At 35.1% G+C, this 72,089-nt stretch overlaps 1 long non-coding RNA gene across 4 annotated transcripts; it reads left to right on the plus strand.

Moving 5' to 3' along the window:
- Positions 1–3,043: 3,043 nt before the first annotated feature.
- On the plus strand, positions 3,044–55,783 carry LOC129051627 (uncharacterized). Of its 4 annotated transcripts, XR_008516013.2 has the most exons (6): positions 3,044–3,306; positions 6,950–7,057; positions 39,161–39,258; positions 39,452–39,575; positions 51,689–51,814; positions 55,140–55,783. It is a non-coding gene; the product is annotated as an uncharacterized LOC129051627 (long non-coding RNA). The 4 variants fall into 4 exon arrangements; XR_008516015.2 differs by lacking the exon at positions 39,452–39,575; XR_008516016.2 differs by lacking the exons at positions 39,452–39,575; positions 51,689–51,814; positions 55,140–55,783 and adding an exon at positions 39,576–40,852.
- Positions 55,784–72,089: the final 16,306 nt, after the last annotated feature.

A 72,089-nucleotide genomic window follows, 5' to 3' on the forward strand; every position in this document is an offset into this window, starting at 1 on the left:
ATGTTACCTTATGTGGTAAATATGTTACCTTATGTGGCTAAAGGGATTTTTGCCTTTAGCAAAATATTTACCACATATTATGTGGTAATATGTTACCTTATGTGGTAAATATGTTACCTTATGTGGCTAAAGGGATTTTTGCAGATAGTATCTAATAAGTATTTTGAGATGTAGAGAATATCCTTGATTATTTTGATGACCCAATGTAATCACAAACATCCTTATAAAGAAAGAAAGGAAGTTCAAAGTCAGAGACAAGGATTAGAAGATACTACACAGCTGGCTGTGAATATGGAGGTTGTGGCCACGAAAAAAGGAATTGTAGGGGGCATCTGGGAGGTCAGAAAGAAAGAAAAAACTATTCCCCTAGAGCCTGGAGAAGAAACAGAGCCTTCCAGAAATTTCAGTTTTAGGATTTCTGACTTCCAAAGCTATAAGATGAAAATCTTGTTTTAATTGACTACATTTTTGGCAATTTGTTAGAGCAGCAATATAAATGTAATATAGCAGTTAAAATAAAAATGTTTAAAGATTGGGCTTTTTCCATTTTTAAGATATAATGGAAGAAATAAAATTACTTATATGGAAAACTGAAAGCAAAACAAAACAAAAATATTAATCCAATTTCCTTATTTATAAATTATGAGGATTGGAATATTTATCTCTACCAACTATAACATTTTATTATTCTAATGTTTGCCTCTTATTTGATAATCCAAAGAAGGGTGACTATTCTGTCTTTTCTCATTTTTCTACAGCTTTCCAAATTTGCCATGTAATTATAAGAACTGTATTGTAATATTTTAATTTTAGTTATTCTTACGTATCATCTTCTCATTAAATTTAGGCTTTCAGTAAATATTTCCGAAACAAATCCAAGTGTTACAGTTCACCAGCAAATGAAAGTCATATTCTCAAAACCAAACCCATCTTCTGCTTAACTCATTTGTTTCATCTGGCGTCCTTAATTTCTTACTGTAACTTTCAGTCTCCTAATTTTAAGAAATTATTTATTGCCAAGCATCTATTTCCTACAAATTATTTTTTCAAGTCAAGTAGTAAAAGACTATATTTAATTAGAATTGCCATGTACTTATACTTTATAACCAGCAGTAAATTAAACTGCCTAAGTGAATCAAAGGGAAAATCCTGATAGAGAAAGAAAGGTTAGCTCTTCAAGCCCAAGTTTCACAATAAGCTACCAAAAATAATATTATTTAAACACATCAGTTGTTTTAATCATTATAACTTTTATCATAAAATAATTGTCCACAAAATATTTGGTGTAGATGGAGAATTTTTAGGCAGAAAAGTTATCTGTTAATAGAATTAAATTTTTAACAGAAAGAAAATAAATTATCTGTTCTTAATAAAAATGTTCATTATCAACATAGAATAATTTTTAAATTATTTTCATAGGAAAAAAAACCTGCATATTGAATATAGGATGACAAATAATAATTAGTTTGTTTATCTGATGTACAGTAAAGCCTCTAAAAGTAAGTAATCTTATGGCCTTTCAAGCTCTTAAACTCTTAAAATGGTCTCTTCTTGCTTATTCTATTTCATCTAGTGTCTCCAAGATTTTTGATTACAGATTTTTTTTCAAAGCATACTCATTGACATCATTCAAGAAACAATGTTCTTCAGACTGAAAACTTGGGAATAGGTAGATAACTCTGTGTTTTTCTATAATTACATGTTTAACTTTGTTACACAGATATACACATGTACATGCTATACCCCCAGTCACTGCAAGGAAAAATGCCTAAATTTTACTTCTTAATCCACAGCACCTAATATTGAGCTTAGTGTCCACTCAAAACCTCACTGAATGAATTACAGCTGGGATTTATATTCAGGAGATCTGGGGTTTCATTTAAGTGTATATCAATTTTTTGGGAATTCACTGATTTCTACATAATCCCACTGTATAATGAAATGCAAGAAATCTAAAAGATGGATGAGACTTTGGTAAGTATTTCTTATAACACCTCCTTAGCAGGTGTATCACCCGATGCCCTGAGATGAAGTGGATTATCTTCATGTCCCAAGGAGAACATGGAGGGAAAAGCTGAAAAGGAACTGTATTATGAAACTACGTTTCATAAACTTGGTGATACTACATTCTACAATATAGGATATAACTACTGCTGATTAACCTGGAAAATGTTCATTTACTTTCCAGAACCAGAAAGTAAATCAAAAATTATAAATAGAGAACAAAATAATAAGTAATTAATCAAGATCTAGATTTTGCTATATTTACACATTGAGGTAATATCAAAAAAATTAGATTTCACAAACTTTTAATATATTATTTGTAGTATTATAGAGTTAAATATTGCCACTTGGCTTTGCTCATTAATATTTGTTTTATTTTGCTCACAAGCCACTAAATAAAAGAAATATAAACTAAAAAAAAAGACCACAATGATTGTTAAACAAGTAGTAAAATTTTACCCTTATTTTATAAGAAAGAATAATATGCAATTTTTATTTACTTTCAGATTACTGAAATTTATGAGGCTGATAAGAATATTTATTTAAAACATCTTCTCTCTACTTTTTCCTAGGAGACATAATGCATTATGAGTAAGATTAACTAGATGAAAGAGACAGAATCAAATAAATATAGAATGCAACAATGCTAAACTCGTTTTACTTTGATGAGACACATTGTGAACACACTACTTGAAAGTAGAAAATTGACATTAATCTACAGATACACAACGTTACTCAGGAAAACCTAGTTGTAGGAATTCATATTAAATATGACTAATTCAAATTGAGTATGCACATAGCCATGATACAGCGATTACACTCTGGCATAAATATACGAAAGAAAACTCTCACTGGTCCATAAGTGACATGAATACAAATATTTATGCAGTATTACGGTGTACCCTTAAACAACACGGGTTTGCACTGTGCGAGTCCACTTATGCATGAATTTTTTTCAATAAAAGTTGCACCGAGTGTCCCTGCCTCTCTTGCCTCCCCTTCCACCTCTTTCAAATATTCTGCGCGTGCCAGCCCTGAGACAGCAAGACCAACCACTCCTCTTCCTCCTCCTTCTCAACCTACTCAACGTGAAGATGATGAGAATGATGACCTTCATGAGATCCGCTTCCACTTAATGAATAGTCAATGCATTTTATCTTCCTTATGATTTTTTTAAATAACATTTCTTTTTCCTCTAGCTTACGTTATTGTAAGAATATAGTATAACACATAGACATACAAAGGATGTTTCATCAACTGTTCGTTATCAGTAAGGCTTCTCGTCAACAGTACGCTTAGTAGGTAAGTTTTCGGGGAGTCAAAAATAATATGGAAATTTTTGACTGCCTAGAGATTAGCACCCCTTTCCCCTTCATTGTTTAAGGGTCAACTGTATTTTGTTTTGTTTTGTTTTTAGAGACAGAGTCTGGCTGTGTCGCCCAGGCTGGAGTGCAGTGGCGCGATCTCAGCTCACTGCAAGCTCCGCCTCCCGGGTTCACGCCATTCTCCTGCCTCAGCCTCCCGAGTAGCTGGGACTACAGGCGCTGCCACCACGCCCGTATTTGTATTTTTAGTAGAGATGGGGTTTCACCATGTTAGCCAGGATGGCCTCCATCTCCTCACCTCATGATCTGCCCGCCTCGGCCTCCCAAAATGCTGGGATTACAGGCGTGAGCCACCGTGCCCGGCCAGTTCAACTGTATTTTTCATGGTGCTTAGTTGGAGGCTAGCTATTCATCTGGAAGAGTATATAACTTATATATGACATATTGCTTAGTGAGAAACAAAAATGTATTGAATATACACATGGCAACACGGCTGGAGTTGATATAGTTCGGTGTTAGTGAAAAAGAAACAGAATCCTTGTGTGTATGCATATCTATGATCTGATCTTTAAAAATAAATTTAGAAATTATATGATTCTATAAATACTAGCACATATATGATTCACTGAAATTAAAGATGCAACACTTCTATAAAAATGCATAAAAACGAAAGATACATATTAAACAAATATATTGTTAATTATATATGCGTGAATAAGTTATTAAATAAAAAGAGAAAGCAATGTTTCAGGGTTGATATAATGTGACAGAAATGTAGGAATGTGATTATTTCCACCACCTCCTACAGTTTTTTATAAAAAATAATTTTCATGTATAAGGAAGGTGGTGTTGATTTATTTATTAAATTTATGTTTATTAAGCTTGCAATGTGTGCTGTGTCTCATTCTACATGCTGGAAATACAACAGCAAATCACAGACAAAAATACCTTTATTGATAGAATATTAGTTACTGAGAACTTAATAAAACTACTAAATACTAATTTATAAATACTTGAAATTTATATTGTATTTTTAAATATTGCTGAACCATTCAAATGGAAAATTTCAGTCTCTTGTTTATAAAATTATTTTTAACGATCAGATCACAGTCATCATGAAAGTAAAGATTTGGCCAACAGAGAATATTAGGGTAGACCTAGAATATGAGCCTTTGGAGACAGGCATTTAATAAATATTTTTTGAGTGATTGATAATTTTACCACTCAACTTTTAACTATAAATGCATAAATAATACATCATTAAAAAGGCCAAATGGGTAAAACTATGATAAACTCTGGAGATTTCAATTTACTAAATGGAATTGTTAAAGCTCAAAGAGGAAAATTTAATTTTAATTGCAGAATGTAGGAATTTAGCTTCATTTTAAAAATCAGTCCAAGTTACTCAAAAGCTAACATCAATTCAAAGAAGACTATTTCACACTGAGAGTCTTGAGCTACTGAGTTGCAAATTCATAAGGAAGACAGTGACCATTTGTAATAGTAAAAGCAATTACGACGTAAAATTAGGTATATCACGAATACTTTTTGATTTCTACTTACATTTTTGTTCTTCAGAAAGTTTACAGTAAATAAATATTTTAATAGATTATTTATAATAACATAAATAATATGAAAAAGATAAAATCCAGAAGTAGCTTTCTGCATTGCTATAACGATTTGCTGAGCTCAGAGTTATATATTGACTCAATAATTATAAGGTTAATGTTTGTCATTTCAATACATCTTAAAATTGACAAAATCGTTGATCAATTCAATCACAATTCAAAAGGAACAAGTTTCAATATCCTGTAAGGCTGCATTTCAACAAATCTCTTTAGGCACACTACAGTTTAAGTAAACCAAATGATGACCTAAGGCACAATTGATTAAAGATTATATAAGGAAAATGTTATTTTCTAAAAACTGCATTTTTCATTGTGATTTTTGTTTATGTGAATGGTGCAATTGTGTGTGTGTTTTAGTTATGAATTCAGTACTATGCTTTATTTTATTAATTTGCATTCCATCTTGCAAACAGATACTAACACAAGGCCTTGGGTATAGGTAGCTATTTGGAAGATAATACAAGAGGCCAGAATACAAAGGCGGGAACAGTGCCAGTAAAGCAGATAAAGCCGATAAAGTACTCATCACTGAGTTAGCCAGCAGTGTGGTTATGTCAAGTATTAAGCTAATCTCTCTCAAATCCAAGTCCACTGTTGCATACTATAGTGGGACTCCACTATAATAGTGGACTTGGATAATAATGCCCCTTCAGTAGTCTTATTGGCAGAGGCTAACAAGAAGCAAGCTGACAAAAAAAAAAGTGCATACTATAGTGGGACTCCACTATAATAGTGGACAAATCCACATTTATGTTTTGTCAGCTTGCTTCCTGTTAGCCTCTGCCAATAAGACTACTGAAGGGGCATTATAAGGCTGGATGGGGAAGATGGCACAAGAAGCTGTAGTTATACCCTGGAAGCCGTTTCAGTCTGTAACATCTGGTATCTGTAGTTATTCTATGACTTGTAGAACTAGCCTAACTAAACACCCTTCAGACACCGGTACCACCAGAATGTGTTTCCCTAGGATAAGGGGAATACTTTCTATTCAGCAGGTACAGTTAGCTTGATTTCACGATGCTCTTCAAAATTTCAAGACAATCAAAGATCCTGTGGACAATTCTGTCACGAGGAGCAGGAAAGTTACAAATACCCTTGCTGTACTTCCCACAGAAAGGCAAATGATTATTCTATTTTCTGAAGGGATTTGAAAGAATACATTTGCCAACATCAACTTGCATGTCCAGTGCCAGAAGCTGTGCTCATCTCAGTAGGGAAGACGTCTCCAGCACCATGATTGCAATTAGAGCAACCACTTGGTTAAGATTACAGCAGTTCATGGATTTATGCCAAAATCCATTTGGTAGTTGCAGGGGTCACACGAGTGGTATAAAAGGAACAATCTATCTTTGAGAGTGTCACTATCTGCAACTCCACTCGGAATGAGGAATTGCTCTGATTTACCATCATGCCTAGGGTTGAGAGGGCAGTTTCTGGGACATCCAACTGGCCTGTTCTATGATGACAGCTCCTTCTCTACATGAAAAGAAATTAACTTAACAGCCCTGCCAGCTGCTAAGTATACTTATCCCAATTATGCACTTGAGCGCCAGAGCAATCATGAGTGTATCGCTGTGAGTCAGGCTCCAGCCAGGACTCCACTCACACATGGGGTCCCTAAGCCTCCACTCCAGCTGGATGGCCATGCTGGCATTTGGGGCCCCTTCTGTCTGTATCAGCTGCCCTCAAAAAAGCCTGGCCTTCCTTTTTCTCCATGTGTACAGCCAAGCTGACAAATAGGCACACATAAATTTAGGTCACATTTCGAGGAGTATCTATCGCTCATATTTAAAATGGTATTTCAGTTTCCTTTTTCAAAAGGAACCACCAAACCACAATCAGTGATCCACGGATCTAACATCTGAGATAGTCTAGAAACTAGGCAGGGAATCACAATTTTGACATAACTCTTCTACGTAGCAGTAGTTAATTTGTTCTACTTGTACAAGGTAAGGAGCATCCCATTCAGCTGCTCATCCATGTCACCTCTAGGAATACCAAGTTCCATTAGAGATCACCGTGGACCCCTGCAGGCCACACTCATTGCCACTCCAACCTTGTTGACAATGTCAGTAATTATGAACACCATGCCTCTGACAGGTAAGTGCCACCACTTGGACTCTGCTCATTTAGCATTCTTTCATTTTCACCAACCTTAGCAAGCCCAGTTCTATATCAGAATCTGCTACAGTGAAACCCTGGCCTATAGGGGACAACCATCACTGGGCTTCTCAAAGATTCTGGTGCCCCTTGTCAGTACCCTACCTTGCAATTCCCATTTTGTAACATTAGAACCTGTTTAATATGTCTTTTCCAGATTCTTAAATTTCAAGCCACAGGAGAGAGCCTCTGTCGCAATAAATTATTTTCTATTTAGCCTTGTAATGCACTCAGCCCCAACTCTTCCCAGTGGCCTCATCTAATAACTTCAACTTCCACTGTAAGCTGAGTAACCCCATTATGTATGGGGAAAATCCTGAAAATCTATCAGTAAATAGTTATTTTATTTTGTATCAATGTTTATATTTCTTGGATGCAGCTATCCATAAACCTTACTCTAGTTATTGGTCTGAAATAATCATGACAGCCAGGCAAGAATCATGAGGAAAACAAGTGTTATCTTGCAAGGAATGCATCTTAGTCTCCAAGAAATGAGACACCCTTTTGGCCCTAGCAGTGCAGAAGGATTTACTTTGGCTTTCTCAGGATTTTAAAGAGCATCTCTGGATTCAAATTTTATCAGATTCATTTCCCAATCCTTTTCCATCTTGATACTGAGGTTTCTTCTCATCTCATATCAGGGCTCTAATTTTTGTGCAGAAGACTTTTGGAGACTGTGCATTTATTCACCCTTGAGGTTCTTCTATCCCTATATTTAAATCCTAGGCTCAGTCTTCATCACTGTTTACTCTCTATCTGCAAGAGTTGAAGGTCTCTATAAATCACTTACATGGAGATCTTGTGGTTTTCACAGTGTCCACAGAGTTGATAGTTATTGGCTTTAACCTGACATTATTGCTTTTCAAGGCTTCTAGGGCCATTGATAAAGAACCCAGCTTCACAATGTTAATAACTACTATGACCTCCATGGCATTCAAGTGCTAGCACTACCACATAAGCCACAGCTTCCTCTTCTACCTATATCTACTCCTGATTCAGCATAGGGAAAAGTCATCACATTTGTGTTGCTAGAGCACGCCAGAGTTTACACCAGCTTTGGTACCACAAGTCAATTGTCTTTTTTTGTCTGGCAGGTTCTGAGTCATCTAGGTCCAGAATCTCACCCAATAAATGGCTTTCTTGGGCCACTTCCATTATAACAATCATATATTTGATTCAACCAGAAACAGAGTGTAAAACAAGGATTTAGTGTCAAGTCTAATATTTGGGAGGTAATTTCAGGAACTGGAGGAGACCATGGGGCAAGTGAAACAGGGAAGGAGGAAAAGATGCTAAAGCATGTTACTGATTTGCCACCACTGCGGGCGAATGGCACCCATTCCTGTGAGGGATCCTCTAAGTATTAATACAAGAGGCATCTTAACACTTTTACTCAGAAAGAGTAGTGATAAGTTTATCCATTAATACCCATTCTATTTAACTGATCATTGCCTCTGGGGGTCTTAATTTTCCCAGGTTTTCAGGCTGCTTCCTTGTGCTGACCAAAATACTTTCTTTGACTTCAGGCAAAAGAAAAAAAAAGGAGCAGAACTGGCATCAGACACTGCTACTGTGGCACTGAGATCCAATGAGCAGAGGGAGATATGAAATTTGGCGCTAAACTAGTAGATTATAAAAATAACAGCTGAGCAAGATGATATATAAATGAAGAGCTTAGAAAGACAATAAAATTCATGTAAAAATATATTGCATGATGAAAACAATATTTTAATTATATAGACAAAATATATAACTTTCACAAGATAATTCTATAATTAGAAAATCATATATTTGTGACTTGATATTTAACTCTCTCACCACTTTGGAGAAAAGTAGTAAAAGTCACGGCAGTGGTTGTGATATATTAATGATATATGAATTTATTTGATTGTATAGTTTTACGTCACAACTTTGTCCTATACTTGAGTATAACAGTCACTGTCATTTTCACTTATCTCTAAAATAGAAACACTTTAGAACATACACAAACTCAATAACATTATTAACATTATAATAAAATAATTCTAAGATATTATTTTTCCTGAACATTACTATATATAAAATTGATTGAAAGCAGTTTTTTACAATGCTAAGTATTTTTAATGAGGCATGACATTCCTGAACAAAATATTGGTGCCTAATTTGTTTTTTACAAATAAAACAGGTAAAATTATATCTAACTATTTTAAAGTAATGAACCTACAAGTTACAATATAAATGAGAGGAAGGATAAATAGGAAAATCATCAAGAGAAAGATTAGGAAATGTGCCCAAGGTTAAGAGCCTTGGAAGTAGTTCTAATATTTGAAACCATTTCTGACTCTCGAGAAAATTGACTTGTATGCCTGTGAAAGAAAAATACAATCAGAAAGAGCACAGCGGGAAACAGATAAATCTTTTAGAAAAAAAAGCACATAGTCAATATTTAGTAAGACTTTATCTGAAGTCCGCAAGAGGAAAGAATGTGGGGATTGAGGATTAAGAAATATTCATAGAGCAAAAACACCAAGGAAAATAATATTGACAGACCACTATTGATGTATTTCAAATCCTAGTAAAAGAGAAAGAAAAAAGAAGGGGTCAAAATGTAACAATAGGATAAAACAGGACTGTTATATAGACTGTATTATGCCACATATTATAAGGTAAAACCAGTATAGGCTTGTAATAATAGAAAATATATATATATATATATGTTTACACACACACGCACACACACACACACACACACATATATGGAATTTGTATTTTACCTATGACTGAACAAAGCCACAAATAGATAAAATGCAGTTGCTATGAGTTTCAGCCTAAATAATGTATTTACTCAGTGACAAATTATAAGAAGGTTTAACTTATCAAAATATAGATCAAGAACTAACATAATAAACAGAGGCAGAACCTATGCACTAAGAAGTCTTCAGAAAAGAGCTGAGTGAAGAAAGAGATTGTTTAGGAGAAAAAGTTCCAATATTGTTAAAATAACAATTCTTCTTTAATCCAAATTCAATGTACTTCCAATATAATTTTATTTAAATTTGAAAGAATGTCCTAAAGTTTCCCTCCTAAAAAATATTAGGATAGATACAAAATATTTTCAAAACAATTGAGTAATAAGACTTGCTCCACCATAAAAATAATGAATTACAAAATTAACTACTATGCAAGTAGTTTAGTGAGGAGCTTTGACATAAATTCCAGTTTTTTATAAAATTATGTCACATAATGAACACAGATTTTGCGATTAGACAAAATATATTCTATTCAGAATATGATGCTGAGACACTTATATTTTTGTTACAAAAAAGTATGTACTTGTTTTGGTTGTGATTTTGGGGAAATGCTCATTTCTGGCCCAGAGTCTATAAACAAATATTTTTCCTTTGCTTACCAGATTATTTAATAAATTTATTGAAGTCTGTAAAGTTCTGTTATCAGTAAGGTGATGTAACTTTACTAAAGTAAAACAGTTTGGCTTTTTTTTTGAAATGTCAAGTTGAATTTAAGAATGTAATTCATTTTCATGACATAAATTTAAATAATTATCTGCTACTAGTTTCTTCAACTACCAGCTTATAACTGTCTGAATGCTGTTGATATTTTGATATTTGTATTCAGCCCAAGTTTTAAAAATAGTCTAGCTTTGTTACTTGGGCACACTATGATATATCCTATGTAGTGTAAAATTTGTAACATTTAGTTTCCACTGGGTTAGGACACACTTGGACAGAAGTAAAAAGAGTTCACTCTTAGTTCTGCACATGAAAGCAATAGATTAGACTTTAAAGAGGCTAAAATATCTGGTATACTACTTTAGACTCTGTGTGGTTGACCTACAATAAGCTACAAAGTAACCAAAAGTCTATGGAGAATTTGATAGCAACTCAGAGATGTAAACAGCTTAAAAATTGTCAATAACATACATAAAGCAAGAAAAACCCAGATAAAATAAAAATCAGTGACTTTTCTTGGATTCACCAGAGAACTAAGTTTGCAGGGAAAACCACCACTGGGGATCTAGAAAGACAATTTCAGAAAGATAGACTGAAGATATTCTTAACTAGAGCAGAAGCCAATGAATCTATAAATTAATTGGTAATAACATTAAATAGTAATTTTGGCAAATTGCTGAAGGCTGAGTATAAACTAGTAGGAGAGTAAAGACGCAGACTCTGTGAATAGAGAAGTTAGGGAAGTCCAAATTCAAGGGAGAACACCAAACACAAGAAGACTAAAGAAATTTGGTCTGGCATCTAGAACTACAAAAATCATGAAACAAAACACAACTCCTAGCCAGATTAAAGTAAATCCTCACATTAGAGGCCTATTTACTCAGAATATTACCCAATATGACATATACAGAACAAGACAACCAAACATACAAGGCACACCACATGCAACAAAAAGCAATCTAGAGAGACAAAGCAAGTATCAAAACCAGACGGTGATATGACACAGACATTGGGATTATCAGTGAATTTAAAGTAATTACAAATAATATGTTAAAGTTGTTAATGGAAAAAAAAATGGATAAGCCATAAGAACAAATGGGTGAGGTAAGCAAGGAAAGAGAAACTCTAAAAACAAATCAAAAGGAAATGCTAAATTAAATATAACAGTATAGATGAACAGAACAGCACTGCCAATCAACTTAATCTAATGACCATTTGTAGGCTAGTACATTCAATATCAGCAACATGTAGATTCTGCTCAAACTTGTATAAAACAATCATCAGGATAGATCCCATTATCAGCATAAAACATATCTTAACAAATATAAAATAACAAAAATTATTAAAAGTAAGTTTTCAGAAAACAATGGAAATGAAATGGAAATTAAAAACAAAAATACAGCTAGATAATACCAAAATACTTGAAAATGAACGACATACTTCTAAATAACACATGGATCAAAGATGTCTCATTTTTTAAATGATGAAATAAATGAAAATAAAAACATAAAAATAAAAATGGTGGGATCCAGTGAAAGGGGTACAGGAAAATTTATAGAATTAAATGTATAGAATACAAACAAAGAATAGCTAAAATCAATAATCTAAACTTCAATCTTATGAAGAAAAGTACTTGACTATCCTCCACAAAATAGAGATGACACAAATTACCAGAATCAGAAATGAAAGACGACCATTGTCTTAGTGCATTTTCATACTGCTGTGAAGAAATCCCTGAGACCAGGTAATTTATAAAGAAGAAGAGGTTTAATGGACTCATGGTTCCACACGGCTGGGGAAGTCTCACAATCATGGCAGAAATGGAAGGAGGAACAAAGGCAAGTCTTACAGGGTGGCAGGCAAGAGAGTGTGTGCAGGGGAACTGCCCTTTATAAAAACCATCAGATCTCGTGAGACTTATTCACTATCACAAGAACAGCATGGGAAAAACCCACCCTCATGATTCAATTACTTCCCACTGTGTCACTCCCATGACCTGTGGGATAATGGGAGCTACAATTCAAGTTGAGATTTGGGTGGGGACACAGCCAAACCATATCAATAATCTCTACTGATCTCAAGGACATTAAAAGGACAACAAGAAAATACTACTAACAACACATGTCAATAATTTAAATAATTTGGATGAAATAGATTACTTTCTTGAAAGGAAAATGTGAAACTACCAAAACTCACACAAGAGAAATAGATAACTTGAGTAATTATACATTTGTATATAAAATAAATTGAAATAATATTGCCTTTCCAAAAAAAGTATTACCAAATCCAGATTATTTTACTTTTAAATTATTCGAAATAGTTCAACAAGAAATTGTTCCAAGTATTAAACTCTACCTGTAAACAGATGCAGAAGAAACATTTTCTAACTAAATTTTTTAGTGTAGAGTTACCCTACAATCAAAACCAAATACATGCAATAAAAGAAAACTACAGACTAATACCTCTCATAAACATAAGTGCAAAAGTCCTTACAAAACATTTATAAAAGTGAATCCAACAACGTATAAAAACATCATGCACCACAAACAAGTGAAATTTATATTCCAGGTATGCAAGGATAGTCCCACATTTGAAAAATTAATCAACGTAATCAGTTATATCAACAGACTAAAAAAGGAAAATAAGATGATCATATTAATTAGTACAGTAAAAGAATAAAACAATCCAAAACTAATTAATGATAAAAACTCCCAACAACTTGAAATAGAAGGAAACATTTTCAATTTGCAAACAAATAAGCAAAACAAAATTAGGGAAACACCATTTATAAAATAATAAAAAACAAACTAAACAACTACAACTCACATTATACTTACTGTTGAGAAATTGGAGAGTTTTTCACTAAAATTGAGTGTTAGGCAAGAAAGAAATAATACTACCTTTGTTTACAGATGACATGCTGGTCCACGTAGAAAATCCCAAATAGATGACAAAAACTCCTGGGAAAAAAAATAAACAGGTATATGAAGGTTGCAAAATACAAGGTTAATATACAACAGTCAATTGTTGATGTGAAGTCTATTATCCCACCCAGGAATCTAAGCTACACCTAAGACTTGCTGGAGAGAAAACGTATGTGATATAGAATTTATAGGTTAACTTGAAAATCCTCTGTGCCTTCTTTCTTATTGCTCTTACCTTGAATTTTCCAAGAAGAAAAGGCCTCCCATAATACATTTTAAACAAGCTATCAAAAAAATAGCATGAGACTATGACTCTGAGAATGCAAAAAAGGGAAGATATTTCACTCTTCCTAAATAAAAGAGAAGACAAATCTTTATAACAGGACAACCAGTATCCATGTTTCAATGGAAATAACTTGTTACTGTAAATCTATGACATAGCCCTTGTTATCTGCAAAACAACTACCATTTTCAGGTCAATAAATGTATATAGTTTGAATTGTAGAAAAAATAAAGAAATTAACAAATTATGTATTTAAGTACCATTGCAATGACAAAAAATAAAATACATAGAGATAAACCTAACAAAATATGTGAAATATTTGCAAGCTGAATACTAGTAAACATTGATAAGAGAAATAACAGTTTATAAATAAATATCCATAGACTGGAAAACACATTACCGTTAAGGTGTTGATTCTACCCAAAGTGATCTACAGATTCAATGTATTTCCAAAGCCCCCACAGGTTTTCTTTGTAGAAGTTGACTTTCTGATGTCAAAATTATAAAGAACAGTAAATAAATATAAAGACTAAAACAAGCTTGGAACACAAGATTAAAACTGCAGAACTTAAACTGCCTCCTGATGTGAAGATTTTTATAAAGCTATGCTAACTAAGACAGCATGGTGGTGCCAAAAGGACGGGCAGGTTGACCGATTTAAGAGAAGAGAGAGTCCAGAAATAAACTTACACATGTAAAGTTAATTTATTTTGACAAAGATGCCAAGACAATTCAATGGATAAAGTCTAGAATAATAATTAAATGGTGCTGGAATAATTGAAAATTCACATGTAAAAAATAAAACAAATTATATTCACACCATAAACAGAAAACTTCAATGGATTATAGATCTAAATGCAAAACCTGATAACTATAAATCTTTTAGGAAAACATGTTTTACCCTTAATGTAGACAGAGATTAAAACTACTTTTTTTGTTGCTCAAAATGTTAAACAAAATAAAAAGACTAAAGTACCTCAAGAAAATATTTGCAAATCACATATGTGATAAAGTTAGCCTGCAGTATAGAAAGTACCCTCATAACTCAATAATAAGGAAACAGAAAATACAGTTTAAAATGGGCAAAAGATTTCAACAAACATTTCACCAAAGAAGAAATACAGATAGTAACTAACAACATTGTCATTAAGCAAATGAAACTTAAATGGCAAGACACCACTACAAACCTAAAAGAAGGATTAAAATGTAAAGAAATTAAAAGAAAACAAGACAAAACACCAGAAAACTGACAATGTTGAGTGCTTTTGAAGATATAGACAAACAGGAACTCTCCTGCCTTGTTGGTTGAAATGCAAAATGTACAGCCTTTTTGGAAAATAACCTGGCAGTTAAAAGTTAATCCTACACTTAATATACAACCAAATAATCCCACTTGTAAGTATTTACCCAAGTGGAATGATAACCCACATTCATACAAAAACTGAACATGAATGTTTACAGACACTTTATTCTTAATCACCAAATATCAAAAATAATAAACGTCCTTCAGCTTGGGAATTAATAAACAAATTGGTACCTTCTCCAGTGGAATACCACTCAACGGTAAAAAGAAACAGACCACAGAGATACACAAAATGTTGATGAACCTCAGGTGTATTCTAAAAAGCCAGACACAAAAGCAAAACCATCAGAAGAAATGTCAGATAAGCAATTACCAGTGACTGAGATTGGGATGGCAGTTTAGTCTTGAAAAGGGGCATGAGGGAACTCTTCAGCGGGAGGGGAGGATAAAATATTATCTATGTTAATTATGGTGGTTATATGACTGTACTTATTGCTCAAAATTCGTAGAATCATACACTGAAAAAAGATAAATTTTACTGTATATACATTTGATCTCAGCCATACTGACGTTTAAAAGGCTCACTGACTAGTTTAAAGTGTGCATGAAGGGGTCCTCTTTGTTAGAACTGAAGCATCTAAGCACAGTCACCTTCGACAATGTTACTGCATTTGCTGCTCTCCTTGGCAGAAATGTATTCTCTATTCATCAGGTGACATCAACTCAGCTTTGCTTGGCAAACTACTGTAGACATTTGAGATGCTGCCTGTTCCCCTGTGTCCCATTCACTACAATATTTAATTTCTGCTTGGGGCAGGAGTATGGCATTGAATGTTATCTTCATATCCAAATGGAACGCAAGCCTTTATTTTCAGTAATAGGAAATGAGCATGTGATAGTTAATTTTAAGTGTCAACTTGACTGGATTAAGAAATACCTAGAGAACAGGTAAAGCTTTTTTGGAAGTGTGTTTGTGAGAGTGTTTCCTGAGGACACTGATGTGTGAGTCTGAGTGGACTAAGTACAGAAAGTTCACCCACAATGTGAGTGCTCACCATCCAATAGGCTGGAGTCTCTGATAAAACACAGAATAGTGCAAAGGTGAATTGGTCTCCCTCTTGGAGCTAAGATACACTCTTCTTCTCCTGCCCTTGGAGATCAGAACTCTACAGTCTCTGACCTTTGGACTCCAGGACTTTCACCAGCACCCTCAACATTCCCACTGGGTTCTCAGGACTTTATAGTTGTACTGAGCCATGCCACTGGCATCCTAGGGTCTCCAGCTTGCAGATAGCCTGCCATGGGACTTAATCTTTGTAATAAGGTGAGTCAATTCTGCCAATAAACCTCCTTTCATCTCTATCTATCTATCTATCTATCTATCATCTATCTATCTATCGAATCTATCTACCTACCTACCGTATTAGTTCTGTCTCTCTGGAGAAACCTAATACAGACTGAAACTTTCAAAAAAGTGTTTAGTTTGCATTTCAGGTAAGGTCTCAACAGTCCAAGAATCAGTTTGTTAGGGTGGGCTAAAAGTAATTAGGGCTTTCCTAGCACATGGAGATGCTCCTCAGGCTCCCTGCTGACTCTGGAGTGGGAAAATTTCCCCATTGATGTGGAAGGCCCTACTTCCTTCAATCCTAACTTTAGAAAGAGAAACTTTCTCCTTGTGTCATATGTGTTGACAGCTTGAAAAAACATACACCAGTACATTAAAAATGTATTCAAGGGATAGTATTTTATGTTATTTTATTTTAGCTTATTTGTATTTTCTGTTTTCCCCTATAGTGAACATATATTGCATTTGTAATAACAACAAAAATGAAACAGAGAAAGAATAATTTAGGATAGATATTGTCCAAGTTTTTATGATGATCTAAACACATAATGCTCTGTTTTGTTCTTTACTGGTAATGTTTAAAATTGATATGAAGCAACTAAATGTAGATTCAAATAATTAAATGAAATAATATTTAGTGTGTAAATAGGTTTATATTTTAATTATCAGAAGCTATTCCCCCACTCAAACTAGCAGAATGAAAAATAATGCAGATGCTTTTGCTGTGTACCAATACATTATTTTTGTTTTAAAGCTATAATTACATCAACTCATACAAAGAAAACACCAACGAAAGCTCAATCAGTACTGACACAACATACTAAAAGCCACATAGTGACTTGGCTGCCTTTTACTAAACTCCAAAGCATTGTTTGAACCCCAGCAGAACATTCACTGTTAGTGTTCTTAAGTGTTTTTCTCTTAATAACTGAGAAGTTGTGTTCTGCCATAAGTCCACTTCATTAGTATTGGAACATTTTCATTGGTTTCTAAACACTGATTAGAAAATACAGTGCCTACTTGTGCGACATCATTAGCCTTAACAAATTATAAAGACTGCTTGAAATCCTGAAATCTACTGAAACCTTTAGGAAGAGTGTGTGAAGGGAAGCCTTAAACCACCATAAACACGCATGTTGTGTTTGTTAATACTTCCCCAATAGGAACAAAGAAGTGCAAAGTTAATGCCAGTCTTTAGGCTCCTGTTTGAGCCTAGAAAGGGATGAGTAACTATAACAACAACAACAATTAGTCTTTATTAATGCTACTATTATTGATTCTTAACTTGCCGGTTAAAGAGCCATGAATATCCCAGTACTATTTTTTACCAAATTATGAGCAGCTTATGATAACAAGGGACAAGACACCACTTCCACCCACCAATGGGCCACTCTGGATAGAAAAGGAAGGCTGCTTGTATGGTTTTACTTTCTTTTTCTTTTCTTTCATTCTTTTTTTTTTTTTTTTTTTTTGAGATGGAGTTTCACTCTTGTCGCCCAGGCTGGAGTGCAATGGCACAATCTCAGCTCATTGCAAACTCTACCTCCCACGTTCAAGCGATTCCCCTGCCTCAGCCTCTCGAGTAGCTGGGATTACAGGCATGCGCCACCACACCCGGCTAATTTTTTGTATTTTTAGTAGAGACGGGGCTTCTCCATGTTGATGAGGCTGGTCTCAAACTCCCTACCTCAGGTGATCCGCCCACCTCGGTCTCCCAAAGTGCTGGGATTACAGGCGTGAGCCACCGCGCCCAGCTGCCTATGGCTTTATTTTCTAAAAAAAAGTGATTTCATTTCTGTCATCTATGACTCGTATCATCTCTACTAAATAACTATTCTTATAACCACTTCATATCAAAGGCATTCATTCACTCATGTAAGCATTTCAAGGGCAGGAATTATTGTCTATTTGTTGCTCTGTTTTATCTTGAAACTCTAGAGCTGTATATGGAACATAGTTGGCACTCAATAAATGTTGAGTGAGGGAACTTGCATGCCAAGAATCTATGTAATTTACCCAAGATCTCACAGTTATTAACTCATGTGGCAAGAGGCCAAACCAGTTATTTTTAAATTTAAATTTTGAGTCCTTCCTATTATAAAATAAAGCATTACATTCATAAAGAGAATAATTCATAAGGAGACTAATTATATACCCCTGGATTTGAGAAGAATACCATTTCCAAAATCAGAAAAAAAAAAACAAACTGTTTAAAAATATATGGGCTTACATGACAACATTCATTCACAGGACACTATAAACAATGTTAAAATTTATATGGATTGAAAACTATTATTTATTACATAAAAGATGAGCAAAAGGCTCATCGCTGTGATTTGTACAAACCTTAGGTAGAAGAAAATAATAATGTAAACAATTTGATTAAAAAATTAATAGAAGATGCAAATAGGAATCCACCAAAAAGTAAATTGCCATAACCTATAAACATATGAAATAATTATTCATGTTATAAATTGTGTTTTAAAAGAAAATTTAAGCCACACTGAAATATCAATTTTATGTTCAAGATGAGCATAGTAACAACCACGAATAAACAAATAATGGAATCTACTGTTAAAGATGATTTACATACAAAATTGAGAGTAAATGAATTGCTTATATAATCTGGAATTATCTATTATCATTTTAAAAATTATAAATTACATTTGCCTCTGTCTTCCATTATTGGTTTTCTATTGTGTAGAAAAAAATATTAAAGTATATTAATTTAAGAACATGAAGACTAAGATAGAATTTCTATCATTTTAAAATTACGACGTTTAAACTGCTATTACATAAAACTGTTGATAGAGGGTTTCACATTAAAAGTTTTAAATTATTAAAATAATATAAGTGTTCAAACTGTAGTGTACTTAAATTTTTACTTCTATGACATTGGAGAAATTAAGGAGCAATATCAAGTACTTAACTTTAGTTACTCCAATTGGTGAAGGGACATGTTAAGTAAGTGAGATGAACGTTTTCGAAGATGGCCGAATAGGAACAGCTCCGGTCTACAGCTCCCAGCGCGAGCGACGCAGAAGACGGGTGATTTCTGCATTTCCATCTGAGGTACCGTGTTCATCTCACTAGGGAGTGCCAGACAGTGAGCGCAGGTCAGTGGGTGAGTGCACCGTGCGCCAGCCGAAGCAGGGGCGAGGCATTGCCTCACTCGGGAAGCGCAAGGGGTCAGGGAGTTCCCTTTCCAGGGGTGACAGACGGCACCTGGAAAATCGGGCCACTCCCACCCGAATACTGTGCTTTTCCGACGGGCTTAGGAACCGGTGCCCCAGGAGAGTATAGCCCGCACCTGGCTCAGAGGGTCCTACGCCCACGGAGTCTCCCTGATTGCTAGCACAGCAGTCTGAGATCAAACAGCAAGTCGGCAGCGAGGCTGGGGGAGGGGCGCCCGCCATTGCCCAGGCTCGCTTAGGTAAACAAAGCAGCCTGGAAGCTTGAACTGGGTGGAGCCCACCACAGCTCAAGGAGGCCTGCCTGCCTCTGTAGGCTCCACCTCTGGGGGCAGGGCACAGACACACAAAAAGACAGCAGTAACCTCTGCAGACTTAAATGTCCCTGTCTGACAGCTCTGAGGAGAGCAGTGGTTCTCCCAGCATGCAGCTGGAGATCTGAGAACGGGCTGACTGCCTCCTCAAGTGGGTCCCTGACCCCTGACCCCCAAGCAGCCTAACTGGGAGGCACCCCCCAGCAGGGGCAGACTGACACCTCACACGGCCGGCCAGGTACTCCAACAGACCTGCAGCTGAGGGTCCTGTCTGTTAGAAGGAAAACTAACAGAAAGGACATCCACACCAAAAACCCATCTGTACATCACCATCATCAAAGACCAAAAAGTAGATAAAACCACAAAGATGGGGAAAAAGCAGAGCAGAAAAACTGGAAACTCTAAAAACCAGAGTACCTCTCCTCCTCCAAAGGAACGCAGTTCCTCACCAGCAACGGAACACAGCTGGACGGAGAATGACTTTGACGAGCTGAGAGAAGAAGGCTTCAGACGATCAAATTACTCCGAGCTACGGGAGGATATTCAAACCAAAGGCAAAGAAGTTGAAAACTTTGAAAAAAATTTAGAGAATGTATAACTAGAATAACCAATACAGAGAAGTGCTTAAAGGAGCTGATGGAGCTGAAAACCAAGGCTCGAGAACTACGTGAAGAATGCAGAAGCCTCAGGAGCCGATGTGATCAAATGGAAGAAAGGGTATCAGCCCTGGAAGATGAAATGAATGAAATGAAGCGAGAAGGGAAGTTTAGAGAAAAAAGAATAAAAAGAAATGAGCAAAGCCTCCAAGAAATGTGGGACTATGTGAAAAGACCAAATCTACGTCTGATTGGTGTACCTCAAAGTGACGGGGAGAATGGAAAAAAGTTGGAAAACACTCTGCAGGATATTATCCAGGAGAACTTCCCCAATCTAGCAAGGCAGGCCAACATTCAGATTCAGGAAATACAGAGAACGCAACAAAGATACTCCTCGAGAAGAGCAACTCCAAGACACATAATTGGCAGATTCACCAAAGTTGAAATGAAGGAAAAAATGTTAAGGGCAGCCAGAGAGAAAGGTCGGGTTATCATCAAAGGGAAGCCCATCAGACTAACAGCGGATCTCTCGGCAGAAACCCTACAAGCCAGAAGAGAGTGGGGGCCAATATTCAACATTCTTAAAGAAAAGAATTTTCAACCCAGAATTTCATGTCCAGCCAAACTAAGCTTCATAAGTGAAGGAGAAATAAAATACTTTACAGACAAGCAAATGCTGAGAGATTTTGTCACCACCAGGCCTGCCCTAAAAGAGCTCCTCAAGGAAGTGCTAAACATGGAAAGGCACAACCGGTACCAGCCACTGCAAAATCATGCCAAAATGTAAAGACCATCGAGACTAGGAAGAGACTGCATCAACTAACCAGCAAAATAACCAGCTAACATCATAATGACAGGATCACATTCACACATAACAATATTAACTTTAAATGTAAATGGTCTAAATGCTCCAATTAAAAGACACAGACTGGCAAATTGGATAAAGACTCAAGACCCATCAGTGTGCTGTATTCAGGAAACCCATCTCACGTGCAGAGACACACATAGGCTCAAAATAAAAGGATGGAGGAAGATCTACCAAGCAAATGGAAAACAAAAAAAGGCAGGGGTTGCAATCCTAGTCTCTGATAAAACAGACTTTAAACCAACAAAGATCAAAAGAGACAAAGAAGGCCATTACATAATGGTAAAGGGATTAATTCAACAAGAAGAGCTAAGTATCCTAAATATATATGCACCCAATACAGGAGCACCCAGATTCATAAAGCAAGTCCTGAGTGACCTACAAAGAGACTTAGACTACCACACATTAATAATGGGAGACTTAACACCCCACTGTCAACATTACACAGATCAACGAGACAGAAAGTCAACAAGGATACCCAGGAATTGAACTCAGCTCTGCACCAAGTGGACCTAATAGACATCTACAGAACTCTCCACCCCAAATCAACAGAATATACATTTTTTTCAGCACCACACCACACCTATTCCAAAATTGACCACATACTTGGAAGTAAAGCTCTCCTCAATAAATGTAAAAGAACAGAAATTATAACAAACTATCTCTCAGATCACAGTGCAATCAAGCTAGAACTCAGGATTAAGAATCTCACTCAAAACCACTCAACTACATGGAAACTGAACAACCTGCTCCTGAATGACTACTGGGTACATCACGAAATGAAGGCAGAAATAAAGATGTTCTTTGAAACCAACGAGAACCAAGACACAACATACCAGAATCTCTGGGATGCATTCAAAGCAGTGTGTAGAGGGAAATTTATAGCACTAAATGCCCATAAGAGAAAGCAGGAAAGATCCAAAATTGACACCCTAACATCACAATTAAAAGAACTAGAAAAGCAAGAGCAAACACATTCAAAAGCTAGCAGAAGGCAAGAAATAACTAAAATCAGAGCAGAACTGAAGGAAATAGAGACACAAAAAACCCTTCAAAAAATTAATGAATCCAGGAGCTGGTTTTTTGAAAGGATCAACAAAATTGATAGACCGCTAGCAAGATTAATAAAGAAAAAAAGAGAGAAGAATCAAATAGATGCAATAAAAAATGATAAAGGGGATGTCACCACCGATCCCACAGAAATACAAACTACCATCAGAGAATATTACAAACACCTCTACGCAAATAAACTAGAAAATCTAGAAGAAATGGATAAATTCCTCAACACATACACCCTCCCAAGACTAAACTAGGAAGAAGTTGAATCTCTGAATAGACCAATAACAGGAGCTGAAATTGTGGCAATAATCAATAGCTTACCAATCAAAAAAAGTCCAGGACCAGATGGGTTCACAGCTGAATTCTACCAGAGGTACAAGGAAGAGCTGGTACCATTCCTTCTGAAACTATTCCAATCAATAGAAAAAGAGGGAATCCTCCCTAACTCATTTTATGAGGCCAGCATCATCCTGATACCAAAGCCTGGCAGAGACACAACAAAAAAAGAGAATTTTAGACCAATATCTTTGATGAACATTGATGCAAAAATCCTCAATAAAATACTGGCAAACAGAATCCAGCAGCACATCAAAAAGCTTATCCACCATGATCAAGTGGGCTTCATCCCTGGGATGCAAGGCTGGTTCAACATATGCAAATCAATAAATGTAATCCAGCATATAAACAGAACCAAAGACAAAAACCACATGATTATCTCAATAGATGCAGAAAAGGCCTTTGACAAAATTCAACAACGCTTCATGCTAAAAACTCTCAATAAATTAGGTATTGATGGGACATAGCTCAAAATAATAAGAGCTATCTATGACAAACCCACAGCCAATATCATATTGAATGGGCAAAAACTGGAAGCATTCCCTTTGACAACTGGCACAAGACAGGGATGCCCTCTCTCACCACTTCTATTCAACATAGTGTTGGAAGTTCTGGCCAGGGCAATTAGGCAGGAGAAGGAAATCAAGGGTATTCAATTAGGAAAAGAGGAAGTCAAATTGTCCCTGTTTGCAGATGACATGATTGTATATCTACAAAACCCCATTGTCTCAGCCCAAAATCTCCTTAAGCTGATAAGCAACTTCAGCAAAGTCTCAGGATACAAAATCAATGTACAAAAATCACAAGCATTATTATACATCAATAACAGACAAACAGAGAGCCAAATCATGAGTGAACTCCCATTCACAATTGCTTCAAAGAGAATAAAATACCTAGGAATCCAGCTTACAAGGGATGTGAAGGACCTCTTCAAGGAGAACTACAAACCACTGCTCAAGGAAATAAAAGAGGATACAAACAAATGGAAGAACATTCCATGCTCATGGGTAGGAAGAATCAATATTGTGAAAATGGCCATCCTTCCCAAGGTAATTTATAGATTCAATGCCATCCCCATCAAGCTACCAATGACTTTCTTCACAGAATTGGAAAAAACTACTTTAAAGTTCATATGGAACCACAAAAGAGCCCGCATCGCCAAGTCAATCCTAAGCCAAAAGAACAAAGCTGGAGGCATCACACTACCTGACTTCAAACTATACTACAAGGCTACAGTAACCAAAACAGCATGGTACTGGTACCAAAACAGAGATATAGATCAATGGAACAGAACAGAGCCGTCAGAAATAATGCCACATATCTACAACTATCTGATCTTTGACAAACCTGAGAAAAACAAGAAATGGGGAAAGGATTCCCTATTTAATAAATGGTGCTGGGAAAACTGGCTAGCCATATGTAGAAAGCTGAAACTGGATCCCTTCCTTACACCTTATACAAAAATCAATTCAAGATGGATTAAAGACTTAAATGTTAGACCTAAAACCATAAAAACCCTAGAAGAAAACCTAGGCAATACCATTCAGGACATAGGCATGGGCAGGGACTTCATGTCTAAAACACCAAAAGCAATGGCAACAAAAGCCAAAATTGGCAAATGGGATCTAATTAAACTAAAGAGCTTCTGCACAGCAAAGGAAACTACCATCAGAGTGAACAGGCAACCTACAAAATGGGAGAAAATTTTCACAACCTACTCATCTGACAAAGGGCTAATATCCAGAATCTACAATGAACTCCAATAAATTTACAAGAAAAAAACAAACAACCCCATCAAAAAGTGGGCAAAGGACATGAACAGACACTTCTCAAAAGAAGACATTTATGCAGCCAAAAAACACATGAAAAAATGCTCACCATCACTGGCCATCAGAGAAATGCAAATCAAAACCACAATGAGATACCATCTCACACCAGTTAGAATGGCAATCATTAAAAAGTCAGGAAACAACAGGTGCTGGAGAGGATGTGGAGAAATAGGAACACTTTTACACTGTTGGTGGGACTGTAAACTAGTTCAACCCTTGTGGAAGTCAGTGTGGCAATTCCTCAGGGATCTAGAACTAGAAATTCCATTTGACCCAGCCATCCCATTACTGGGTATATACCCAAAGGACTATAAATCATGCTGCTATAAAGACACATGCACACGTATGTTTATTGCGGCATTATTCACAATAGCAAAGACTTGGAACCAACCCAAATGTCCAACAATGATAGACTAGATTAAGAAAATGTGGCATATATACACCATGTTATACTATGCAGCCATAAAAAATGATGAGTTCATGTCCTTTGTAGGGACATGGATGAAATTGGAAATCATCATTCTCAGTAAACTATCGCAAGAACAAAAAACCAAACACCGCATATTCTCACTCATAGGTGAGAATTGAACAATGAGAACACATGGACACAGGAAGGGGAACATCACACTTTGGGGACTGTTGTGGGGGGGGGAGGGGGGAGGGGTAGCATTGGGAGATATACCTAATGCTAGATGATGAGTTAGTGGGTGTAGCGCACCAGCATAGCACATGTATACATATGTAACTTACCTGCACATTGCGCACATGTACCATAAAACCTAAAGTATAATAATAATAATAATAATAAATAAAAAATAAAAAAAGAACGTTTTCATATATGCTTTGATGGTTTTGATAAGTATATTTAATACACATAATTTAAATTGGCTATCCTTTTATTTCCTCCTATTAGCCAGACATTTCATGTGCTCTGTTTATTCTTTTAACTTTATTCAATCGAGAATTATTAGCCAAGTATTTCAGAGTAAAAATTTTAATTACATTATCTTAAAGATGTTAAACAATGTTTTTCAAGACCACAAAAAAAGAAAGCGTATATAATCACATCCAGTTCTATCTCCTCCAAAGTTAACTTTAACAACTATAGCCTATTGTGGTATTAAAATGTACTAGCAATCAGTTCTGAGTAATGTGCCTAGCTGTGGATAAGAGTTTCCAGTTCTGGTTAAAGAATTCAGGTTTCAATTAAGGTGGAGTAAACACCCTCCACTCAATCCTTTCCACTGATTACAAACTAAAAACCCTGGAGAGAGTGCATAAGGCAACTCTCCGAATTCATTGCAAGGTAAATAATAGCTGGTAGATTGGACAGGCAAATCAAAATTCAAATATGACAGGTAGGCCTCTTTTTTCTTTTGTTCTTTCTTTTTTTTTTTTTTCCTTCTCATGTCTTCCAAGTTAGACTCAGCATAACCCAAATCTGGAAATGTGCATCAGGCAAGTGCAGAAAAAGATGCAAGATAAACTCTCTCTGGACAGATATCTGAGCAGGGGCCCCTGTGCAAAACAGAGAGATTAAAAACCCCGGTGTTTGTTCTGATTTTCTTCTTTTTGTCCTACCCCAACGCAAGCCCCAGTCTTGATGCTCCACTTCTGTGATGGTAGCCGGGCACTGCAACAGTGACTTTGAAGGCACCTGAAACTGAGAGAAAATGAATCCTCCCTGACCAGAGAAACTGGGGAAGCGGACCCCTTGATCTGAAGCGTGTAGGAAGAATCCCTGGTTCTTATTCCCCTCTCCTTTCTCCCACTATTTCGCCCCAAATGCAGGTAAAGTAACCAGATGTTGAAAAGGATGCAGGTTGGCAAAATCTTGGCTTTCTAGCTGTAGAATTAAGGAAAAAGATTGGGGAAAGCCTTGGGAGATGGAAAGTCTGAGGCGAATCATGAATAGGAGGGAGCTCTCGAAAGTGATTCCATAAAGTTGTTTATGAAGTGCCCAGCACCCTCAAGGTATAATGCATGAAAATATCCCCAAATAGCATACCACCAACTTTGAGAACTGAACTGTGATGTAGACCACCATGCAGGTCTCAGACTGGACCCAAGCAGGTGCTAACACTGGCCAAATCAGAGGAGCTCAGAAAAGCTTTGAAAACTTCATCTATAGAATATTAAATGTAAAGTGAAAAACAAAAACAAAAACAAAACAAAACAGAAAAACCTTAGACCAAGATGATTCACTGATGAATTCTACCTAGCAGTAGAAGAAAAAATAATATTCATGACATTCATGACATTGTCCAGAAAATATAAAAGCAAGATTTCTTCCCAATTTATTTTATAAGACCAGGGTTACTCTTATCATAAAACAAGACAAAGGCAATCCAAGGGCTGGGGCACTATTGACTAATAACTTCCATGAACAAAGATGAAACAAATCCTTTAAAAATATTGTTAATTTTAATCTAGCAATACATAAAAATAATACATCATGAATGCAAGGGTGGTTCAATATTTTAAAAATATTATCAATGTAGCTCACCATTTAAATCTTTTAACAACTAAGAAAAAATATACACACATTAACATGTGGATAAAATTGTTCAACAAAATTCACATGCATGATGATAAAAAAAACCTAGAAAAGAAAGACCCATTCTTGACTTATAAAAGAAGATTTACGAAAAAAATCACAGCTAATATCACACTTAATGATAATATTTTTTTTCTTTTTTTTTTATTATACTTTAAGTTCTGGGGTAAGTGTCCAGAATGTGCAGTTTTGTTACATAGGTATACACGTGCCATGGTGGTTTGCTGGACCCGTCAACCCATCATCTACATTGGGTATTTCTCCCTAGCCACCCACCCCCAACAGGCCCCAGTGTGTGATGTTCCCCTCCCTGTGTCCATGTGTTCTTATTGTTCAACTCTCATTTATGAGTGAGAACATGCAATGTTTGGCTGTCTATTCTTGTAATAGTTTGCTGAAAATGATGGTTTCCAGCTTCATCCATGTCCCTGGAAAGGACATGAGCTCATCTTTTTTTTGGCTGCATAGTATTCCACAGTGTATATGTGCCACATTTTCTTTATCCAGTCTATCATTGGTGGACATTTGGGTTGGGTCCAAGTCTTTGCTTTTGTGAATAGTGCCACAATAAACATACGTGTGCATGTGCCTTTATAGTAGAATGATTTATAATCCTTTGGGTATATACCCAGTAATGGGATGGCTGGGTCAAATGGTATTTCTAGTTCTAGATCCTTGAGGAATGACCAGTGATGATGAGCATTTTTTCATATGTCTGTTAGCTGCATAAATGTCTTCTTTTGAGAACTGTCTGTTCATGTCCTTTGCCCACTTTTTGATGGGGTTGTTGTTTTCCTATAAATTTGTGTAAGTGCTTTGAAGATTCTGGATATTAGCCCGTTGTCAGATGGGTAGATTGCAAAAATGTTCTCCCATTCTGTAGGTTGCCTGTTCACTCTGATTATAGTTTCTTTTTTGATTTTTTTTTTTTTTTTGGACTCTCGCTCTGTCGCCCAGGCTGGAGTGCAATGGTGCCATCTCGGCTAACTGCAAGCTCCGCCTCCTGGGTTCACGCCATTCTCCTGCCTCAGCCTCCTGAGTAGCTGGGACTACAGGCACCCACCACCACGACCGGCTAATTTTTTGTGTTTTTTTTAATTATACTTTAAGTTCTAGGGTACATTTGCACAACATGCAGGTTTGTTACATATGTATACATGTGCCATGTTGGTGTGCTGCACCCATTAACTCATCATTTATATTAGGTATATCTCATAATGCTATCCCTCCCCACTCCCCCCACCACATGACAGGCCCTTGTGTGTGATGTTCCCCTTCCTTTGTCCAAGTGTTCTCATTGTTCAATTCCCACCTATTAGCGAGAACACGCAGTGTTTGGTTTTCTGTCCTTGTGATAGTTTGCTCAGAATGATGGTTTCCAGCTTCATCCATGTCCCTACAAAGGACATGAACTCATCCTTTTTTAGGGCTGCATAGTATTCCATGGTGTATATGTGCCACATTTTCTTAATCCAGTCTATCATTGATGGACATTTGGGTTGGTTCCAAGTCTTTGCTATTGTGAATAGTGCCACAATGAACATACGTGTGCATGTGTCTTTATAGCAGCATGATTTATAATCCCTTGGGTATATACCCAGTAATGGGATGGCTGGGTCGAATGGTATTTCTAGTTCTAGATCCTTGAGGAATTGCCACACTGTCTTCCACAATGGTTGAACTAGTTTACAATCCCACCAACAGTGTAAAAGTGTTCCTATTTCTCCACATCCTCTCTAGCACCTGTCGTTTCCTGACTTTTTAATGATCGCCATTCTAACTGGTGTGAGATGGTATCTCCTCCTGGTTTTGATTTGCACTTCTCTGATGGACAGTGATGATGAACATTTTTTCATGTGTCTATTGGCTGCAAAAGTGTCTTCTTTTGAGAAGTGTCTGTTCATATCCTTCGCCCACTTTGTGATGGGGTTGTTGGTTTTTTTCTTGTAAATTTGTTTGAGTTCTTTGTAGATTCTGGATATTAGCCCTTTGTCAGATGAGTAGATTGCAAAAATTTTCTCCCATTCTGTAGGTTGTCTGTTCACTCTGATGGTAGTTTCTTTTGCTGTGCAAAAGCTCTTTAGTTTAATTAGACCCCATTTGTCAATTTTGGCTTTTGTTGCCATTGCTTTTGGTGTTTTAGACATGAAGTCCCTGCCCATGCCTATGTCCTGAATGGTATTGCCTAGGTTTTCTTCTAGGGTTTTTATGGTTTTAGGACTAACATTTAAGTCTTTAATCTGAAATTATTCCAATCAATAGAAAAAGAGGGAATCCTCTCTAACTCATTTTATGAGGCCAGCATCATCCTGATACCAAAGCCTGGCAGAGGCACAACAAAAAAAGAGAATTTTAGACCAATATCCTTGATGAACATTGATGCAAAAATCCTCAGTAAAATACTGGCAAACAGAATCCAGCAGCACATCAAAAAGCTTATCCACCATGACCAAGTGGGCTTCATCCCTGGGATGCAAGGCTGGTTCAACATATGCAAATCAATAAATGTAATCCAGCATATAAACAGAACCAAAGACAAAAACCACATGATTATCTCAATAGATGCAGAAAAGGCCTTCAACAAAATTCAACAGTCCTTCATACTAAAAACTCTTAATAAATTAGGTATTGATGGGACGTATCCCAAAATAATAAGAGCTATTTATGACAAACCCACAGCCAATGTCATACTGAATGGGCAAAAACTGGAAGCATTCCCTTTGAAAACTGACACAAGACAGGGATGCCCTCTCTCACTACTCCTATTCAACATAGTGTTGGAAGTTCTGGCCAGGGCAATCAGGCAGAAGAAAGAAATAAATGGTATTCAATTAGGAAAAGAGGAAGTCAAATTGTCCCTGTCTGCAGATGACATGATTGTATATTTAGAAAACCCCATCGTCTCAGCTCCAAATCTCCTTAAGCTGATAAGCAACTTCATCAAGGTCTCAGGATACAAAATCAATGTGCAAAAATCACAAGCATTCTTATACACCTATAACAGACAAATAGAGAGCCAAATCATGAGTGAACTCCCATTCACAATTGCTTCAAAGAGAATAAAATACCTAGGAATCCAACTTACAAGGGATGTGAAGGACCTCTTCAAGGAGAACTACAAACCACTGCTCAATGAAATAAAAGAAGACGCAAACAAATGGAAGAACATTCCATGCTCATGGATAGGAAGAATCAATATCATGAAAATGGCCATACTGCCCAAGGTAATTTATAGATTCAATGCCATCCCCATCAAGCTACCAATGACTTTCTTCACAGAATTGGAAAAAACTACTGTAAAGTTCATATGGAACCAAAAAAGGGCCCACATTGCCAAGACAATCCTAAGCCAAAAGAACAAAGCTGGAGGCATCATGCTACCTGACTTCAAACCATACTACAAGGCTATAGTAACCAAAACAGCATGGTACTGTTACCAAAACAGAGATACAGATGAATGGAACAGTATAGTTTCTTTTGCTGTGCCAAAGCTCTTTAGTTTAATTAGATCCCATTTGTCAACTGTGGCTTTTGTTGCCACTGCTTGTGGTATTTTAGATATGAAGTCTTTGCCCATGCCTATGTCCTGAATGGTATTGCCCAGGTTTTCTTCCAGGATTGTTATGGTCCTAGGTCTTACGTTTAAGTCTTTGATCCATCTTGAGTTGATTTTTGTATAAGGTGTAAGGAAGGAGTTCTTTCAGTTTTCTGCATATGGCTAGCCAGTTTTACTAACACCATTTATTAAATAGGGAATCGTTTCCCCCTTGCTTGTTTGTGTCAGGTTTCTCAAAGATCTAATGGTTGTAGACGTCTGTTGTTATTTCTGAGCCCTCTGTTCTGTTCCATTGGTCTATATATCTGTTTTGGTACCAGTACCATGCTGTTCTGATGTTTTTCCCTTAAAAGCAGAAATAATGCAAGAATACCTTCTGTCAACACCACTATTCAATACTGTACTGAGAGTCTTAGCAACTGGAACAAGACAAGTAAGTGAGTTTATAAAAATTATATACACCAAAAAGAAAAAATAAAATTGTCTTTATATGCAGGTGACAAAATTGTCTCTGTAGAAAATCCCCAAGAATTTACAAAATTACTTTTGAAACTGGTAAGTGAATTTAGCAATGTCCCAGACACAAAGTTCACATAAAAAAGTCAATAGCATTCCTGTATGCCAGTATTAAAAATATATAATCTGACATTTAAAAATAATGTTATTTATATACCCCCAAAATTAAATACTTACGTGTAAATTTAACAGAATATTGTATATATTATGTATGTATGTATATGTAGAAACTATATATATATGCAGGTTCTATATATGTAGAATATATGTAGAACCTATATATGCAGAAAATTATAAAACAATGATGAAAAAATCAAAGAAGATCTAAATGAGTGAAGAGATTTGCTGACAGTGTTCATGGATTAGATGAATAAATATCGTTTTTTTTTTATTTTGAGAGAAATGCTCTTGCTCTGTCACTCAGACAGGAGGGCAGTGGTGGGATCAAGGCTCACTGCAACCTCAACCTCCCAGGCTCAAGTGATCCTCTCACCTCAGCCTCCCAGGTAGCTGTGACTACAGGTGCAAGTCACCAGGCCTGGCTAATTTTTTTTTTTTTTTTTTTTTTTTGGTAGAGACAGGGTCTCACCATGTTGCTCAGGCTGGTCTTGAACTCTTGGGCTCAAGTGATCCTCCTGCCTCAGCCTCCAAAATTGCTAGGACTAAATATCGTTAAAATGTCAATTCTCCCAAAGTTGATCTATATACTCAACATAATCTCAATCAAAATAACAACAAGCTATTCCAAGATACTAACAACTTGATTTTTTTTTTTTTTTTTTTGAGACAGAGTCTTGCTCTGTTGCCCAAGCTGGAGTGCAGTGGCTCAGTCTTGGCTCACTGCAAGCTCCGCCTCCCAGGTTCACGTCATTCTCCTGCCTCAGCCTCCTGAGTAGCTGGGACTACAGGTGCCCACCACCACGCCCGGCTAATTTTTTTTTTTTGTATTTTTAGTAGAGACAGGGTTTCACTGTGTTAGCCAGGATGGTCTCGATCTCCTGACCTCGTGATCCACTCACCTCAGCCTCCCAAAGTGCTGGGATTACAGGCGTGAGCCTAACAACTTGATTTTTTAATTTATGTGGAGAGACCAAAATATTTGAACAGCCAAAACAATTTTTTAATTGATACATAATTACTGTATATATTTATAGGGTGCATGTGTTAATCAGAGCACTCATATTAGCTAATTTCAGCTTTTACTATAAAGTTACAGTAATCATAACATCATAGTATTGATGAAGGAATAGATACATAGATCAATGAAGATCAATGTAAATGAATAGAACATCCAAAAATGGATCCACCTAAACATGGCCAATTGACATTTTAAAAATGTGTAAAGAAGACTCAATGGCCTAAAATATTTCTTTTTTCACTAAATAGTGCTGGAAATAATGGACATCAGATGAAAAACAATGAACCTGGAGCTATTTTTCACACCTTATACACAAAGTTAACTCAAGTAGGTAATAGACTTGAATACAAAATGTAAAACTATAAAATACAAAAATAAACAGGAGATGATCTTCACAATGTTGCCTTAGGAAAATAATTCTTCAATATGTCATAAACACGGTCTATAAAATAAATAAATCTATAACTTTCACTTAGGCACATTTAAAAAGTTTGCGTTGTGTCAGACATTGTGATATAATAAAAAGTCAAGCTATACTTGGAATAAAATATGTGCAAATCATAGAGATTTTAATGAACTTGTGTCATATATATATGTTTTTTTTTTTCTAGTCATAAAAATGGGAGAATACATGACAATCTAAAAAAGAACTGGGGAAGGTTTTCTTTTAAGACATTTCACAGTCCCACCAACAGTGTAAAAGTGTTCCTATTTCTCAACATCCTCTCCAGCACCTGTTGTTTCCTGATATTTTAATGATTGCCATTCTAACTGGTGTGAGATGGTATCTCATTGTAGTTTAGATTTGCATTTCTCTGATGGCCAGTGATGATGAGCATTTTTTCTAATTCAACCATTGTGGAAGATGGTGTGGCAATTCCTCAAGGATCTAAAACTAGAAATACCATTTGACCCAGCCATCCCATTACTGGGTATATACCCAAAGGATTATAAATCATGCTGCTATAAAGACACATGCACATGTATGTTTATTGCGGCACTATTCACAATAGCAAAGACTTGGAACCAACCCAAATGTCCATCAATGATAGACTGGATTAAGAAAATGTGGCACATATACACCATGGAATACTATGCAGCCCTAAAAAAGGATGAGTTCATGTCCTTTGTAGGGACATGGATGAAGCTGGAAACCATCATTCTGAGCAAACTATCACAAGCACAGAAAACCAAACACCGCATGTTCTCACTCATAGGTGGGAATTGAACAATGAGAACACTTGGACACAGGGTGAAGAACATCACACACAGGGGCCTGTCGTGGGGTGGGAGGAGTGGAGAGGGATAGCATTAGGAGAAATACCTAATGTAAATGAGGAGTTAATGGGTGCACCACATCAACATGACACATGTATACATATTTAACAAGCCTGCACGTTGTGCGCATGTACCCTAGAACAAAGTATAATAATTAAAAAAAAAAAAAAAAGCACAGGGCTAATTAAAATTCTCAGTTGATCCTTAGGTCTCATGTGTTTAAGCTTATTCTCCATCCAAATCTTTTGCAGAGATACAAAAATAAAACAAAAGGGATTGACTTATATATCACCATGACCTTTCTGTCTACACACTGATGAAGATAATGAGCAGTGAAACAGAAAGCGTAGGCAGAAGAAGGGAAAAGAAGGGCTCAAGATGATCTGCTAGCATGTTAGGCTTAGCATAATCATAAAATTGACTGCATTTGAATAATCTCTTTCCAAATTAAATGAGGATTAAGTGTCCAAATTTTATTTTGGAAAAAACTAAACACCCACGTCAAGCCCCAAAATATGCAATACTTACCCTTCCAAAACTGCCTGATTGTCTTACGCTAAATTATTCCATTGGCAATGAAGTTTTCATTGCCTTTGGACAAGAAGGCAGAGAAGATTATAGAACGTGGTCTGGTACTTTCATACAATGCAGCTATGACTTTGCCTCTTGAGTACACGGTAGGAAAGAGTGCTGCAACACTGTTTTATCTAAACTGGCTTATACTCAGATGACACCAAGCCATACAAAAAGGAAAAGAAACGTACTAGAAATGTATGGGAAATGTACTAGACATTCCCCATCAAAAGTAAATGTAAAATCTGGGTTTGTTGTAAATCAGAGTCAGGGATTCTGAATTAAAGGGAAGGATGGAAAATAAAGAAAAAAACAACAACACATTTCACAAAACCAAGATAAATGAATGGCAAATCAGCACATGAAAAGAGGCTAAATGTAATTTGTCATTAAGGAAATAATACTAAAATTAAATGTCATGAGACATCTATTGGAAGGTTTAAAATATTTTGAAAATACACGTACTGGCAGTGTGCTTAGTTCTGCCTTTCATTAGGAATGCATTTTTAGTTATGGTAAAAGTTACTGGTCAAGAAACATTTGGGAAAGTGATTCACCATCAACTATTGAAATTATCACACTTTCCTCACTGCACTGCAATGTCAACTTTGGCATAAATAATCTAATGGAATATATGTGCTTCTGGACTCTTACTGTGTATTCATCTCTTAGTCTGTTTTCCTGCCAAATCTGCCCAATAAATATTAATATTGATAGAGTCCAAGAGCATAGTATAAATGTTTCCATTTTATTCTAGCAAATTGCCATGGCTACTCTTGGGCATAAGTTTTTCCTTACTTATTTAGAATTTTTTTTTAACTGTGATCTTATCTCCCAAAGAACTCCTAGGATTTTGACTGAGATTGTTTGGACTTATAGATTAACTTGGGGGATAATCTATTATAACTAATATATAGCTATTAGTTATATCTTTAAAATATTTAGTCTGTCAACCTTTGAATATAATTTCCTTCCATTAAGTTAGGTCTCCTTTAATATCTTTCACAAATGTCATGTGATTTTTTAACATAGAGGTTTCGTACATCTTTTGTTAAATTCATGCCCAAGCCTTTGATATTAATGAATTCTATTTGTGAGATATTGTTTTATTAATCTGTTTCCCATTAGCATATAGAAATACGCTTAAATTTTGTATATTGACCTTGTCCTTAGAAAAATGGCTGAATTTATTATTTCTAAAATTTGTCCATAGACACTTTTGAGTTTTCTACATAGGCAATGATGACATCCATAAGTAATGAAAATTTTTATTCTCTTCCAGTTGTTATTATCCCTTCATTTTTTTCCATGCCTTGTACTGGCCAGAATCTCTGGTCTAATGATAAATGGAAACGATAAAGTAAGAACCCTTCATTCTATAACTATTTAATGAAATAAATTCACTTTTAAGTATCCATTAAGTGGAGTCAGAATTTCTCAAAAGAAGGGGAAAAGCTAAAAAGTGATGTAATTTAAGTTTCACTCAAAGTTTATTTCTTTTAGCCTATTACGTTATTTACTTACCTAGGGTATAATAATGCATGCATATTATAATAATTATAGCTAATGTAAAACTGAGTTTATTATGAAAATATTAGATAAATATGCATCACTTTTAAGACAGAACATTAATTTAAAGAAATAAAATATATTTATTCCTTCTCAAGTTGACTATGCTCAATTTATTGTTTTTAGCAGCTGCATTCTAGCTATTAGCAAGCACAATTGAGTTTAGTGACCGCGCAAATCCAGAATGTCATTTACATGCAATAGAAGTGATATATTCTGAAACATAAATCCCAGAGTGTGCAGAAATGAAAAAGAAAGCTTGATGAATAATTCCATTCTATTTAAGTAAGAATGATTCAACATCTACAAACAAACAAACAAAAAATCAATCTGTCTCCAAATTATGTCACTTGTGAGGAATAAACCAATTCTCAAAGCAAAATATAGAGAAGAAAAATTGCATTGTTTAGAGAGCATATCAGCTACTTTGAATTCCAGAGAATTAAAACAAAGACCATGCACTGACATGCAGCTCTCACGTAATTTCAAATCATAGTTTATCTCTACATAGTCAAACTTAGAAATGTCCCCGTCCCCACAGCTGATAACTGACTTCATCTTTATAAGCACTGTATGTATGCAGTTTATATACTGTGTATATAAACACAGATACAAAATATCTGCACTTATTTGTATATATCATTTATTTTGGAGACCACAAATAAGTGATAGACATTTTGTGGATATATACACTGGGCATATATCCACAAACAATTTTGTAAGTCATACTATAAAGGCCTCAGAATGCCAGTATGCAGGTATTTTCCTAATGTATTCTACAATTATTAAATTTTAATTTGATGAAGAGTTATATACAAGAGAAAGAATAGAATTGTGACATGGAAATCAGTTCCTCGCAAAAATTGAATCTGGTCACTGGTGTTAAATTTTGAAGTATGATCTAAAGATTAAACTCAAAAAATATTGTAACATTTGTTATCTTAATATTTAATAGATTCCTTTTTCCCTACTATATTTGGTTTCTACTACTGCCGTAACAACCTAAGATTATGTGGCTTAAACAGCCCAAATAGTCAGAAACACTATTCGGGTCTCACCAGGTTATTATAATCAAGGTGTTGCCATGGCTTCATTCTCTTTCAAAAAAAATTAATTTTTGTGGATACATAGTAGGTGTATATATTTATGGGGTACATGAGATGTTTTGAAACAGGCATGCATTGTAAAATAATCACATCATGGAAAATGGGGTATCCACTCCCTCAAGCATTTATCCTTTGTTTTACGAACAATCCCATTACACTCTTTTAGTTATTTTAAAATGTACAACTAAATTAGTATTGACTGCAGTTACCCAGTTGTGCTATCAAATAGTAGGTCTTATTCATTCCTTTTGTTTTTTATACCCATTCATTATCCCTACTGCCTCACGTCCCACCACTACCCTTCCCAGCCTCTGGTAACCATCATTCTGCTCTCTACGTCCATGAGTTCAATTTTTTAGATCCCACAAATAAGATCCCACAATTAGAAACTGGATGGAGAAAACATAATAAAACGATAATTCAATTGTGTTTGAGAAAGAGAATCCCATGAGAAAAGGCCCATCCAAAAGAGTTAGCATTGTGTGCATATGCAGACATAATTGTGATTTTTAAACCTGGTAAGTAGCCAGATGGCCGTTCAATCAGCTGTCAGTTGTGTGAGCATCTCAAAATCAAGATGGTTTAAACAACAATCATTTATTTAATTCATATTTCTGTGGGTTGGAAATTTGGGCTGAGCATTGATAGATGGTTTTTCTGATCTGCACTAGGTTTGGGTGACCTTGGCTGGGCTTACACATGTGTCAAGGTCAACCTCCTGTCATCTGGACTGGTTGGCTTAGGGTGGTCTCTTTAGGACAGTTTGCCTCTCTTCTGTATTATGCCTCATCTTCCAGCTGGAGAGGTTGGGGCTTGTTAAGCAGTGGCTCAGAAGGTCCCTAAGGAGCAGCAGAGTATTCAAGGCCTCCTGAAGCCAAGGCATGAAACTGGCATGAGGTCACTTTCTGATGCGTTCTATTGCTCAAAGCAAGTCACAAGGCCCATCCAGAGGCAAGGAGTAAGAAAACGGCTTCTGTTTACTGTAACAAGCCATGGGTATGAGGAAGGAAATAACCGCCACCATCTTTATGACCTATGGCTGGATTCAAAATTGGAGGAAAAAAAAAAAAAAACAGAAAAAACAGAAATAAGATGTTAATTATCAAGCCCTCATAGGCTCTGATATTAATGTTTCTTGGTTAGAACTTTTCTGGTTTTAATTAAGAACTTTGTATTGACTGGTGTAGGTCAAAATAATAATTTATTTAAATAGTATCTCACAGTTTCTGAGGACAAAATGTAACTGCTTTTATTCTGGTTCTTTTGTGGATTTTCACAGCATAAATATGGCTGTTTAAGTGTGTATTCTGTTTTGTAATCTTTAGTGCATTTTCATGGATATAACCAGCTGGTTGGTAGTATAATTTTTAAAATACATATTCCCTATCATTGACTTAATAGATTTTAGGACTCAATCTAATATAACCACCATAATTGTTTAAAGAAAATATTGTTAAAAAGAGTAGCCAGCTCTTTTCATGACGACTTTACTTATTAGTTTTTATTTTATCTCTACTGATTCCTGGAACAAAAATTCAATTAAATTTTTAAAGTTGTGAATGTTGTAATTCCTCAGTGCTTATGTGCATATGAACATCTTTCTGCTCCTTTTAACTTGGATAATATTTTGGATAGGTAGAAAATGTTAAACGTATTCATGTGTCTTTAAAACTGGAAAATTATTTTTTACTATCTTCTGGCATCTAGTGTTATGAGAAGTGAGGCCCATCTCACTTTTCTCCACAGCTTCAAAGATTAAATGTATTCTGTCTAGATGTGTGAGATAGTCTTTTATTTTTAGAAGGTTTTTTTTAATATTAGGAACTCACCTTTTATTAGAAGAATGAAAAATACAGCTCTGTGTTCATAATTTCAGATTACTTTTTCTCTATACACAGTAGCCATTCTTAGTTCATGATAAATTTTCATTGTGTTCTCCCCTATAGAAATAGTGGTTATACACAATCTTTGCCTAACCCAGATTTAATTTCTATATCACTTTATTTTTATTCTATTGCACACTTGTATTTATTCATTTTTTATGCATTTTTCTATTAACGGACCCATTTTTTTCCAAAAATCATTGATTCTACAAATCACCTCTCATAAAGTATTTTACATTTATAAAATTATTTTACCCTTTTCCTGGTCTCTTTAATGCTGTTTTAGATTATATATATATAGATAGATAGATAGATAGATATAGTGTTTTTTTGTTTTTTTTTTTTGAGACTGAGTTTCGCTCTTGTGGCCCAGGCTGGAGTGCAATGGCATGATCTCGGCTCACGGCAACCTCTGCCTCCTGAGTTCAAATGATTCTCTTGCCTCAGCCACCGAGGTAGCTGGGATTACAGGTATGTGCCACCACACCTGGCTAATTTTGTATTTTTAGTAGAGGCGGGGTTTCTCCATGTTGGTTAGGCTGGTCTCGAACTCCCGATCTTAGGTGATCCACCCGCCTAGGCCTCCCAAAGTGTTGGGATTACAGGAGTTTTTTAAAACTTCCTAGTCTGACTCATCTTCTTGTTCTCTATTTTCTACTTCCAGAATTTGACTTATCAAAAAAAAAAACTTAAGCAGTGTTAACATATACTTTTCCTATACCCATTCAAGAAACAAGAGTCCAGGAAAATAGTTCTAAAGATTCTTAAAACTCCTCATCCATTAACAGGTAAAGAACTTTTGTCTTTCAAACTCACCTGAGAAGATTAAACTGAGGAAATAGGAAACAAAATCCAAAATACAAGAGGATGATGCTAAGTTCTTGCTGTGCAAAGCCGACAAAGTAATATACTACAGGGGTGGAGACAGAAGAAACCAAATAAAATATATTTACAAACTACAGAAAACCCTGTCCTGTTTTCATGCATCATCCTAGATGAGGGATGGCCAGAGGATTCCTCTAGTGCAGGGCTGCTCAGAATGTGGTCCACACACAAGCAGCAGCAACATTATCTGGACATTGGTAGGAATTCTTGAGTCCTGCCACATCTTATTGAATTTGAATCTTTGAGACTGGAGCCAAATCTCTGTGCATTCACAAGCCCTCAGGTGGTTAGTTTGAATGCTAACGTTGGAGAAGTAGTATTAGAGAATGTACATTGCACACCATTGAATTAAGATTAGTGCATTCACAGAAAAGATGTATATGGAACTCCAGTGAAATAGTTGCATTAAGTGGGAGGACCACCAGTAGGGTTGCTTAAGTCCCCAGGGCTCATCTTGTATAGACATATATGGTACAGTTGTCAAACAATAGCATGCTGATGCTAAAGGAGTAACTATGAAGGTGACAATCACTGTAGACCAAGTATTAAATCCATGCAATGGTTTCCTGGCTTGAGAATTCGATTTTTGAATCTGTCCACATTGGGGCTAGGTTGAACTGAACCTCAAGAAAAACTGACGCCACATGTATTTCTATGTAGATATGCAACTATAAATGATTGGAGGCCAAGAAAAAATTCTAATTTAAGAAAAAAAGTTTAAATGTATTATTTATTACAACAAATGCTTTTATGTAAAACCATACAACTACATAAAAATCATTTTCATGTTGCATGTTTTCTGTTGAATATGTTCCTGTTTGTTAAAGCAGTGTTACCAGTCTCACTATAAACTCAAGATTATGTGGCTTATCTTTTGATGATTATATTTTTATAGGTGAACATCCTTTAGTGGTACTTTTCAGATTTGATCAGGGCTCCATTTAGAATGGCCTGCCTGTGTGAAGTTGTGGTGGGAATGGGCAGGAGGAGAAAGGGTTGGTTTTAAACCAAGCTGCAAGTGTAGCCGGCTGCTCTCTAGGTCTCCTTAACTGCAGGCATGTTTCTTACAAATATCCTGGGAGCATTTCATTAGGGCTACCTATATATCAATTCCTTTAGGCCTGCTGTCTAACAATAACCTAAACCAATATACTTTTATAACTTTAATATCTCTAGACAGTTCATTCACACATCACTCTTTGAAAAGAGTCTGTCCTATTCTAAGCAATAGCTGTGTAATCCAAATATGTAGTCTAGTGGTTTTCAAACCTTATTTCTTCTCTCTCCAGGGTTTGGTTAAAGTGCCTCTGGGATGCTATTAGATAAAAGAAAGAAAACTAATGTTAGTTGTGGTCTCTTCCCTTAATTAAATTGTTATATTTCTGGTTCCATCTGTTATGTAAAATTACATTTTTCAAATATTCTGTTTATTAAATCTTCTGTGAATATTTAATAAGGTTCTGTTTATTAAACAATGGAAGTTTGAATAATACTCATATAAGCCAGGGAAATATGTCAGCATGTGATATAATGTTCCTGGCAAACTTCAATAAAACACTTAACATTTGCTAGGGGTTCTCTGGAGGTAGCATATTAACCAAACTTATTCCAGCAAAGGTTAATTTAAGTAACCTCAGCAGAGTGCTCTGGGACAGTTAGAGACCAGTGATGACTGTGTAATCTCCCCCTTTAGGAAAAAGCTTAGACTTTCATCAGTAACATAAAAAATAGGTCATAAAAAGACTAGAAGCCTGGTAGGAATGAAGAATCATCCTTATTTTTAACATATCATTTCTTATTTTCTGTATTTTTCAAAGCATTTTCTCTGAGACACTAAAAAAATACTAGTTTATTTTCTCTTTTTGCACAAATTTCACTGATAGATATATTTACATATATTTTATATATTAACTTTTGGAAATATATATACTGGAGATAGTAATTGCAATTTTAAATTCAATTGACCATCTTTTGAAATATACTTGTCTCAACTTCTATTGCTGATTTAATTTCTTTTTTCAACGTAGAGTGTCTACATTTTTAATCTATAAAGTGATTAGAGCAGAACAATTCTTCTTCATTAAATAATAATAGTAAAATGCGCTCTATAGGTAAAAACTAAAGCCACAAAGAAAGTCACCTATTAAGTTGGCAACCACATGCTGGTAGTTAGAAAGAAATACTAGTTTCAAGACTTCACAACAGTTTAAGATAAATATTTTGTTCTCATGTTTATGATTCTATTTGTTGTCAAATGTGTGCTAATATCTAGGAATACTATGCTGTCATAGATTAATGTTTAGCTATTTCACAGAAATCGAAGTCCATCTCCAAGAGTTTTAGATTGCCAAGGATTGTTCTGTGCCTGATTAGTATTTTAAAAGACACAGTCACATGTGATAGCATGTGAGTGTTCTGTTTCGTGTGATACATATAGTCCTGATGAAAGTGCTATTAAAGATCACATCATATGGATTATTAAAAGCAATGATAGTGTGATGACTGCAGCAGTTGCTTAGACCTGGCAATATGAGTGGGAGAAAGCTCTTTCTCTAGGTAACTTATTGCTCTCATTCAAACATAGCTGCAGGCTCTTACACTTTGAATCACCTCATAATACATTTTAAACATAATGAGGAATAACAGAAAAGGGAGTTATTGAACTTATAATAATCAAGTCAGAAATGTCTCAAGTAGACTCATTTTAAATTACTTTAAGGAATGTGAGACTATGAGCTTCCTTAACAATATAAAATTTCCTAATCAATGAGTCACTGCTTGAATACAGTAGCTATGTTGCCACATAATCAGATAAGAATGCGTATAAAAATGTTCAGGGTGTGTGATGTACCAGGCATGTTGCATATATATGAAAAATGAGAAGTATAAAGTATATAATACATATTTATATGGAAACAAATCCTCTGCCTTCGAGGTATTCTTAAATATCCATATCTTGTAGTTATAATGTATCTCTTGAAAATCTAAAATTTTATTTTCCTTCAAATTATCCAGACATTTAATCTTCTTTAAATATAAATGTAAGTTAAGAAATTATTCTACAATGTGTAAGTGTGAACAACTACTGATAAGTCAAACACATTATTTTCATTGTGAACAGTTTCTCTAAATGGTCCCTACCTTCTTGCTCCTATTGAAACTCGAATCTCCCCTGAGGATGCTGATTATCCAACAGGCTTCTCAGGGATGCCTGTGCTTTCCTCCCCCACTCCTCATACGCCTAGGCTTGAAAGTGACGGATGTGACTTCTTTGTTCTACATTGCTTTTCCTAGAGCCTTCCCTCTCCGCCTTCAGCTTGGACTTTCATATAATGAGTCAATCTTTTCTTGTTTCCAGTAGCACTGACCGTGGTTTGCTCCTCCTTATTTCTTGAAATCTTATGTCTGTGCTCACTCTATGTCTCTCCAACACAACTTTTAAATCCTTCATTATTTCACTGTACACCTGTGTGGCCTTTCCAAATCCTGGAATCTATGTTATTTGGCACCTTCAAACTCACCTGAGAAGATTAAACTGAGGAAATAGGAAACAGTCCTCCTTAACTGTCACTTTGATGCCTGTATCTTATACCTCATCACCATTAATGTCAAAACAACTACAGTCCCAGCCACCAAAATCTTTCCCAAATAGTCCTATCGCATAAAAATCGAAAAACTGAAGATCTCACAAGCTCTTACACTCAAATTGATACACTTATATTTGACATTTTTCTATTACTTATGGAAATAGTACTAGGAAAAATGTATAAGTGTACCAAAATTACACTCAATATTGATACACTTATATTTGACATTTTTCCTATTACTCTGAATAAATCGTGAGTAAATCTAGTGAAAATCAACCTCCTATTCATATATTCTGTTTCTGTCTCACATAGTCCAGGATAATTCTTAGCAATTATCTTTTCTCTCTCCTTCATCTGTAATATATCTTTCCCTTACATCAACAAACACCTTGTCAGGCCTCCCTAAATAATAATAAAAATAATAACCATAACCTCAATCTCCACTTCTTTTTCCAACAACCATCATATTGCTGTTTCCCTTTACAGAAGAACATCGCAAAATTGTTTTTGTCCTCTGTTTCCAAATTATCTCTTGTGTCTCCCCTAAGGTCACCAGTGTCTTCCATATGTTCAAAACCTGTAGTCAGCCCTCAGTCCTTATTTGCTTAACCTTTCAGCAGCGCTTGATGCCGTTGATCAAATTTTCATTTTTAATATTTTTAGTCTTGATATCCAACTGGTCATATTTTCTGGGAACTCTGTATTATTTTCTTCTTCTAGTTATTGTACACAAATGACTTCTAAGTTATTATTTTGGTCCTGCACTTCTCTGGATTCCCCAGACTATAATATCAGATTTCTACTTTACATTTCTATTTTAAGGCCAAATAGGCATCTCAAACCTAACCTGGGCCATCTCTTTGAGAACCTTCAATATTAGTGTCTTCTATGTGATGCCACTGGCATTCTGGAAGCAACATGAACAGAATGGTGAGTGAGCATCTCAGGGCTAAGGATTATGGTCCTTAATCTCACCATTTCAGCTGGGTACTCACGCCAGCTGGGTACTCACGCCAGCTGAAATGATGGCTAGAATCTCTCAGTTCAGAGATGCTTTCTACCAGTTCTCTCTCTAAACTTTAGAACAAGGGCAGAGGGCAATCCCCAGAAGTTGGTAAAAGGCTGGAGATGTGGAGCTCTAACTCTGCCAAATGATGTGCCCCTGTTCCTCCTTATTCAAGTCATGCCTCTTTACCTTCATTTTACAGAGGTGATAGTTGCCACCAGTTCCTGTGACTTTTGAGTTTTCTGCCATTTAAATATATTTGGTCCTAGTTTCCAAACTTTTTCACTATATGGAAAAGTCATTAATGTCAAAATAACTACAAAGCCAACTAAACTAAAAAGTCATTTAGTATTAAGCCAAGTAAATGACCAGTTATTCATCTTCTACCCTATTTCCAGAACTCTGCTGCTGTTGATTTCTTTCTTTCTTCCCTTAATAATATCTTTTCTTAATAATATCCTTTCTTAAAATGGAAACAATGAAAACAAAAATAACTTTTACTAGGGTTCCTGGAAAGAAACAAAAATCAAATTGATTAATATGTATTCATTCCACCATCTTAATCCAAAATTGGAATGATCAGTTTTACATTTAGAAAGCTACTAAAAATGATACAACCACTTTAAGACCAAAAAAAAAAAAAAAAAAAAAAAACTTCCTACTACAATGTATTTGCTGCAGTTCTCATATTAATTATTTCTTAAAACCATGTAATTAAACATTAATTACTGGAGTTGGAAGAAATAATCTCACGTCACACATAACTTTAAGTGAAGACAGATTGTATATCCTAAAAGTCAGAGGGAATTATTAGGCAAATTGGACACTTACTGCTTTTCATATAGAAAGAACTGGATAAATATCATCTTGCTAAATTAACTAAAGAATAAAGGAAAAACGTTATTTTGTTGATGACTTTTTATTATTCATGACTTGAATTGGTATGCATAAGAGCATATTAATTGTGTAAAACAAGGTTTTCATAAATTTTTTCTAATATTCACAATTTTGCAAAGTTGGTAACAATTAATCACCTTTTACATAGGAGCAAACCAAAGTTCCTAGAATTCAAATATCTTGCCTAATTTAGTTAAATGGAAACGTTGGAATTCAGACCCACACTTGTCTAACATCAGGACCTATTCATGCCGCTGAGTTCTCTTTTGGCTTGAAAACATTATGATGTAGAATATATTCTTAGTTAACTTAGGACATGGGTATCTATCAAATGAGCCATTCCATAGCACCATTATCAAACCTTTTCCAAATGAACTGATAGGCTGATCTAATTTATTTTATGATGAAATATTCCCCTTTGTACAATGCAGTTAAGATATTTACATCTAAAATACTTGCATACTTAGTATCAAAATAAATTTCAACCTGTCAAGACATGTAATTCATACTTATTATGTATCCAGCACATACTAACCAACATTACATTTATTTTGTTAAATTCAAGGATATAGTACTGACCAAAGCAGTCTTCATTCATAACTAGAAAGATGAGATGATAAACAAGTAGTTAAAAAGCATCAGAATGCAAGTGTTGTGAAGGAGATAATATGGTGTGCTACATACACACACACACACACACACACGGAGGGTATATATACATATTTGTGGAGCGTAAGCAGGAGAATTCACTTTTACTAGAGGTTAGATGCTTCCCTGAGAAAGTTAGCATAGGCTGAGTCCTGAAGAAAACAGTCCAATAGATAAGGAAATAGTAAAGTGTGAGGAAGAAGGAAGAGCATATGTAGAGAGCATAATGACAGAGAAAACACGAGGAAATGAACTGGGAACCAAGGAAGGAATTTTTTAAAAATGTGTAAAAATGTCCCTATTCCTCTGTTATTCCTTTGTTCCCTGCACAGAGGGGTAGAGGGGATGCAGTTTTTTCGTTAGTTTAGTTTAGTTTTTTTTCTTTTTTTTTAAACTGACTCCTGTGATTGGTTTCATCACGATAAGATTTTCATTGATTCCAGCCCTCTGTATGTGGAAGAAAATAGTCTGACTTCCCAAATCACTACCATAATTAACCGTTCTGCTAAAATCTGCTACAATCTTTTTCCACCCAGCGTTTTTTAACTAAGATGATGAAGTTATAATCGATGTATATACTCTCTATTTAAGGCATAAAAATGTCTCCCCTGGCTCTCTAAATACCAGCAGAGTATTCATACTAAGAGTTAAAAGTCAAAATTATTTTGTAAGAAAGGACTTCCAATAACAGGTTACAACCCCTAAATCCAGAGAAAAACATTTAGCATCTTAGTAGCACAAAGGTATATGAGTCCAACAATTTGGGGATGTTGGAGATTTGAATTTTATTATGAAAACGTGGTATGGGTCAATTAAATCTTGAATACAATTCTTCAATATGTTGAAACAAATTTTCACATAACAAATATAAAACATATAATTATACTCTGTCAGTGACATCTTAACAAACTAAAGATTAGTATGCTATTAAAGTATATTTGGGTTTTCAAAATAAATGCAATTCACTTGACTTTTATGGTCCATGTAGGGCTAGGAAGAATTCAAATGCCACCCCCATGGTTCTCAAACTATGGTCCCATGATTATTAGCATCAGCATCATCTGGCAACCTGTTAGCAGTGCAAATCTCATATATCCTAAACTCTAGGGTCAGACACTCCATAATCTGTGTACTAACCATCCTTTTGGCAACTAAGAATACAAATATTTCTTGCATAAGCAAGTTTCTAAGTAGCAATTCTGAATCAGCAAGTATATCTTATTAGTAGTCATTTGCTAATGAACTTATATTCCATTTATAACTCATCTGCCTAAACTGGGATTGTTTTCTTATGAGAGAAGTAAAGAATGGTATGCTTTCCAAATTAGGTCAACATAATGTTTTCCATTGGTATTAAATTTAAAATAATATGCATTTAATGAAAAATAATGGAAACTATGTTATGATAAAATTTGGATAATTTAAATAATGTTAAGAATCAAGTATATTTTAATATTACAGATTGTAGCTCAAAGAGGGTCAAAGTTATTTAGATTATAATGGGGCAAATAAAAATAGCCTAATTTTGAAAAACAGTTCTGTGATCCATTGAGGACTTTATCAGTTGATGGCAACGGGTCTTTATTAAATAGAATTTCTTTCCAAAATCTATATTTTAATTTGATCAATTCAGATAGATCCTAAGCATGTTTCATATACATAATCCTAACTTGGTAAACTTTGGCCCATATACAGAATGAAAAGAGAAGACCAAAAGGAAATATTTTTGTGAGGCAAGATAAAGGATGGAGTGGAAACACAATGCTTTTTTTTAAGTGAAAGTTTGACAAAATTTATGATAAGATCAGGGGAAAAAAATGAAGGAATAATCGATCATCTGAAAATGAAGAAAAGCGGTGGTTAAATCATTGCTTCAGACAGTTGTCTGAGCTATCCCTTAGAAACTGTGGCTCTGGAAGAGCTCCTCTGATGATTAACTTGCAGAGCAGAAAATGAGGTGAGAGGGAATGTGAAGGAAATCATCAGTTTGGCTGGACTGAGGAAAAGCGAAGACAGTTGAACGGACCAATTTATATGTATGAGATCCTTTTAATCTGGGCTTTCTTAACTCTGATTGCACCTATATTTAGTAGACATGTCAGAGAATAAGCATCTTCTTATGCTAAGAAGTCATTTTTACTTCTTTAAGGTGATTATACTCCAGTTCAGCTATAGATAAATTGCATTACACTCAGTTGATGACCTCAAGAATTGGATGACATCCAAAAGTGAAAAAACTTTACATAGTGTAAATTATATGTAACTGGTCATCCTAAATTGCTTACTCTGCTTTTAGGGATAAAGCCTGCTCTCTAGAGAGACAGCAGCCAATGGGTTTGTTGTGGTAGTTTCTATCATCATATACTGATATTGCATATTGTTGCTTTATAATAATTTTAAATTCCATAATGCCATATAATTTTCAAATTATTAACCAAAAGTTGACTAAATTTAAAATAAATTATTGACATAACCTCACCCATATCTACCTATTTAGGGACACTCTGTATAATTACTGGGCAGCTTTCTTTGCCCACAGCCCATGTTTAGTATTGTCTCATTCAGGCTCCAAGCCAGTGCTATCCTCTCCCCCACTATGCAATAGTTCCAGAATACTTTATCCCTTGGGCAGCTTTTCTCTAATTAAAATTTACCTCTCATAAAATTAATTTATTCAGTTTGTAAAATATTAGCGAATGTGTATTTTCTAGTCTGGTAATCAATGATAAATTCAATAAAATTCGAAATTCTATCTTTTTGGATATAATATTTTATATCCTTTGGCTGTGTTCCCACCCAAATCTCATTTTGAATTGTGGTTTCCATAATCCCCACGTGTCGTGGAAGCGACCCGGTGGGAGGTAATTGAATCGTGGTGGTTACCTCCATGTTGTTCTTCTGATAGTGAGTTCTCACGAGATCTGATGGTTTTATAAGGGGCTTTAGTCTCACTTCACTCTGTACTTCTTACTGCTGCCATGTGAGGAAGAATGTGTTTGCTTCCTCTTCCGCCATGATTAAGTTTCCTGAGGCTACCCCAGCCACGTGGAACTGTGAGTCAATTAAATCTCTTTCTTTATAAATTATAAGTTTCTTTATAAATCTCAGGTATGTCTTTATTAGTGGTGTAAGAACAGACTAATACAATATTCTAAATAATTTCCAAAATATGTCAAGATCTATGCAAAGGTAATAACAAGCTTTTGAAAGAATTCCTAATTGTAAAGTATGAAACAAGATCAACAAAATTATAATGAAACTAGAAAAAATATATATATGTTAATGTAGAGAAGCAAAAAGAATAATTTTAAAGTATAAGATGGAGGAGGAATGCAGTGTCCTTTTTTCCTGAGGTTGAAGAGAAACATCATATTCTGTGAAAGATAGAGATAAATTAGCAAGAGAGAATGCTAAAGAAGCACATTCATTTGACATCTTAAGTATTAAATGGAAGGCGGAACAGGTTAAATGGTTTTAAGAAATTCTCCTTAATGGAAGCTTATTTTCTAAAGACTTTATCTAAAGTGGAGTTAAGCAAATGATCAAGGAGTCTAGCTCTTTTTATCCATAGCAGCAAACAGCTCCTCCGTGCTTAATAAGTGAGTATATGACAGCTATGGCAGGAGCTCATTATGGCTACTTGCTTCTAGAAACTTCAATTATTACCGTCACTGTACTTTGTATTCAAAAGGACATTTTGATTCATGTTGCTCTAAAAGGTTTTTTCCCCCGCTATGGAAATGTGTTTAGTAGATAATTTTATTTTGTTTCCAGTGAAAGTTGTTAGCTTTTAAATCTACAGATAAATACTGCAAAATGCCAATATGATTAAATACATGGGAAACAAAATTGCTTTCCCAAAATTATTTTTTGCTAAGGTTATATATTTAATTCACTTCTCTCTCTAAAATAATGTCCTGAGTAGCTACTATGTGGAAGACAAAATTATTATTTTTAGGCATTATAGAAGGATAAAAGAATAACAATATAGTATTCCTGCCCTAAAAGTATTTATATTCACAAAAGAGAGATAAGTCTTGTACCCAAATATGTGTACTATGAGGTGAAATGAAATGTGTGTGGGATAGAATATATAAGGTTCCTGTGACCTCACAACACAACCACTCCTTAAAGTAGCACCACAACATAAGGGTGTGGCAGAGTATATGTAAAAGAGAAAAAGCAAAAATATGAACTTTAATACTGTTGGCTAAGCTCCGAGAACAAATGTATTTCTGGTCTCTTCCCCTGATGTATATAATTGGGCCAGGTGAGACACCAAGGATTTATCTTGCTCTTTTAACCAATGCCCAAGAGTAAAAGAAAAGCAAATCCCTTTTTGAGCCGTAGTTCTCAAACGTTAGTGACCATCACAATCACCTGAAACGTTTTTTAAAACACAGATTGGTAGGCACGATAACTTGCATTTCTAGAAAAGGTCGAAAAGGGATACTGATATTCCTGGTTCAGGGACCAGACTTAGAGAACCACTCCTGTAAAGTGTCATTGTGGAATTACCCTCTGAATCATGTTGCATCCAATTCAATTAAAAGAAGAGAGAAAAAGAGAATACGCCCTTGTAAACTTCAAGCCCAGATACAGTCTGCCAAAGTAGATACCCTATATTCTCTTCCTGTGCTTCACAAATGTCAAACATGCTATTTTCATGCCTTCTACCCACATTAGAAATTTGGCTGTAAAATTAAAGGTGGTTTATATGTATGTCTGGGTTGGGGTTTGGGTATTAGAAATAAAGAGCTCTAATAGCATTGAGCCTTCTATAAAGTTTAGAATATGTATACAACTATATACTATCAAGGTGAAGCAGCCTGAAAACTATGTATAGAACCAAACAGATCTAAATTTAATTCTGATCTATTCCACTTAACTGGCTAGATCACCTAGGGCACATGAGATTTTTACATTTTTAAGTTTATTATAGTCTAATGGATTAAATAGTACCCTCTTGTGAATGTGACATTTGGAAATAGAGTCTTTGCAGACTTAATTACATTAAGATAAAATCATATGGATTAGGGTGCAACCTAAATCCAGTAAAACTGGTGTCCTCATAAGAAGACAATATGAAGACACAGGGACACAGACACAGTGAAGACAGCTATGTGGCAATGGAGGCAGAGACTGGAGCGAGGCAGCTACAAGTCAGACAGTGCCAAAGATCGCAGGCAACCACCGGAAGCTAGGAGGAAGTACGGAAATGATCCTCTCTCAGAGCCTCCAGAAGGAACAAACCCTCAAGGCACCTGAATTTCTGTGTAGGGTAACTTTTTTTTCCCCCTCGGCCCATCTGAAAAGATTCCACACAAATCTCTAATTCTAGCAAAATGAAATATTTTCCCTATATAAAATGCCATTCTCTATCAATTTATACCTGGTCATTCAAAATCCAAGTGATTTTTTTTCTATGTTGGGGGTGGGGGGAATGACATTCTTTAATTGTGAAATAGCACATATTTTTAATGATATAGTTTACTGTTCTAAACTCAAATGGAATAGCTCGCAGGACCCCCTTCCCCCTCCCAAGAGTGGTTTCATTCATTCCCTATTCATTCGTGTGTGATTTAACATTGTTATGAGAGAACAGAGGATAAAGGTCTGCCTTTGAAAAAGGCCATGTATTTATTGCCACCTTTTATAGAAGTACTTTCAAGGCTTCCCAGAAATGCATGTGGCAATTTTATTCAGCATCAGAATTTAATTTGTTGAATTCATTTTAGACCTAGGGTCCTCATTTTTGTTTGTGAGCTTCTAGGGTAGGTGGAATTTAAAGTCTAGTAGAATTTGGGAAGTGAAGCAATGTCAGGTTTGCTTTGCTTTTTTTTATTTGCCCTTCCAGCACTCTTATTTCTCCTTTCAGCATCTTGACCCTAGCATTGGGTTTGCTTGTGGGGAATGCCACAGAGCTCTACCCTCCTCAGGAAGTGCCTTACTTTCCTGGATCTACCAGGCTCCTCCTCCTTTAATGGAAGCCTGTCCTTAACTGGTGAGTTGTTGTGGGGGAAAAAAAAAGTTAGACTACGTGTATGTTTCTTGTAAAATAAAGAAATTGGTCTAGATGATATCCAAGACCCCTCAAAAAATGAATTTTTTTTAAGTGTCAGAGTGAACACAATAAGCCGTGTTGTTCTACATCTAGAAAATGTATTCTGACTTGATGGTCTCTTTATACCTCCTTATTCCAATCCAACTTTGTGTTTTATAGTTTTCAACAAGAGTGTTTGGGCGAGTAGCAGAGGGGGGCAAGGCAACTTTTGTGCCTTCAGCACCCAACAAAATGCTGTCAGCTAATACTTGCTTAGTCATGTGTATGTGTTTCTTGAAACTTCTCAGCCTTCACCTAAAAATCCACCCTTTAAATATTTACTTTATAATCCAGCTTATGGGTAGTTGGTTCTCGAATAAAATGATATTTTACTGGAAAAAAGGAATTGAATTAATGCAGACTCAATGCTCTATTTTAATGTGAATGGTGTTTTTCATACACTGACTTTCATGGTACTCTCAAGGTTGCAGTATTACATTCCCCTACAAATTTCGTTTTATCATTAAAGCCCAGAATATCTAAATGAGAAAAGTATACTTTTTGCAAGCAGACATTTCAGTTAAAAGTCAATCCAGTGAGTGCAAACATTCACAAAAGGAACTAAACTGTGGAAATATCCAAAATACATGTCAAAGAAAACATGAGGATTATGGACAACCAAAATCAATCTTTTCAAGCACAAAACAGTCCTTCTGAAAAGACTTAGATTCTGTGTGCGGTCCATAGTTGTAGGCTTGAATAGAATGTTCTTTCAATTTTGGGGCTGCAATCATTTACTGAAGCATTATTGATTGAAAAAGCCTTGTGAGAATTCTGATTATCCCAACGTTTTTCACTTGAAGTGAAAGTGGCAGCTTTTTTATTTCATTTTATGCAAAATTACAGTAATTGGTGTCTGACCTTTTTGATATGGACTGTTAAGCATTGCGCTGCTGGATCTCTTCACAGAATCAATTATTTTTAATTATGGCTATGTGACAAGAAGAATCCAGGACATAAACAAGAAATGAAGATTTAAATAAAATGGAAAACATATTTTTTTCTCCATAATATAAAAGTGATGTTAATGATAAACTTGACCAATTATGGGATTTTAGCATTTATATTTTAAATCTAATTTTCATTTCAAAATAATTACACTTTCATAGACAAAGACAATTTATTTAATGAGTACACTGAATGAAAACATTGATTCTCTCAAAAAAATAGACAAAGAATAGAAGAAAAAATAAACAATCTAAATACATGACTTAAAAATGCTGTAGAGATGTCAATTCTTTTAGAATGGCATTTTATTGCAAGACTCAGAAAAAGATAAACATTTTAAGAACTACCTTTTATATACCAGTGTAAACCCAGGTCCTTAAGACTGAAAGCTATCTGAAAAAAAATGATAATAAAAATTGTAATGAAATAACTATTATATCAGATACTTTTTCATTTTCAACCAATAGGAATGCCTAGAATCTATTTTTATTAACCCCCTCTTTTTCCAATAAAGCCTTTGAGTTCAGTGGTTGATGCTAGCATATCATACTCAGCTCAATAATCTTAATCTACTCTTCCCATATTTGGGTTTAACACCATCATCTGCAAAACTCTATACAGATGCTACAGAGCTTATGATGGTGTTATATCATTTGACTTACCATATTCTCAACTGATGATAGTTTTATTGGACATTAAACCCTAGCATAGTAAATCAAAGGGAGTATAGACTGCATATCACTTTCACCCCATTGCTAATTCAAAAAATCAAATCATAGGTCAAAGCATTTTAAGTTGGGGATCATCTGTACTTGGACACATATAGACAACTCAAACAGATTTCATCTTCTCTTGAGAGCCCAATTCTACATATGTATTAAAATAATTTACGAAGAGAATTGTGCTTATACACATATAAACACAAAATATGCAGAGATTGGGGGAAAATGATTTTGGTTTTTTAAAGTGATATCTGTTAGCTTGTACAATCATTTCACTTCTAAAATGACCAAATAAGAAAAGAGTCTGAACATTTTGCTTTCGTGTAACAAAAAAAAATCTGAAAAGAACCAGGAGGCAGGATACTCTAAAGGAACTACGTGATCATGATGGTGAACCTCCCGATGTCTCTCTGTCCCCATTGCATTCATTGACCCTGACTCAGTGGTTCAGTGAATGCTACCTGGCTGGTGGTAGGGACAAGCAGGACAGATATGACTAACTGTCTTCAGGAAATGTCTTATAAAACAAGAAACAGACTTAGTTACTGAAACTAATCTGGGAGTCCCGAGGCTTACTAGCCAGCTGAAGGGCCCTGTCAGAGGTGTTGTCAACCTGTGCATTTATAGGAAAAGTCCGTGTTGCCCTCACCCCCCAAGAAAAAATTGTAAACATTACCCTTCAGGGAAACTGGAACAATACTTTACGTGTAGAATCAAGATTTTTAACTTGCCTCCCTCCCCAAAACATAGTGGATTGCACCTTATTAAGGTAACAAGAGACTTTTAAGTGCTTATGAAAACACCACTAGAGATTCATGTAGCTCTCAGATGACTTCAGGGATCTCCCCAAAATAACTCTTCTCTTGGTTACTGTGGGGAATTACACACAGGGACAACATACCCTGTGCACAGTTATCCCCACAATGGGAATCACCAAATTAGAAATGGTGGTATGGGTTAGGTTCCTGGTTCTATCTGCAATAGTAATGACACCTCTGAAAGGCAAAGCACCCAGCCTCAACTCACTGGCCAGTGTCGTTATGGAGGATAGAATCTCCCTAGACTTCTTCTTGTGGGACATGGAGGAGTTGTGCAATAACTAATACATCCTGCTATGCATGCATTATGCATTAAATCCTCAGGCAAAACAGAAAGGCCAATTTGGAAAGCTGAGAAAGCCATTTGATTTTCTAAGGTATACTACAGTTGTTAGAGGGATTTGTTCAGCTGTCTGGGTCCAGGGCCCAGGAGGTCACGGTTAAAATCAGTACACTTGGTTAGCCTCATTCTGTTGCTTGGCATTGTGTTGGTAATAACCTTAATACATTTTATTAAGACAGAATGAACATATCTGGGTTTAGCCTGTTTCAGGCAGGTTAATCAGAGTGACTGACAGAGTGGTGTTTTTTTATGGGAAAATTCACCAGAATCCAAAGCCGTGTATAAACTAGGGATAGATATATTGGGGCGGAACAAGGATCAGTTGAGTTCTTGCATTTCTACATGTCTGGTAAACAGAGACATTGACTGCCTCTTTTCCAAACTGTCTTTTCTAGAATGTTAATACTTGGAAGATAGAGATAATGGTTCCTGCTACAATGAAGTGCAGGTTTGCTGAGAACCAGTGGAAGATAGAACCAGTGTCTTCCTCTAGAGCAAAGTTCATGCTGACTGTCCATCATTAAAGTCTTGGGCTCTTTACACTCAGGATTCTTCTGCAATGCAATCCACTATATTTGCAGGTTTCAAAGGCCGTCTTTGTTTTTTAATTTAAATTCAATTTGTTTAATTGTTTTTAGATAGGGTCTCACTCTGTCACTCGGGCTGAAGTGCAGCAGTGTGATCATGGCTTACTGTAATCTCTACCCACCGGGTTCAAGTGATCCTTCCACCTCAACCTCCCAAGTAGCTGGGAGAATAGGTGCACACTACCACGCCCAGATATTTTTTTCTTATTTTTTATTTTGTGGAGATGAGGTTCCCATTTGTTACCCAACCTGATTTGAACTCATGGGCTCAAGCAATCCTCCTGCCTTGGCCTCCGGAAGTGCTAGGATTACTGGCATGAGCCTACCATGCCTAGCTAACAGGCCCTCTTGTCACACTGTGGTAATTAGTACTTAGGAAAACAGCCCCCAAAATGCTGATACCTTGGTTATTGTTATTCCTGTGAATAATAAAGTCATTTGTGTGTGGTCAAGAGTCTCATGTCTTCTGTCAGCCTCCATAAAATTGTGGCAGGCTAATTTGTTTTCTTGAAATTAAGGTTCATTCTCAGATTCACAATAGTTCTTCAGATATAAATCATGCTTTCTATTTAATCTGATTCAAATATAAATCATGCTTTCTATTTAAATTTCTTTTCAGTTTTATAGGGAAGATGACATTAAAACTCTTATCCATTATTTTTCAAATACCATTTAAATCAGTACATTTAGAGCTACCCATTACTATTTTGTTTATATCATGTATTTTTTCCTGCAACAAATAAAACACTTCATGGAAATGTCCAGGTAAATGATTTGACACTGGAGGAAGGGCTATGTAAAATACTTTTTAGAAACATAAAGAATGTAGCATAAAGAACCTAGAAAATCTATTCTTAGAAGGGTTGCATGCAACTGTAAGCCTTCCTATTGCTACATATCAATATATTTTGCAGTATTCTAAATAAACTAATTTATTCAAACAGAAAATGTGTCTGTCTTTGGGAAGGAAAATTGAATATGTTCATTCACCTATTATATATTCATCATTTAGCTAAATACACAAAAACGTGATCCTTGTTTAAAAAGAACTTGTGCTCAACACACAAGCTTTTACGTATTTTGTTATTCAAGAACAGATGAAACTAACTCATGGTGCTAGAATTAGAGACAGTAGTTGTCTTTGGGTGCACTCGTAAATGGAAGGTGGCATGAGGCAAGCTTCTACAGTGCTGCTAATGTCTTATTTCTCACCCCGAGTGCTGGTCACATGGATTAAAGCTATGCACTTGGTAGTTTTTGTTCTTGTCTTATTCTGTCTGCAAGGTATACTTCAATAACAAAGTTACTTTAAAAATGTGGCATTATGAGGGTGCAGAAAAGGGATGTTTGATCTAGAGGGCAAAAAATCTTCTTAAAGAAAGCAATGTCTGAAGAGTCATAAAGAGTGGAGTTAACATAATATTAATAGAATTGGAACATTAGGAAGTTCATTTGAGGACTGGGGACTGCATGAAGATGTGGAAGGAAAGAGAAGCTGTAATGGTGTTGAAAAAATCGTGCAAGAAACAGCTTGAAAAGATGCCATTGGAGACAGTATAGGGAAAGATTATAAGGACCTTTTTTATACTGTCAAGGAACTTAGGTTTTATAAGCCAATAAAGAGGAAAAGTCTTAATATTTTGAATTGATACATCCTTGTAGTACCCTATTGAGGATTGATTTAAGGGCATCAACATGGAAAATACTCAGCTCCAGTAGCAAAGAGTCAAGGCTATGGATTTGAAATCTACTTAGGGTGCAAATGGAAAGATCGGATAGGTACCTGCTCCCCTGTGTCTATGTGCAAGGTGTGTCTAGAGAGGTGTTCTTTTTCATCAAATTCTATAGAGTTATTAAAGAATAAAACGAATGGCCTCTCAGCTCCAAATTAAGGCTTTGTCAAAAATCTCCCCATTTCTTGGGTGTCTTGCATTCTGTTTCTTGGGTGTGCTGGGTTCTTAAGCTTTGATATGTTGGGGGAAGGGGGAGGAAGAGGACACAAAGGCTCGGTCAGGGTTTTGCTAGTATCTTTATTGAAAAAAAAAAAATTAACCAAGACAAGATACTAGTAAACTCTATCCAGTGGGGAACTGCCATTGGCACTGTTATAATACTCGAGTTCACATTTGTCTTCAACTTTCCCTTAAGGGCCAGGTGGAGAGGCTCTCTAATTTTAGGTCCATTCACTGGTAAGCATTCTGTCATTTTTTTCTTCAATTGGTATCCAAGGTTTTCATTAATTATGCAGTACAAATCCTTTTAATATTGCACATTTTCATTTTCCTAGGGTTATGATAACAAAACAATACCCTTGAAGGTTGAAAATATATTTCATTCAGCCCAGTTGATTTTTGCATACTGATTACTTTATATCCCAGCAGTTAATCATTAAGCTTGGTGTCATTTCAGTTTCTTAATTTATACTTATCTCAGACCCCAGACACAAAAAACATGCAAATGGAAAAAGAAATGTGAAGCCTGACAATGAGTTTAATTTCTACGGCTCACTTTTCCATCCACTGCAATCATTATAATTGTGAATGGTTCTTTGACATTGAGCTCTTCCACTTACATTTGTCTAATGACTATGCTAAAATCAAAATGAAAATGCTTTTTCTATTAAAGAGTTCACAACATGTAGCATATGAAATATATAATATATAACAATTCAGTATAATTATGCACTAAAATATGTGTATATGTATGTGGGGGTGTGTGTGTGTATATATATGTATATGTAAGTTTACATGGAGAGAGAGACATTCTGCTTCAAAATTCAGAAAGAAATGTTCATATCTATAAGTTCATTAAAATTATTTTATTTGGCCTTTTATCATATTATTTTTCATGAGAAAATATAGACATACTTTGCTACAAATTACACACCATACATTCATCTCAATGGGATGTTTGTTATAACTAATGAACATAGCTTAATTCTGAATATGATCCATGTTTTTAAATGGTCTTTACATTTCAATTTTCTATTTCTCCCTCTCTGATTATCTTGCATGTTATTACCCCATAAAAGTTGGCAAACATTTACTGAATTTATACTATGCTCATTATAAGAATCATTTTTAAAAAATATTCAAAGAGGTGAAAATATAAAATTATAATATTTCAAAATTGTACTAAAACATACAGTATTATATGAGACACAAAACATACATACAAAATATTGTTTGTGTCCAAAAAAAAGGAACATTACCACCTGGAAGAAATAAGAAAGATTCCTGAATGTGGTTACTACTAAGAGACTTGTGAAATTTAAAATGCAGTTAAAATGTCTTTCTTACTAACTTATCCATAATTTTATTTGATGTGGTGCTATGCATAGCTAAAACTAACATCTCAGATGCTATTTTTTCTAGTGGTAATCGTTTAACAAAGTTTTAGCCACGGAAACATAAGTAATAGTCTGTCAGCAATGTCTGTATACATTTTTGTTCACTACATCTTGTTTCTCTGTCTTAATCTTCCTCAATAAAGTGTTCAAATATAATGCCTGAGATTGAGAAACCATCTTGTGACCAGGAGACTAAAGCCACCAGCTAAGGGTTATTTAGGTATGAAAGACATGAGAGGCAGTGACCTTGGTGGCATCCTAGAAAAATTTGGAGCAGACATGAAAGGTCTGCCTTCTGATTTCCTCTCAAGTGTGATTCATAAAACTCTATCAAGTCTTATTAATTGTTTACAACAACACCATGCTACCTGTAGCCAAATGCAACCCCAACTGACACACTTATCCAGACAAAAGACTGAAATTTATGTAGAGAAGGCACATATTCTCTTGCAATTTTCTGACTAAACTGACATGTAATGGTGCCGATTTTTGATCCACTTGTTTGAATGTTGCATTTTTTCACCATAAAGAAGAGGGAAGTAATTTAAAAATGTATTAACTGTACATGTTCTCTTTTACAGATTCACATTAAATCACCACAATGGCACAAAGGTTTGAATTGTCACATCAAACTCATAGAAATCATAGACCATAATGAAAAAAAAATTTAATTCATTTACTAATGAATTAAAGGACACAGGCAATTATGGGACACAAATCAGTCTTCCTTTGGAGACATCAAGACTGTCAGAAATAGTTTCCCAGTGTGGTCCTTTATCTCTGGCTTCAAGACGTATTCTGGTTTATGTTCAATCAGGGAGATTTGTTCCAAGAATATATGTTAAATGATTACTGAGATGCGAAGGAATATCTTCACGTTGTATCAAATGAATAACATGGCTCATGCGACTTATCCCATTTCTCCCTTTGTTTACTGTAAATGAACCTAGGATTTGTTGATTTATGGTATAGTAAATAACCTAAATAGACCTGGTATGTCCTGATAAAAGTTTCATGTGTAAAACTCTGTTTTCTTTCCCTTGGTACAAAAACACTCATGTGTTTATTAAAAGATCCGTTTACTAGCATGATTGTAAAAAGATTTGATTAGTATCACTCCTTCTTCCTAAGTTTCTCAGGAATAGGGAAGAAATGAGTTCTAAACCTTTTCTTGCTCACCATCCACCACCAAACTGGCCTTGCTGTGACTTCAGTCTTCTTCATCCAGAAACAAGTTAGAGTAAGTCCTTGTTTCTCAAGTTATTTTGCATTTGAAAGCCATCAGATTTGGGTTGGCATTTGTGTGAGTGAGAAACAAAATTTTATCATGTTGAGTACTGAGATTTGTGGGCTTTTAAAATTTGGCAGCTAGATATTCTTCTTAAAATATTGTTTTTTATCTATAAATGTACATCATTAAGTCTTTTCCAAAACCATTAACAACAACCAGGCAAAAGCATAACACTAGACTACATATTTTTCAAATAGACACACTCATTAATTCATTTCTGCCAAGTTCTATCATCGTAAGATACAACCACATACAACCATTACAGTACCTGTCAGGTTCTATTAACCTCTCTAAATAAAAACCACATGAAGGTATTAATGATAACTTGTTCTTTGGTGTATAAGCTTCAGAAGTCATAAAGGACATACTAAATAATGACTTATTCCCTCTCAAATGAATTATGACTACCTTTTTTGGTTTTGTTTTACATTGTCCTTATTAATTACTAAAATATTTTTTTATTTCTTATAAGTTTTCTTTTACTTACACTCCCTCCTATTCATGTTAATAGTTCGTTAGTGAAAATATATCCTTAATCCATGTCTTCCAAACTACAGTCTTGGACTAGCCAAAATAAGAAATCATTTAAATTGATAAACCAGAAAGTTACATGAACAGTTCTGTGTGGCATCTATATTAGTTACATAGATATACTTCTAGATTCCCTCTGTATTATTTATCACAATACTACACGGTTTATCTATTGAAAGCATAACTGAATACTGGTTTAAGCACACTTTCTATTTAGTTTTCACTCATTAAAATTGTCCAAAAATGTTCAAGGAAGTTCAAGGCTTCTCTGCGCATTAAGTGATCCAAATCAGCAGATGCTCTGCTACGTTATACACATCATTTCAAAGATTGTTCTGGATATCAACATCTGGCTAGTAACAAGGCAAGGAGCATGGAAGAGCATGAGTGGGAAAGTTCCATAGCAGGTGTGGAGATTGGAGGAAGTCAATCCTGCTCCATTCTATGGGTGACATCAGGTTTCCAGGAGAGAATAAGAAATGTCATCTAGCTGTACATTCTAGAGAAAAGAGAATGGGTTTTGATGATCATGATCAGTCTCTGCTACTACATCCATAAAGCCGGTTTTGAGATTCCTATTCTTTTTGTGTGAAAGCTCAAAATTTCAGTTCAAAACACGTAAAAATGACAAGGTCTCTTAATAATTTGCTTTTCTGCCTAGACATATTTTAAGAGTGCTAATTATGCCCAATTAATAAGTAGTACATAGCAGTTAGTAGGCTTGGTGAGACAAAGATTTTTCTTCATCATACAAGTGCCTGTCACAAGAGAGACCTCTCTTCCCCATTGGCCAAGTCAACATCATTTGTTGCCAAATGACTGCTCACAAGCAAAGACTCACCTATCACCATGACACATCCCTTACTTGCTGGTGAAGTATCACAGTATTTTTTTTTTCCTTAAGATTTTTCTAATTTTTTCATGCATGTTGGATACAGTTTCAGAAGATTTAATATTAGACATTTTTATCTCCAAAATGAAAGGACCACTTATTTGCAGTTCTCTCTTTTATTTTTCTTTCTTTATATTCCCTCAGGGTCATATTTTACTTCCTCTTGATTCATGTTGGTGTTGATTCCATTGACCTTATTCAGAATATTTTGTTTCATTTTATACCATTTATTCTATCTTGTATAGAAAGTCCGTGTTCTTTCTCTTATGATAGAAAATAGAAAAAAAAATTGCAAAGTTGGTTTGTCACTTTCAGTCCACTCATGAAAATTAGTCTGAATTTGTACATGTAGAGCTGTGCATTAGGAAGTTCTTTTCAGAGGAGAAATAATGAAAAAATATTGCAGACCTGAGCTATGAAGGTCACTGTGAGAATAATTTTTTAAAAGATGATTAAAGTGAGTCATATTGCTGAGGCAGAAATGCAAAGTGTGAAATAACGCTGGTTAGTGAGAAAAAGGCTGGGCAGGAGAACGTTAAAGATATCTCTGAAGTTTAAGTTTGTATAAAACAACTGGGAAAATAGAAGAAAAAAATTCAAGAATAAATATATGTATTCATTTTTAGGCGTAGGTACCCATATTTAAAGAGAGAGATAATCACACTGACATTTTAAAAAGTAATTTTCTTTAAGAGCATATTTTTGCTCTCAAGCACCTCCTGGAATATATGCTGTAATCATCAGATACTATTAGTGACTATCCTGGATAATTTGTTTATATGAAGGAAATAGGGTTATTTTGCTAACACTCCCGCAGAATGCAGACACGCTGTTCATATATAATACATGCATTCCGTCTCCACTGGAAGAGTCTCCATCTGCAGTGCCAGACTACATGAAGGATGGCGTGTTGAGATGTGAACAACAGTACTTCTGGGACAGCTGACTGTGAGTCTACACCTGCTATTTCACTAACTCTCTATGCAGCCCTGGACAGGCTCCAACATTTTGGAGCTCCATTTAATTTATTGAAAAATAAAAACAACAATAATATAAAGTGTAAGTTAAGCAGACAATAGCTTTGAAAACTTCTCAGCTGAAAGGGAGGCTACAGCAAGAATTAGAAAAAGATTTTTCCCCCTTCTCTTTCTGGTAAATGCCTAAATTCTAAAAGATAAATATAATAAATACACACACATACATATTCAGCTGTCAACCTTGAAAAAGTAATATTGATGATATGTTGACAAAACTAGTGTCCTGAGAGCAGTTGAAAGGGATTAATGTTAATTTTGCTGCACATACATTATATAGCATGCTGTCTGCATTATTTTCTTGTGTTATAAGAACATAAGGAGTATTCAGAAAATATTACTTAAATGTATGATAACTATGGACATAAAAGAAAAAAGGAATACACTCTACTGAGTTGACTTCTATTATTTTAGTTTCATGAAGTTGATTAGGCTTAGAGTTCTGATGTACAGAAAAGGTCATAAATAACCAAAGGGAAGAAAAAAGAAAAGGGGAAGAAAGAAAAGAAGATGAACGTATTTGGATATGAGTGGTAATTTTTTACGATTGCATTTTAAAATTTTTAGAAAAAAATGTCTTTTTTTTGGAGGGGGGAAGGGGGGAGGGAGTCTAGCTCTCTAGCCCAAGCTGGAGTGCAATGTTGTAATCTCAGCTCACTGCAACCTCCGCCTCCTGGGTTCAAGCGATTCTCCTGCCTCAGCCTCCCAAGTAGCTGAGATTGCAGGTGCCCGCCACCACCCCCAGCTAATAAAATATCTTTTCAATATATGAACGGATGGAAGGAAAAAAGGAAACTCAAAGAGGGAGAGAAAGCAAAGAAAAGGAAAAGAAAAAGAAAATAAATAAAGCTGGCAAATCCTGACACCTTGTGATTTGCCTACAACAAAGGATGAAAATCATCCAGATAAGAAGCAAACTTCCCTGACTTTTGTTCTTCCAATAGAACAGACAGCTTTTACTGATACAAATGTTAAAAATGGAAGTTGAGGGCTTACTTCTTCTCATTTCTTCTTGAGGGAAAAAAATCATGCCTCAAATTGGTAATGGGTAGACCTATAAGATTAGCTTATAATAAAAGTCTGAAAAAAGATTTGCAGTCCACAAAATAAAAACTCTTCTAGAAGTATCTGCTTATGTTGTTGGAGTTTCTTGAGAGAATGAACATCTTCTAGTAAGGAGAATATTGTTATGATGATGCATCAGTGTGAGCTTACAAGGCCATCAGCCCAGGTGGAGCTTTCTGCAGGTGTCAGTCAATTTGGTATGATTTTAAACTTTTAAAAATTTTATTTAAATCTCAGTATTTCTCCATCAGCCAGGGAGTATTTAAAAATGCAATACCAACTAATCCAACATATTTGATCCCTAGTAAGAGCCTTCTAAAGTATAAGCCTGTTAACTTGGGGTGTTACCTTTTTAAGCCTGTTTGAGCTGTGATCACATTAGTCTTTATAGGCCTTTCAGCAAAGTAAAAGTTTCTAAAAGAATGGACCTCATGTACTCCCGTAAATACATACACCTACTATGTCACCACAAAACTAAAAATTAATAAAAAGAAAAATAGAGTAAGGTATGAGAAGAAAGATAGAGACAGCTACAGCCAAGTTAGTTTTAGGGTATGGGGTAGTAGAGAGAAGGCAGGGAGACAAGAGGCAGTAAAGAGAATTAGGGCAGACTGGGCAACATAATGAGATCTCATCTCTACAAAAATAAAACCAAAATTAACCAGGTGTGTTGGTGCATGTCTGTAGTCCTAACTACTTAGAAGGCTGAGGCAGGAGGATTGCTTGAGCCAGGAGGTTGAGGTCATAGTGAACCATGATCAAACCAGTGCACTGCAGCCTGGGCAACAGAGCAAGACCTTGTTTCAAAAGAAACAAAAAGAGAGAGAGAGAATTGGGGTGTGACAACTAGCAACATGTTGGATTCTTTATTAATATTTTATTTACAACTTTCTCAGCCTAAGATTTTTTCATAAATGTTAAATGGTTTCTCATCTGCTTAGCCACACAAGTCATTCTTTGACAAGAAACTAAAAATTTACAGGTCTATTTTCCACTTATTTCTTTCTTCAAGCATTCCCTTTTGTCTATCTCTAATCTCAGTAGTGTTGCTTTATAACTGGATTCTAGTTCTTTGCCTAGCAGTATTGAACCTTCATTTTGAGACCAGATATTTGATTTAAGTTTCTAACCAAATTTTGATTTCAACTTTTGTAAAAAATATTTTTTCAATTTGCCATCTTGGTGCAACGCACTACCCTCATATTCAAGTTAAAGAAATACTTAATCTGAGTCTCATCCCCAGTCTACCAAGGATTTCCAGAAACTGCCCACCTTTCATAGGGTCTCCTCTAAGTTAGGAACTCATTCAATCCCCATTCTCATATGAACTTGTGTACATTTTAGTGTTAAGGCACAAGGTGTGTTACTTATTTAGCTTGTTTTTTTGATTAATGACAATTTTTTTTCTGGACCCCAGGGGTCCTATATTCTTATGTATGATACATCTATGCTTTCAAAGAAATTTCCTTTTAGATTTCCATCTGGAAGTCAGTTTATGAAATTACTGCTAAGGTTATATTCTGATACCTCGATGATATTTGAATTCAAATAGTCCATATGCTTTAAAGAAATATCATGCTTTGCACTAAGGTCAAGAGCAACTTGTAAGTTAACCTATCCCAATGTTTAAACAGGAGAACTAATCAGTGTGACATTTATAGGCTCTGTGTGAGAATGCATAGATTAAATATCACTTGTAGAAGTAGCGAGCAAACTTTCATGGTAAGGTTTTGCATTATGTGTAGGGTACATCATTTTTTAAATAAACACTTTTTTGCAAGTTCTGCTATTTAGATATATATTTTTGCAGCCCTTCAAAAACTCTAGGGGAAAAAATATTTTTCTTTTTAAATGCACAATCTCATTCACATAACATGTTTTAGGAAATTCACTAAGACACAGTTATTAGACTTAATTTGTAAGTATGTAAGTATGGGACTGGAAATAAATATGCACAGAGTTTCAATAAATTCTCAGACCTCCTATGTATTTAATAGGACTATTGAAATTATGACAGAAGGAATAGACTCATGACCATTCTAAAGGAACCTCTTTCCCTTCCCTTTTTGTAACTTATAGCCACTCTTTATCACGTGGCCCAACCTATACTGCCTAGTAGCAATTTATTCACATTTTCACTGATGCTTAATGAAGTAACACATACCTTTTTCAGATCTCTGATTTTATAACAAACTTCACTAATGTTTCTTCCTACTAAATTGCTCTTCTCACAACTCCATAAGTTTTTATTTCACCCATCTTCAAATCTAAAGTCAAGTAACACATATTCTAGTTAGTCTTTTTTGATATCCCCTATAGGCAATAGTCACTAGTCTGAACATGAAAATACTTTCGTCTTTGTTGTAGTGTTAGCACTTAATTGTTTACAAAATTTATTTTGTTCACTAGAATGCAATTTTTTTCTGTGTAGAAGCCAGGTCTAATTCATCTTTCTACTGCCTCAGATGCTGAGCATTCATCAGTTCAACCATTACAGTAAAATGAAAATATATTGAATGAATAAAAGCAACTCTTAAAAAGTGATAATTTCTGGGCTGTATGACAAAGAGAATACCAATGGATAGATATAGTAAAAAAGATGGAATGTAGTTTCTTAGATGTAAGAATGTACACCAACAAATCAGTTACAGATGGAAGAATTCACAATGACTAGCTGTGGTGTGTTTAATTTTAGTTTAAGATATTTGCAGACATTCAACAGCCTAGGCTAATTTACACAGGTTCGAGTTTTAAAGCATAATTCAGTTGCAGTAACCCGAGCAATAGAGAAAAGAGTGTGCTGTGATCACTGAGGTGATGTGATGACACTTATTTACGCATCTCTCCTGGTTGCTGGCAGAATCTAGCTCCGAGTTTCCTAGCAACAGTAATGCACACATGTGAATATGCCCATGTAAATAGCAAATGCAATGAATAAAGTTTCCATTCACTCATTGAACTGTCAGTTTGAATTTCCAGACCTGGTTTGTACTAAACCAGTAGGTTTCAAGATTGCTTCAATGAAGCCTAGGTCAGGTGGATGACACTATATGAAGTTTCAAAGAGGAGTCACTGAATTGTACTAAGCTACTGTGCCATGTGCCCAAGTATGGCAACACAGTGTTATTTCATTCTATGTGTTTTGCAGATTTGAGTGGAGCAGAATTTAGGAGGTTTTTGGAAGCTATTTATTTGTCCAAAATACCTAAGATGAGAAAGAAATATATCAACACATAAAAAGTTTGTCTTTCTTTTCATTTTGAAAGAAGCCACTGAAATTTTGTCTTAAAATTGCCTTTTGCCTTGGAGGTTTTCATGATGTCTTCTGCAACGTTCATTCTATATGAGTTATGTGTGATTACACTTCTGAAGACCACTGGGTTATATCAGCACATGGACTCACAATGATTAGTAACTAAGAGTGCCAAGTGTGATTCTCATGTTTCTACCAATGGGATATTGATTAAACTTTAGTTATGAAGAAGTGTCTATATCTTTATGGCAAAATGTGCATCTATGTTCACACATTAAGATGAAAAGGAAGAAAATAAAGTCATATCCCACCACCTATCCAAAAAATCATTTTGAATAATGAATTACATTACAATGTTGTTGTGAGAAATGACTGTTAGGATGTAATCTAGGGAAGTGTACGAAAACCACATTGGCACTAATGAAACTTGGTACACAATTTAAAAATTTAGTGACAAGGAAACTTAGCCCCTTCTTACCTCAGTTCTTTTGCTCATAAAATGTGTTTGACATAACTAGCTCTGATGTGTGAAGTAAACAGTATTAAAAACTATCTTTTTTTTTCTTTTTTTTTTTTTTTGAGAAGGAGTCTTATTTTGTTGCCCAGGCTGGAGTGCAGTGGTGCATTCTCGGCTCACTGCAACCTCTGCTTCCTGGGTTCAAGCCATTCTCCTGCCTCAGCCTCCCGAGTAGCTGGGATTACAGGTGCCTGCCACCACACCTGGCTAATTTTTTGTATTTTTAGTAGAGACGGGGTTTCACCATGTTGGCCAGGCTGGTCTTAAACTCCTGACCTCGAGTGACCCACCCGCCTCAGCCTCCCCAAATGCTGAGATTACATATGTAAGCCACCGCGCCCGGAAAAAGTCTTTTATAGAGTAAGCATTCAACCAATGTTAGATTGCTGATTCTTACTCTTTCCTCTCACTCTTATTGGGTGAATTATGCAAGATTTTGCAAATTTTTAAATAATGGAAAGGTCTAATGGAGGTAGGGTCATCTATACTTGAATAACTGTCATTTTAGTGTATTCAAGTGCTATTAAAGAATAAAAAGCCCACTATTGTGAAATTAGGCAAATATATTTAGACGTATCTACAAATTTGGAGCTCCACCAAGTTAACGTAGTAAAATTTCGTTATCAATAATGTATATATGTGTGTGTGTGTATGTGTGTGTTAACCATCCATGTGACATAGTAGATGTCACAATAAACTCTTTCCAGTATAAGGCATGGGTGTTTTCCAAATGTAATCATAGAAAATGCAGTGTGATATCACTATTTTTAAAGATTTGTCACTAGGTCAATAGGTGTAATACACGTTCACCTTTATATTTTCTTAGAGAATTCATTAAGACTTTTCCATTAATTCATTCAACCGACACATTTTTAAGAAATCATTTTCTTTGTGGCAGTTTCTGCCATCTGCTCCAGAACAAAGAGAAATAAACGCAGACTGGTGTTTGGAGCTCTAGGCTAACATTGCCTTGTCTAGAACTCAGCTCATCATTTCCTTTGCGAAATTAGACAAGCAGTGTCCACCTCAGATACATCCCCTGCTTGTACTGAGAAAATGCACAGTGGTGAGAGCTATTTTTTAGTTTTAATTTTATTTTATTTTTAATGAAAAATAATAATTTTGTGTACTTATGGAGTATAGTGTAATGTTTCAATACATGTGTATATTGTGGAACAATCAAATCAGGCTAATTAGCATACCTGGCACTCCACATGCTTATCATTTATTTGTAGCAAGAACATTTAAAGGCTCTGTTTTAGCATTGTTGAAAAATATATTAGTGAGAGCTAGTTTAACAGGAAAAAAAAAATACTATTAAACTTAGTGCTATACTTGTAATCCTAGAGAAAAAATGGAAAGTGCTCTGGGATCGGAGTGGGATTCACAACTATAAAGTGTGTTGCTTAATTTTTCCTCAGTTTTCGGGGTTCATTTTCTAAGAGAATAAGGAAAAATAGTGTAGACAACTGTAAATTGTAAAAATGCAAATGTATAAGGAAAACCAAACTGTGCAACATATTTAAATTTAAATATAAAATATACTTAATGTCAAAAATTGAATGTAATGCTTCTAGATTGTTATTTTTTACATGTGAAATAAAAGTAGTTGAACCTTATTGAGAAATTGTAGATAATGTTAGTGTAGAATCACTTAATAAATAGCTGGTGCTGAGTTTTAAACATGTTCCAGTATTATGTTTTCAGTTTATAAAAAATAAATAAATCAAAGAAATAACTTTTAAAAACAAATTTTCAGGTCTCAAGGTTAACTTACGAAATTAGATTTCCAAAATGAGAGTCCTGGGAATTAATATTTTTATAAATATTTATTCAGTTTCTGTAAGTTTGTAAAAGGAAACCTAACAAAACAAAATGCAGCTTTCAAAATTACTGTAATTAATGATCAAGAGTAGCTTCATGTGGGTGAGGCAAAAGGGATTCTGCCATTCTAATTGTGCTGTTCCAGTGGCTCATGTAGACAGCAGTACTTTAACTGAAAATGCCCAAGTCTGATCCATCTGCAGGAAGGAAAAATTTGGGTAATTTCACATCATTTGCTACTCCATCAAATTACAACTGGAGCTCTCCTCTCTCCTGGAGCAACACATAATTTCCCATGTCTAGAACTGTAACACCATCGTACTCATCAAATTCAGTTCACTACTGAACTGAAACAACAAACCTCTTCAGATTCTAAATTGACACATAATTTCTTCAAAAATAAATAAAATTCTTTCCAGAAACAAAAAGGACTTTGCAAAATTGTGTTCATCCACTAGAGCAAATGGCCTTGCCTTTAGAGAAAATAATTTGTTTCCCTTATTAGAATAAAATTGTTTTTCCCCTCTGCAGTTACTAACATGAAGCTTGGTGCAGGCACAAAAAAGAAATCAAAGTCTAGAGTAGTGCACTGAAGTCATCACACTCTGTGACTGTGCTCATTGTAAACAAAAAAAAAATCAAATAATTTCTACTTAGATACACTTAAAGCAACATGACATGAAAAATATAGACAACATTCATAGCCAAGTAAAACAAATTCCATCTTACTCAAATTCTACACTTTACACCATATTAAGGAGGCGATATTAAAATGAAACCTTTATTTCATCCATATACCCCAGTGTGCATTCCAATCTTTAAAAAAAATGACTATTAACAGTTTATCGCAGAAAACAAGAAAATTACAAAAGAAAAAAGGAGAAAACCCCTAATATTTTACCATTAAATGACAATTACATTTGGTGATTAGTGTTTCTATTTTCAAGAAAGAATTATCTTCATTATACATCTTCTTCAACCATATTTTAAAATATAAAACTCTATCTTTAATATTTTCCAAAAGGATATAAATATTATTAGAGACCATTAGTTTTAGCAACTACCTAGTATCTTTTTACTGTGGCAAGAACACTTAACATTAGATCTACCATCTTAATAAATATTTCAGTATCTATTCAGTAATGCTAACTATAGCATTATAACTATAGTTATATAGTTGCTATAATACTATATATATAGTTATTATATACATATATACATATTATATACATAACTATTAAGCACAATATTTTACAGCAGATGTCTAGAATGTAATTATCTTGCATAACTGAAACTTTATTCACTTGAGTAGGAAGGTTCCATTTCTCCCACCCCTCAGCCCCTGGTAACCATCATTCTACTCTCTGCTTCTCTATGTTCATTTTATACGTCTTATAGAAGTGGAATTATGCAGCATCTGTCCTGTGTGACTGGCTTATTTCACTTAGCGTAATATCCTCCAGGTTTAACTGTGTTGTTCTTTCTTGTGGTAGAATAATATTCCATTATATTGTTTTACATAGTTGCTGCACCAGTATACATTCCCACCAACACTGTACAAAGGTTTCCTCTTTTTCCACATTCCTGCCAACACTTGCTATCCCTTCTTTTTTTGAAATTAGCCATCCAACAAATTTGAGTTGATAAATAATTGTGACTTTGATTTGCAATTTTCTGATGATTAGTGATATTGAACATCTATTAATACACCTGTTGGCCATTTCTATGTCTTCTTTGGAGAAATGTCTATTCAAGTCCTTGAGCCATTTTTTAATTTGGTTACTTGTGGGTTTGGTTTTGTTTTATTTTCACTATTGAGCTAAAAGTGCTATTTATCTACTTTGGATATAAACGTTTTATCAGATATATGGTTTGTAAATGTTTTATTTTACTCTGTTGGTTGCCTTTGAATTCTTTTAGTTGCCTTCTTTACTGAGCAGAAGCTTTTCCATTTTGATGTAGCCTCACTTGTCTACTTTACATATTGTTGCCTGTGCTTTATGTGTCACATCAAAGAAATCATTGACAAGAACAGTGTCATGAAGATTTTTTCCTATGTTTTACTCTAGGAGTTTTACAGTTTCACATTTTATGTTTAAGTTCTTCATCCATGTTGAACTGATTTTTAAAAATATGTTATAGTGTAAGGGTCCAGTTTCATTTTTTTGTGTTTGGAAACCCAGTTTTCTCATTTGTTGCAAAGATCATTCTTTCTCTATTGTGTATTCTTACCACCTTTGTAAAAATTAATTGATCATATATATGTGGTATGGTTTCTGTTCTATCAATCTATCAGTCTATCTATCTATCTATCTATCTATCTATCTATCTGTCTATCTATCTATGTCTTAATACCAGGACCACACTGTATAATTACTATAGCTTTGTAATATATTTTGAAATCAGGAAGTGTGATGTTTCCAGATACATTAGTACTGTTTTAGCAATTCAATGTATTTTTTTACTCCATATAAATTTTAGAATTGCTTTTCTATCTCTTTAAAAAATTTCATAGGGATTTTGTTAGGGATTGCAATGAATCTAGAAATAATTTTAGGTAATATGGATATTTTTAAATAATATTAGCCTTCTAATCTGCTCCTGCATTTGATTTGTTAGTATTTTATTGAAAGAGTTTGCATCTATGATTATCAGAAATATTGATCTCTAGTTTTCTTCTAATGTGAAGTATTTGGCTGGCTTTGGTTTCAGAGTAATGCTTGACATAGAATAAATGTGGAAGTATCCCATTATCATCATTTTTTTTCAAAGAAGTAAATGGATTGAAGTTAATTCTATAAATGCTTGCTAGAATTAACAAGTGAATTCATCCGGTCATTGATTTTTTTTATTTGTTAGGAGGAATTTGATATTTGATTACTGATTCAATCTCCTTACTAGTTGTAGGTTTGTTCAGATTTTCTATTTCTTCTTGATTCGGTTTTTGTAAATACAAGAGAAACATGCATAATGAAATTTATTCATGAATTCTATGTTATCCA

Source organism: Pongo abelii, chromosome 17, assembly GCF_028885655.2.
Source record: "Pongo abelii isolate AG06213 chromosome 17, NHGRI_mPonAbe1-v2.0_pri, whole genome shotgun sequence".
In the NCBI taxonomy this organism is placed as follows: Eukaryota; Metazoa; Chordata; class Mammalia; order Primates; family Hominidae; genus Pongo; species Pongo abelii.